Source organism: Saccoglossus kowalevskii, chromosome 3, assembly GCF_978046115.1.
Source record: "Saccoglossus kowalevskii chromosome 3, keSacKowa6.1, whole genome shotgun sequence".
Classification (NCBI taxonomy): domain Eukaryota; kingdom Metazoa; phylum Hemichordata; class Enteropneusta; family Harrimaniidae; genus Saccoglossus; species Saccoglossus kowalevskii.
Window position 1 is genome coordinate 19,705,055 of NC_140643.1, and position 72,089 is coordinate 19,777,143.

General features: G+C 36.3%; 3 protein-coding genes and 1 long non-coding RNA gene across 4 annotated transcripts; 2 read left to right on the plus strand and 2 right to left on the minus strand.

The window, feature by feature from the left end:
• Positions 1-13,064: 13,064 nt before the first annotated feature.
• Positions 13,065-14,393, minus strand: LOC146747539 (uncharacterized protein F54H12.2-like). The gene has a single exon (XM_085497343.1). The coding sequence runs from the start codon at positions 14,391-14,393 to the stop codon at positions 13,065-13,067; it is 1,329 nt and encodes a 442-aa protein (XP_085353469.1).
• Positions 14,394-18,797: 4,404 nt separating this feature from the next.
• Positions 18,798-24,417, minus strand: LOC146747540 (uncharacterized). Its single transcript, XM_085497344.1, has 7 exons — positions 24,395-24,417; positions 23,740-23,772; positions 23,538-23,600; positions 23,394-23,438; positions 22,979-23,068; positions 22,711-22,872; positions 18,798-22,578 (listed from the first exon to the last, which is right to left on the minus strand). The coding sequence occupies exons 1-7, from the start codon at positions 24,415-24,417 to the stop codon at positions 18,798-18,800; spliced, it is 4,197 nt and encodes a 1,398-aa protein (XP_085353470.1).
• Positions 24,418-25,000: 583 nt separating this feature from the next.
• LOC146747541 (uncharacterized) lies at positions 25,001-26,534 on the plus strand. Its single transcript, XM_085496513.1, has 2 exons — positions 25,001-25,271; positions 25,653-26,534. The coding sequence occupies exons 1-2, from the start codon at positions 25,031-25,033 to the stop codon at positions 26,075-26,077; spliced, it is 666 nt and encodes a 221-aa protein (XP_085352639.1). The 5' UTR covers positions 25,001-25,030; the 3' UTR covers positions 26,078-26,534.
• Positions 26,535-43,776: 17,242 nt separating this feature from the next.
• On the plus strand, positions 43,777-45,702 carry LOC144363046 (uncharacterized). Its single transcript, XR_013422656.2, has 2 exons — positions 43,777-43,817; positions 45,599-45,702. It is a non-coding gene; the product is annotated as an uncharacterized LOC144363046 (long non-coding RNA).
• The last annotated feature ends 26,387 nt before the right edge of the window (positions 45,703-72,089 follow it).

The window sequence follows — 72,089 nt, forward strand, 5'->3', positions numbered from 1 at the left end:
ACAACTTAGAAATGTGGACAGTATACTAACGACTGATAATGCTAATGAGGTTAGGCAATTATACCTACCAATATACAGGGAGAACCAAGCCACTTTCAGCAAGCCATACGTGACGAAGAACAAAATGGAAGCTCCAACAACATCGCCCTCTGTAGCCAATTATATTAATAACTTCGTTTGGTTTTAAAGTTTGTATTTGCCTAAACTCTTACTCAAGTTGGTGTTTTTTTCTTCCAAACCGTGCCTGGATGACGTATGGTGGCTGTAAATGCCATTATTGTCACACTATCGTAAATATACGAATTGTTTATCAGGGAAACAATCATAATATTATTATTACTTTAGACTCACTGTAACCACCATTGTAGACTATGCTGAGTTGTCATTTCTTTTCGCCCAGTTGTTACTGGTAGTATACTTTGGTGACGCTCTTTGATGCAAACCTATGTTGTTAAATCGAGTACCATTGCCAGACAAATATAAACAAAGCACCTGCGATAAAACTGACGATGGCGGGATTAGAACAAAATCGAGTAATACATTTCTATGAATATTAGTGTGAATCACAATAATTTGTACAATCGAATCATATCTAACAAATTCTTGTAGTTACAAAGGATGTGACGTTATTTTCTCTTCTCATCGTAAATAACTACTGAGGCCCACAAGTGGCAGCACATGGTTAATTCATCACGACAAAACTCTAATATTGCACGACAAAACTCCATTATTTGCACAATTTTACAGCAAAACTATATTGTTTCACGGTAAAACTCCATAATTTTACAGCAAAACTGCACAATTTTACGGCAAAATTCCACAGTTATGTCAGGGGGAAATCTCTTCTCTCGTGTCTCTCTACACTGTCAGGGGGAAAACTCGTCTCGTCTCTCTATCTCGTCCCCTTGAGGTACGGGATCGGGAAAGTCACTTTAACTTTACAGTAAAATAAGACACACACAATGAAATACGTTTCAGCTCTCGTCTTAGTCGATCTTTCGGAGCACTCTATAAGACACAGCGCCCTGGGGAAAAGTCCCCAAGACTCTCACAAGGCTGACCCAAGGCTAGCCCAAGACTGGACTGCCTCAAGGCTCGCCCCTGGACTCTCTCGGACTGCGTCTGTCGTGGAGTATTCGCCAAGACCAACTCAAACTCTCTTTATTCATTTTCAAAACTCTAACCATTTACAAAGCAGTAAAAAGACTCTAGGGCGTAACCTTCAATCATAAAGCCAATCACACTAAGCACTGAATACGTCATATCTTTTGATTAATCGTTCACTACATTAATAACTACGGATATAAACTGTCAAAATGAGTAGTCTAAAAAGCGGCGGCTATCTGGTAATTAGTTCCAAATCACTGAGCCAAGTTCCGTCCAAAACTTCAAATAGGCCTACACGATGACAGACATAACACAGCAATTCGCTAATAATCAACTAATTAAGTCGGTTAACAGACACGCGAAAACAAATTCATGACAGTTAGACGACACAACTATTATTTTACAGCAAAACTATACTACTTCACGACATACCTCCACAAGTGTATATATGATATATGATACTGCACACTTTTGTGTCGTTGGTTTCTCACTGATGTGTATTCAAGTTTTGTATAAAAAGAAAAGCTAAAAATATCAATTTTCGGAGTAATGTTTAATTTCCAAATCAGTACATATACGCGCCAGAATTTCGTACTTAATGTTATGTGGAGGAATTGTGGGTTTGTATAATGTGATACGATACGAAAACTTAAATGCTTAGAAAGCCCGGATTAGAAGAGCGCTCTTATTCAGAATACATCCACATTTGGGGTTGACTTTCTATTGCAAGTTTCAAGTCGCCTGCCCGGGTACCAGAGTTTAAACACATGTCATATAAAGTCGGTGTATATTTAAATCATCATAGTGACGATGTAGCTGCAAGTGAATTTAAATCCGATATATCGACGTGCATTTAAAACGTCCTTTTATCTAGCATAGCCTCAAAATATGTGACTTCCACATAAACAAGCTCTCCAGGCATAAATAGTTAACAATGCTCAACGATTATTGTCAAATAAACATGTTTGACACATCGTATAAAAAACAAACGCAATACTTGAATCAGTCACCTTATGCGTCAATCAATGAATTTATAAACCGCTCCCAGGAACGGGGGGGGTATCCAAAAATGGAACATCATCATCTATTGCAACTTGGAAATACCACGAACCACCTCCCATACATAATTATTAATAGTATAATGGAGATAGTCCACCTTATATCTACTTTAAACCGTATTTACTTCACGTGCACGAAGCCCTAAACTGACTTCAAGTTTGTCCCAAGATGTAATCAAGCACCATGTCACTGATCTAGGGCAACTTGTCAAAAACTCGGGTACACATCCTTCAAAGAAAAAATAACTCTTAAATTGGGGTAAATATTTTGAGCAGGTACGTAACGTGGGCTATGAATTGCTCACACTAACACCTCCTTGGTAAAATTATTTTACATAATGCAGTAAATAAGATCCAGAATTATAGCTGAGGGTTGACCCCTAGAAACTTAGGGAGCGATGACAGAATTAAAAAAAAGCACACTAAAAAAAACTCCAGCAAGGATCAATAACAAATGTGTACGCCTATCTTTTTTTTATTGGAAAATATCACACACAGTGTAAATCATCGAATTCATAGCACAAAACTAAGTAAAAGAGCAAATATTTTGCATAGTTTTTCTGCCATTACCCCCACTCGATTTAATGGTCTACCCCTAAACTCATATACCTCATGAGCCGCAGTAGCTTGTTTTTACCTGCGCGCCCCTTGTTCAATGCAGGAGTAATGTAACCGGATCCGGGCCCACTGTTTAGAGTGGCGGGGACGTGAGTCAGCCAGACACCATATACACATGGAAACTCCTGAAAACTATAATTTCATCCTCTCGAACGATGTCTCAAATTCGGCCGAAAGTGTGTTGTAAATTCGGCATTGTGTTTGCACATTCGCACACTGACTCCCAGGTAATTCGGACTATTCAGGTCTCAAGCCACTAATTAGCCTAGCAACGTTCGTTCAAATCTTATGGTTGTTGTTAGCCAGTGGGTTTTCTTCACAGCGTTTTATCTGAAACGCAATGTATGAGAACGTACTACAATTACGTCTACGAGGCGCGGAATGTAAATTTATTATTTTGTGTATACTAGAAGAAAACGTACTAATAATTCAAAATTACGTACGTATTGGAGGCCGTGGCGTGTGTGTTTTAAAATGATGTGTGCATTTAAAAAAAAACGGCGTGACTGTGCGTTTTAATGGTATGTGCTTTAAAAAATCATGTGTGTATATTAAATGGCGTGGGTGTTTTTAAAAACGTGTGTTTTAAAAATGACGTGTGAATTAAAAATGATGTGTGTCTTAAAATGACGCGTGTGTTTACAATTATGTGTATTTTAAAAAAAAACATGTGTGTTTAAAAGGACATGTGTATTTTAAAAATAATGTGTGTTTAAAAACATAACGTGTGTGTAAAAACGATGCGTGTGTTTAAAAACGACGTGTGTGTTTTTAAAAATGGCGTGTGTTTAAAAACGACGTGCGTGTTAAAAAATGACGTGTGTGTTTTTAAAAATGGCGTGTGTGTTTAAAAATGACGTGTGTGTTAAAAAATGACGTGTGTGTTTTTAAAAATGGCGTGTGTGAGGTCGAATGAAAATTTCGTGTGTGTAAAAAGAAAAAAAACGCGTGCATTAACTTATTTACGCCTGTGGGGGCGCTGTTTTGAATGATTTTTTTTTTCGTGTGTGTTTGTGCAAAAAAACGCGTGCGTTAACCTTTTTACGCCTGTGGGGGCGCTATTTGAGAGATTTATTTCATGTGTGTGTTAAAAAAAATCGCGTGCATTAACCTATTCACGCCTGTGGAGGCGTCGTCTCAACTGGTAGACATTTTCGTTTGTGGAGTTTCATTTTGCCCTATAAATTTACCGACACTGTGTATACCTCAGAGACCTGGTGATTTATTCGTGTGGTTGGTTGCTGAAGACAATGCGTCGACGTCTGGTACAATGGGGCAGAACAAAGTACTCATACTGGTCTCACAGGCGCTCGGAACGTTTCTTGGATAATAAAAAATGACCTAAAGTAGGGTCGGCATACTTAATCAATCGCCGGTACATTCGCCTACCACTCATATAATAACAGTCAATCGATTGTTTCTACCGATATCATGCTTGAGTTGTGTGAAGTGGATCGAAATACAATTTTGAAAATCGTATTATTTTCGGACAATTTCGGTGTCATGGTGTGAACGCTTTCCTACCTTGTGATATTATATGAGTGGTAGGCGAATGTACCGGCGACTGATTAACTATGCCGACCCTACTTTAGGTCATTTTTTATTATCCACGAAACGTTACGAGCGCCTGTGAGACCAGTATGAGTACTTTGTTCTGCCCCATTGTACCGAGTACTTTGTTCTGCCCCATTGTACCAGACGTCGACGCATTGTCTTCAGCAACCAACCACACGAATAAATCACCAGGTCTCTGAGGTATACACAGTGTCGGTAAATTTATAGGGCAAAATGAATAAAACGTTCGTGCTGGACAAGTTCCTTTTTACGTATCTTGTTAACGTTACAGAACTCCACAAACGAAAATGGCTACCACTTGAGACGACGCCTCCACAGGCGTGAATAGGTTAATGCACGCGATTTTTTTAACACACACATGAAATAAATCTCTCAAATAGCGCCCCCACAGGCGTAAAAAGGTTAACGCACGCGTTTTTTTGCACAAACACACACGAAAAAAAATCATTCAAAACAGCGCCCCCACAGGCGTAAATAAGTTAATGCACGCGTTTTTTTCTTTTTACACACACGAAATTTTCATTCGTCCTGACACACGCCATTTTTAAAAACACACACGTCATTTTTTAACACAAACGTCATTTTTAAAAACACACACGTCATTTTTAAACACACACGTCATTTTTAAACACACGCCATTTTTAAAAACACACACGTCATTTTTTAACACGCACGTCGTTTTTAAACACACGCCATTTTTAAAAACACACACGTCGTTTTTAAACACACATGTCATTTTTAAACACACACGTCATTTTTAAACACACGCCATTTTTAAAAACACACACGTCATTTTTTAAAACGCACGTTGTTTTTAAACACACGCCATTTTTAAAAACACACACGTCGTTTTTAAACACACGCATCGTTTTTACACACACGTAATGTTTTTAAACACACATTATTTTTAAAATACACATGTCCTTTTAAACACACGTTTTTTTTTTAAATACACATAATTGTAAACACACACGTCATTTTAAGACACACATCATTTTTACTTCACACGTCATTTTTAAAACACACGTTTTTAAAAACACCCACGCCATTTAATATACACACATGATTTTTTAAAGCACATACCATTAAAACGCACAGTCACGCCGTTTTTTTTAAATGCACACATCATTTTAAAACACGCACGCCACGGCCTCCAATACGTACGTAATTTTGAATTATTAGTACGTTTTCTTCTAGTATACACAAAATAATAAATTTACATTCCGCGCCTCGTATACGTCAGCTGTTAGACTTGTGTTAGACCTGTGGGTCTGAACATACGAGGCGCGGGATGTAAATTTATCATTTTGTGTATACTAGAATAAAACGTACTAATAATTCAAAATTACGTACGTATTGGAGGCCGTGTCGTGTGTGTTTTAAAATGATGTGTGCATTTTAAAAACGGCGTGACTGTGCGTTTTAATAGTGTGTGTTTAATACGAGGCGCGGGATGTAAATTAATTATTTTGTGTATACTAGAAGAAAACGTACTAATAATTCAAAATTACGTACGTATTGGAGGCCGTGGCGTGTGTGTTTTAAAATGATGGGTGCATTTTAAAAAAACAGCGTGACTGTGCGTTCTAATAGTAGGTGCTTTAAAAATCATGTGTGTATATTAAATGGCGTGTGTGTTTTACAATTGTGTGTATTTAAAAAAAATGTGTGAGTTTAAAAATGACATGCGTATTTTAAAAACAATGTGTGTATAAAAATATAACGTGTGTGTAAAAACGATGCGTGTGTTTAAAAACGACGTGTGTGTTAAAAAAATGACGTGTGTGATTAAAAATAACGCGTGTGTTTTTAAAAACGACGCGTTTGATTAGAAATGGCGTGTGTGTTTTTAAAAATGGCGTGTCTTTAAAAACGACGTGTGTTCAAAAATGACGCGTGCGTTTAAAAATGGCGTGTGTGAGGTCGAATGAAATTTCGTGTGTGTAAAAAGAAGAAAAACGCGTGCATTAACTTATTTACGCCTGTGGGGGCGCTGTTTTAAATGATTTTTTTCGTGTGTGTGCAAAAAAAAAAACGCGTGCGTTAACCTTTCTACGCCTGTGGGGGCGCTATTTGAGAGATTTTTTTCGTGTGTGTGTTAAAAAAATCGCGTGCATTAACCTATTCATGCCTGTGGAGGCGTCAAGTGGTAGCCATTTTCGTTTGTGGATTTCTATAACGTCAATAAGGAACTTGTCCAGTACGAACCTTTTATTCATTCTGCCCTATAAATTTACCGACACTGTGTATACCTCAGAGACCTGGTGATTTATTCGTGTGGTTGGTTGCTGAAGACAATGCGTGGACGTCTGGTACAATAGGGCAGAACAAAGTACTCATACTGGTCTCACAGGCGCTCGGAACGTTTCTTGGATAATAAAAAATGACCTAAAGTAGGGGCATATTTAGTCAGTCGCCGGTACATTTGCCTACCACTCATATAATAAATTTTTTTAACACACACATGAAATAAATCTCTCAAATAGCGCCCCCACAGGCGTAAAAAGGTTAACGCACGCGTTTTTTTGCACACACACACGAAATAAAAAAAAATAAAAACAACGCCCCCACAGGCGTGAATAAGTTAATGCACGCGTTTTTTTTCTTTTTCACACACGAAATTTTCATTCGACCTCACACACGCCATTTTTAAAAACACACACGTCATTTTTAACAACACGTCGTTTTTAACACACACGTCATTTTTAAACACACACGTCGTTTTTAACACACGCGTCATTTTTAAAAACACACACGTCATTTTTAAACACAAACGTCATTTTTAAACACACGCCATTTTTAAAAACACACACGACATTTTTTAACACGTACGTCGTTTTTAAACACACGTCATTTTTAAACACACACGTCATTTTTAAACACACGCCATTTTTAAATACACACACGTCATTTATAAAACCCACGTTTTTCAAAACACCCACGCCATTTAATATACACACATGATTTTTTAAAGCACATACCATTAAAACGCACAGTCACGCCGTTTTTTTTAAAATGCACACATCATTTTAAAACACACACGCCACGGCCTCCAATACGTACGTAATTTTGAATTATTAGTACGTTTTCTTCTAGTATACACAACAAAATAAATTTACATTCCGCGCCTCGTAGTTTTAAAATGACTGATGTGTGTATGTATGTGCATTAACAAATTATAAAATTATGTATGTTTAAAAAATAACGTGTGTGTATTAAAATGACGTGTGTTTAAAAATGACGTGTGATTAAAAACGACGTGTGTGTTTTTAAAAATGGCGTGGTTTAAAAACGACGTGCGCCTGTGAGATCAGTATGAGTACTTTGTTCTGCCCTATTGTACCAGACGTCCACGCATTGTCTTCAGCAACCAACCACACGAATAAATCACCAGGTCTCTGAGGTATACACAGTGTCGGTAAATGTATAGGGCAGAATGAATAAAAGGTTCGTACTGGACAAGTTCCTTATTGACGTTATAGAAATCCACTCATATAAGCGAATGTACCGGCGACTGATTAACTATGCCGACCCTACTTTAGGTCATTTTTTATTATCCAAGAGACGTTCCGAGCGTCTGCGAGACCAGTACGAGTACTTTGTTCTGCCCCATTGTACTAGACGTCCACGCATTGTCTTCAGCAACCAACCACACGAATAAATCACCAGGTCTCTGAGGTATACACAGCGTCGGTAAATTGTCTGTCATTTCTATCAACTATTTCTTCATTTCGCAATGCATCTATTAGCTTCCTGTCCTCTTGACTTTTGGCACTCAGGGGTTGGATGACCATTCTTTATCACTGGTTTTGCACATCCTTCTGCCATTTCACAATTTTCTCTGTTAGTGCCACTACACAAAAAGGAAATAATATTTAATGTTCAATAGGCAGATAGTTGGTTGTCAACACTACACACAGTATTATAACATTATAGCAACATTTGTATGCACAGTTGACTTCTTAAAAATGTTCCCAATAGGTAAATACAATGGCTTTCAGTTTATGTGTGTAAAACATTATTTGTACCCACTGCAGTGTTGTCATGTAACTATAGCGAGTTGGTGGGACTATACATCACTCCAGTGACAGTTACAAATTCTATAAATCATGACAATTTCACTTTCTATCACACATTCTCTTTGTGCCACATATTCACTTCAAACCACTACGTACCACACGTTCATCTCACCTCTCACCACACATTTACCTGGCAATACACACCATACAGTTCATATTATTATATTTAACAGAAATACAATCAAAGTCAGCTATAGCTGTATGAACAACATCAAGGATACCATCAACAATAAAAACAAACACCAACTCGCGACCGAAAATAACACTACGACCGACAAAACGAAAACCAACAAGTTATGCAATTGCCAGACAAAAACAACATGTCCACTAGGAGGGAAGTGTTTGCAGTCTGGCGTCGTATATCAAGCGGAAGGTACGCGATTAGACAAACACAGTACACCAGCGAAACGTACGTCGGACTTACTGGTAATGAGTTCAAAACAAGATACAGAAACCACACGGCCTCATTTCGCAATCAGGCCAACCAGAACTAAGTAACACGTCTGGTCACTCAAAGAAAAAGATATTGAATATAAAATAAAATGGAAAATTGTTGCTGGCTGTAGCCCGTATCATAGCTTCAGCAAACGTTGCATTTTATGTTTGAAGGACAAATTTATCATAATTTTTAGACCCCACCATTCCACACTAAACAAAAAATGAACTCGTGTCATCATGCCGACATAGATCAATAGCTCTAATATGTAACAATTAAACTTTTTTCACTCGTTCTCTCTCTCTCTCTCGCTCTTCCTTAAATACTTCAATATATCAATATGGAATATTGTAAAGCAATATTCAAATTTATTGTCTAGGGATATGGTAACTTATCTTATTAACTCTAATTAACTCTAATTAACTCTATTATATGTTATAATGTAATAGTCATTGTTGATGAAAAGCGCCGCCATTATACAGTCGATTTCTGAAATATGACATATGCGTGTATACCCAAAGGAGCGTCATGAGATACGATGGTCTCCTAGGTGACGATTCAATTCAGCAGTTGTTGACAACACTGCTCTGATTAGAGGATGAAATATTCCTACGAATTTTATTATGAGAGTTGCTATATAATAATTTGCTTGTTACATCTAGTTTCTTTTTACAGACAAAATTAATTTATGTTTTCCTTCCGTTAACGTTTCAAAATATTTAACATTCTCACATCAGCTTATCTTAATATATGACAGTGTACATATCCATTGTTATTAGTTATTTATTTACTCTAAATATCATACGAAATATGAGATTCGCGAGGTGTTCCGCAAAACGAATATATGACAGTAAGGGTGGACTGTAATTCAGGCAATGGATTTTTTGGGTGATCATTTTAGGGTCTGAGCTGAGTCTGAAATCGAAATAACGCATGCTTTGATTTGGGGGGTGAAACGTTGAAACGTTGACCAGTATTACAGTGTGTTTAAACACCTTGGCGCTCTTTCAGATTTCGTGGGTTATATTTCGCTATTCACGATATATAGCCACGTACATTCATTTTGTCTGTCATCGAATGAATGATTGTATAATGTGGCCAGCGGCTTTGGGGTTAATCAGTTACTGGAAATGTCGGTAAGAAATTGAGTAGATTGAGGGGGTTGACAGGGTCAAAGCAAACATTACTTCAATAAGAAAGGAAGTCAAATTGTCAGAAACGAAATAGTATCTTACACACACGAAATACCAAAGCACACATACATACATACATACAACTTTACAACAACGTTAACGTCATGTGTTATTCGGCACTTTCTTCCAAAATACGTATGTGGAATATAGAATATCTTCGTCTGTGCACACATCATGCTATATACATCCCGACGGCTGCTTTAACGAGTTTCTATGTTTCACGTGATTATACCGAATAGTCTGAATAGTTATTGGGTTTCGTATTGCCAGCTTTAAACTAGTGACAGTAACACCGAATAAAGTAATCAAACGTGAATATTGTGTTGACTAAATATACCAGTTTTAAAATAAAATTCCCGCAACACCTGCAAGTTTGCACCAAAAACGTATTATAAAATCGTATCGGCTCGTTAGTTTGACTTTTATGTCGTATTATAGTAATAGATAATACAAGTACATGTCCGTGCCTATTATAAAACACTACCCTGATAAACTATTATGATATTGTGTTTTAATTGCATATTCAAATGAGGATGCAAATATTTCAATACCGAGTTAGATAGTTCAACAGCCTCATTGTTACATAATCGTAACTCCTTGTAAATATTTGTTTATATTTGAGTGCCGTACATTTTATACTACTTTGTGTATAACGTAAATGAAACCATTACAAATATGAACACAATAACAGAGGATTATAAATTACGCATGAGAACTATTAAAATTTTACAATTAAAATCTCTGAGATTGAATAATGCGACTAGATTTATTGGCCACCTAACACAAGTTAGTACTATGTTTCTTTGCAGTCAGTGTAATATATTCTGTGTTGGATGTTAAATATGATATTTTTTATGCGATCTTACCATTTATCAGCTTTCACTTAATTGATTTGTTTTGTAGTAGACTCAATGTCGAGATAATATGAGGTTATTATGAGAATACCTCAAAGTATGCGCGATGACAGTACAGCTGGAGTAGCGACCGACGCGCAGCGGAGGTTGATGCAACAGCGTACTGTCTGATTGCATACTTTGATGTATCCTCGTAATAACCTTATTATACATATTTTCCTTCCAAGGAAACATCATTGGAGTGCCGAAATCCAAAATGTTTAGAACAGAATCGGCGAACTTCGAATTCTTTGTACGGAGTCCGATCAAACCTTGGTGTCAGCCATGTTTGTTTTTATTACTAGAGGACGCTTACCCGCGTAATCATTCCATATTTGGAATTCGCATTTTCTAATGTGGTAGGATAAAAATACCCCGTAAAATACCGCAAAATCACGGCACGCTGTAACCTATGGCGTTATGGTGACAGACGTATAATAATAAATTTTATTTCAAACATTGGTATTATAGTTGAAAAATATATCATTTATTTTTTTATTTTACCTAGTCAAATTATGTTCAAGAGATTACAAGTTCTCATCGTAAGTAGTTTAAGATGGACTATAGGGACGACCATGAGGGCGCTGTTCATAATCGGATGCGATGACGTCATACGAACAGCGCCCTCATGGTCGTCCCTATAGTCCAGCTTTAGCATAAATAATGACGTCACAATGGGAATTCGTGCATAAATTAGCATAAATGAGGAGCAATGCCTTAAAGGGGATCATTTGAATGAGGATGACGTCACAATGGGATATTGTGAATACATTTGCATACATAAAATTGATGTGAATACGAGGTCGTGTCGAGGTCATCGTGAATACATTTGCATAAATTACTATCAATTTTTTTAATTATTTTTAATTATTTTTAATTATTTTTTAATTGGACAGGCGTGGACGAAAGATTTTTCAGAATGTGTCGTAGAGGGCGCTCACACACACGCACACAGACACGCTAATAAATACACATCATTTTGAAAACTAACAGAGTTTATTACACAAAGAAGGGAAATCTACTAATGAGTAAATAATCAAAAAGAATGGATTAAAAACTGAGTAATTGAAATTGAGTATATAGAAAGTATACATTTTGTTTTTGTTTTTTGTTTTTTTTGTTTAAGTAAATAATCAAAAAGAATGGATTAAAAACTGAGTAATATAAGAACAAAAAATGACATTTTGAGTATATAGAAAGTATACAATTTGTTTTTGTTTTGTTTTGTTTCTTGTTTGAGTAAATAAACAAAAAGAATGGATTAAAAACTGAGTAATATAAGAATAAAAAATGACATTTTGAGTATATAGAAAGTATACATTTTCAAATGCGGATAAGTATTCGATTATGATAAAAACAAGAAAACACGAGTAACACCGAAAAGTCAATACACACTTTTTTTCTAATCAGAATCGCTCATCTGTGATAAAAAGAAAAAAGAGAAATAATATGAAATCGATATATATATATATATATATATATATATATATATATATATATATATATATATATATATATATATATATATATATATATATATATATATATATATATATATATATATATATACATGTGAAATTTCAAAAGCATAAGTCATCTAGTAAAACTGCGTGGGAAAAAATATTTGTCATAAATAGGGAGGTTGAGTCCGGTCACGTTTTCGATATATCTGTTCACATAAAGGTCATTCAAATGTCTATCACGCGTAAAAGAGTCGGCTACGGACTTCATAGGTTCCCCTCGACATCTGCGCAGCAAGTAATACAGGACGTATTGACCACACACTGTAGAGAACGGAGCTTGTAGTATTTGATGATTGTAGACCCATGTACAAACGTTTTTATCGAGAAATCTCTTAAATTCCACGTAGTAGGGTTGACTACCATACGAGTCAAAATATTCTCCACGGTAGGGATCCTTCAGATAAAAAGCCACCCAATGTGTCCCACCTCCGCTACTATCATCGGTGTTTGATACGAACGCTGCGGGATACTCCAACACTTTAGCCTTAGGCAGTTGATCTCTAGCATAAACGCCAAAGAACACGTTTCTAGTGTACGGATTAGTCGACAGAATACGATTCAGTTGATTCGTGTCCATCGCAGCTAGAAATCAGTCAATACGTTTCTGTCTCTGTCAATCTCGATAACGTTATCGTATTCAGCATAAATCAAAACGGACACAGTCTCAGTCAATGCTTGTCTGAACTGAATCTCAAGACCAATCTTTCCTTCTTGTATCAAATTGAGGTGATAATCGCTGGCCGATTCGTCGGGAGTGAGGTCAAATGCGAAGATTGTGTACCCTTCGGGATATTCGTCTCGAGTGATGCCGTTGCCTTGGTCTTGACCCATTTTATTTGTACCGGTAAATAGAGTGTAATAAGCCATGATGCAACTTCTGCCACCAGCTGCCGTGAAGTCTGTCTTCAATGGCTTTGCGGGAACTTGCTCGCCTCTAACATTGAGAACCAGTGATGTGATACCGTAATTCTGGAAGTTGAATGGATTGGTTTCGTAGGATCCGTTGAAAGACGTATTAGAAACCAGACACAGGATGATCCTTTTGGGCAGCTGACCGAGGAAGATCAAATCTTTGTTTAATGACATTGTACCAGCGGGGATGGAAGCGATTTTCATAACGCATCGATCGATGGGGTATTTTGCAGTACCCTGTTTCAACGCTTCAACGTGTCCCAGTTGTACGCTGGGGCTCAACTTGACTTTTCTCACTAGGAGGGTAGCATCGGTGATGACTACTTTGAATGCTGGATTTTCGGTTGAACTGATCAAGCAGAACTGATTTTTACTTCGATGTAATTTCAGTCTAACTTCCACCCCATTGAGTAAATACTTTGGTTGAAAAAATATGTCCCCGTGTATTCGTCCGATCATGTCGACCGTCTTACTGAGTGATGTATATGCGTATCGACGTTTGAGTCCCATGTTAGCGTCACCATCATCAGCCCTTGGGTTTGCAACATTCATTTTTCCAGCGGTGTCCTTCTCAAATATCGCAGCACCAATCTGCGTTGATTTGGCATCGCCTCCATAATTCAATAGCGTTTCGATCATGGCTCTGTAAGAATAGGTGGGAGATGCATCCGAAATCTGCTTTCCATTTAGGTACACGTCGATTTGATTGAAGAGGGAATGCAACCACAAGTTTGCAGGCCCTACAGTGGCGTCCGCAGCCAAATTACTTCCATTTGCATTCGTGATTTTAGCCTTGATGTGCAAAAGCGTAGAACCAATATCGATGTAGTCACTTCCGGCCGAAGGTATTACAAATTCGATCGGACCATCGGCTATATTCGTGAGTGGGTTTACCTCTTCGTAACTTCCTTTTTCGATACTTGTCTGTGTCGGAGGAATAGTAAAGAGATCGAGTTCCGTCTTTGCGCATTCACAGGAGTGTTCGTGTACAAAAGCCATGATGTTCAGTCGAATATATCCGGAGATCTTCTCCTCTTCTTAGCCTTGGAAGAAATGACACGTCTCGTTGTTGTCTTCTTTCTTTTGATGGTGCGTCCTCGCCCCGTTTGAGAGGGTCTTCCAAATAAATTGCTCAATACCGAAGAAGTAATTTGACGACCCGCAGTCTTTGCTCTACTCGAAGCCGCTTTTTTAAAGTTTTTCCCTTGTACAACATCACCTAGAATACCCAAACCGGCATCGAGCGCTGGTTTTGCCACTGCTTTCAGACCTTGTGTTAACAGAGGTGCGGCCGATCTCGCCAATCCAGAAAACATACTTCCGATTCCATATCCGCGTTGCAGTCTCGTGCCAGAAAATACAGATCCTCGTCCAATCTGATTCATGTAGTAATTTCTATAAACCCCCACGTGAGGAGTGTAAGGTCGATGTCTGTTCATTTTTTCTTCACACTAGCGAAGGACGAGCTTTGCGAAAACTCAGCGTCACGATCACTCGTCCGCGTTGAAATGGCACCTTCTCCCCCGTATCAGACCTTATATCAATCTCCACAGTCTCAAATGTTGACGTTCGAATCGGCAGGAAGTAAGGTTTGTTGTAAGTGTGATTGACGCTATCACCGTGGGTTCCTTCAACATTGACTATTCTCAAGAGAGGTACGGAAACGTCACCGACCATTTGGTGTTCGACCATATTGCAATACACGTAGAGGGAATACAAACTTCTAATGTCGGCAAGGTAGGGACTAGTGCGTCTTTCGTTTGTAATTGTTGTATTTGAGGGAAATCCTAACAGTTCAGCCAATCCACCCATCAAGATTACACGAGCTCCTTCTTCAACCGCCACGGTCACTCTCCTTGACCTCGAATTATATGTCATCAGTATTTCATCTGGTAGACCTTTTTCTCGAATCGCATCTAAAATCATTTCGATCGAGTTGTAGTAGCCCGGATTCAATTTCAGTTCTCCGTGATCTCTCATATTGGGTGAGGCATCGTAAAAGATCCTATTTTCGTCATGTACGACGTTGTACCACGAATTTGGGTAGTGGATGTCGGCCAATGCTACTTCCCAATCGCCATCTAGCGAAAGCGTTCTCGGTAGTTTGACAGTGTATTTTGTCAATGTGTTGTTCGGGAACACATCGAGCGAGGCATTACTAGGGAGCGTCAAAAAAAAATCCTTTCCAGACATGATGATCTTTTGAAATGAATCGGGTCATCGTGTGTGTGAATGGTATTTATAAACGTTGCAAGTCCCTGATCCAAGAATTAAACGAATCATCATACCCACGCCACTTAACGAAATATTCCACGTGACCTTTACGTTTTCTCTTGCGCAACACATTCTCCACAATGTACAATGCATCGTCGTCTTTTACTATTTTCTGAAGTTCTTCTTCGTAGAAAGTACCTTCCAACATTTCGCCGTTGTAATCTGAAATTTTGTAAACAGGTGGTTGTGTGTTGAGACGTCCAACAATCGTGAATACCTCTTCGGTCCAATTGGGTAAGTAACCTTTTTTGAAAACGTGTTTGGTTTTACTGATTCTGACTCTGTCACCGAGTTTATAAATCTTCCTCTTCTTCACCCCATTTTTGTCTGTGTTTAGATCACCGTACAATATGTCTCTGACCTTTTTCTGGTTCGCGTAGGTAACGAGTGAGGGTTTGGTATTTATACTTCTGTGATGGGTATTGTTGTAAGAACGTACCATGTCGTCTAATACAGGTAGATAAGTCAACGTGTTGTTCTTCGTGAAATATCTGAACATTTTTCCCTTGATGGTTCTGTTGTATCTCTCCACAATGCTGGCTTTAGTCTCATTGCCTGTAGTAAAGAACTTAATGTCTTCGCTCTTGAGGTAGTTCTGAAAAAGTCTGTTGGTGAATTCAGTTCCTCTGTCCGTGTGCAAAACGTCAGGGCGACGCCCCTTCCCGAGTATTTTCCGAAATGCCTCGACCAAACTCGCCCCTCTCTTGTCTTTCAGAGGTACGACGAAAGCATATTTTGAAAAAACATCGATACACGTCAATAAGAACTTGTATCCACTGTTGTATCTGGATATCGAGGAGAGATCGCATAGATCAGCCTCCCACTGCTCGTCCACTTGGAAAACCACCACCCTCCTTCTTTTAAAGGACCGTCTAGAAGGTTTGTGCAGAGTATATGTATCCTGTTTACTCAACCACTTCTTCACGTCCGACTTGGTTATCTTTTTTCCTCTCTTTGTTTTTTTTACGGCAGCATAAAGGGAATTCAAACCCCCGTAACTTCCAGGACTTTGGACATCGTAAAACAGTTCGTCTAGGACGGTGTCCATCTTCTTCGTCATTGTTTACGGGTGTGGTTATTTCACACGCGCAGAGGCAGTGGATACGTTCGATAAACGAAAGCAAAGCAGGACAGCGTGGATCCATCACGACCGACTGAACCAAAGTGAGATCTAGCGGTTGCGATGAGGTTCTATTTAATACGTCACCCACGTGTGTCGAGGATGAATGGGAGTGGAAACCACATGGGGTCCACGTCTCTTCGGAACTCTCCCCTTGAGTGTGTTGGTATGCATGTAAGACCACCGATCTGTATTGCCAACAAGGTCTTGAGGTACATTTGACATTTTCATAACTTCGGCAAATTCTCTCCAACCTGTGGGGGTGAAATTCTTCCTTTTACGCAAGAAATCATTGACTAAATCGATGATGTGCGTGCCTGGCACGGATTGTCCATCAATGATTAATTCACCATTTTCACCCCAGTCGACCCGTTGGTTCTGTTTAACTTTCTGTAGTAGAAGCTTCGCTTTTCTCTGCATGCTCTTGGGAACACTTTGTAAGACTTCGGATGTAATTTGATCTGGCACACCATCTTTGTCGGGTTGAGATTCCTGATCGGCTACAGCATCAGTGTTGGGTAATTGCTGCGTAACGGAGATTGGAATCGGTTCGTTTTTCTTCTCCCGCAACAACAAGTACTTGCGTAGAACCTGTTGGTACAGTTTGACTTTTTCATCTTCAGGCAACTCTTCCATTTGCGTTATGTCATTCATGTCTCTATCCAGCGAAGTCAATGATTTCACCACAGGTCTCGTCATTTGAGCATTCTGGCTTTGGATGGTAGATAATAGCTCAGCAGGGACTAAAGCCATCTTCTTCACGGATTCCATCTATTTAAGACCTAGTAGGGGAGGGAGTATGCTCGAAATTAAGGGAGCAATCAAGGCGGCCAGGAAACCTCCTTTCTGAACCAGAATTTTTTTCTTTTTCTTGACTGGAGTTTTCTTATTGGACAGTGCTCGGAGATGATTCACGTACAACGCCAATTTTCTTTTCTGACTAGGTGATAGCTGGACGTTCCCTTTCAACACATTGAGCGAGCATTCACACAGACACTGTATCAAGTCACTAGAGGCTCCATCAATTATCCCCTTTTGTTGTTTCGAGTTGGCCTTGTGCAATACAGAGAGAAAATCAGCGTTCTTTCGCATGCGGGATGACATGGTGAAATGACTGACGATGAAAGACTGTCTTTTTTTATACCTTTCTCACATACACTATCGGTACTTGAGATGAAAGTATGTTCGTTCGAATGCGTATTTCCTCAGGGGTGTCTGGCATCAGATCCACGAGGAGGTAACCGTGAGGTTCTTGGGTGGCATCGGTGAATGCCTCCTGAAGAAACTTAATGTTTCCGGGGTACATTTGCTTTGCCAGAACGTTGACTTGTGATGCGTCCCTTGGATTTTTAAACAGGAAAATGTAGTGCGTGTTGAGACTGATGGTTCTCGATTGTCTGCCCTGATGAAAGAGATTTTGCAAAATCAGTATCACGGATAAATTTCGATGGTGAGATCCCTTCGTGAAGAACTGGGCGATTTGTTTATCGTTACCCGTTTCTGTCATCAGATCATCTATCACCAACAAGTTTCTTTTAGCCGGGACGATTATTCTACCAATATCTGGAGGTATCCCTTCGATAAAGCGAATTTGAGGCACTGTCTTCATCATTTCCAAATAGGCTGGCTGAAACTCGCCGTAGCACCAATAGATAACATCTGGTGGTGGAGATATGATGCTGTCACATTGTTCTAATATCAGTTTGACTAAAAATGTCTTCCCAGACTGCGTGGGACCGCACACGAGAGAGGTAAATGGGTGTTTCAATCTTGCATCCATGACGATATCATAGGACCTCGCTGGTTATCGCGTCTCCTTTTACGTTCTTCAATGTACTTTTTCAACATCCAGTTTAAAACAAAATAAGGTAGTGTACATAAGCCAGAATAGACGAGTGATAGAACCAAGTCCGATTTGGTAGAGCCCATGCCAATGTGATTGTTCAAGGTTCAAATGGATGAATGATGGGTAACCGACGATCTAGCTTCTATTTATATATTCTTTGTTTTTAGAAGCCGTATGGGAGGGTACAGTAATCATCTTGTATCACCCGTTTGTCATACACTAAACTGTACGTTTTAACTTCTTCTCTATTGAATATTCTATCTCTCTTGCGCGTTATTTTTCGAGGGTCTTTGACGTGTAGAGGACCGCTTGTTCTCCGAACAAGTCGATTCATGGAGTCAAAATTAATTTCCAGTTGATTTCTGTAATTGAGGGTGAACCCTCTCACTTTACACACCGTTTGGTTCCCACTTTTGTCCGGTTTGTGTAGTCGGTACGCGTAATTCTTCGGTCCTCCCGATACGAAATGTGTGATGTAATTATCCGTCGGAGTTATTTCTCTCGTCAAATCTCCGAGATAATCACCTGTCGGTGGATCCCATTCTCCAGCTCGTTGGATGTAAATGATGGAATCTGTGTCAAAGTACAAGACTCTACTACCTAATTTCTCCAGAACACTGTAGAGTTTAAGTCGGGCATAGCTTGTCGTCATGGCAGCCAGTACAACGTTCGTATTGGGTGCTTCGGTAATGTTGTCTTCTTTATCGCAGTGCTGGACAAGAACCATTTCGTCAGAGACAAAAGAAAGATCTGTGACGTCCTTTGTATTATCCATCAACATTTCCAACAGTTTGGCGGATGTTTCTACATATGTACTCTGTCCAAAGTTTGATCTCTGTCCCAGCTTTCCCCAGAACGAGTTGAGATTTAGCTTGGCGAGAGCTCTGAGACCTGGATTGGTGGTTATCTTGCTTCTGTCCAAGACGATACCTTCTCTTTCGCGGTACCTTTGGATGTACATGGTTCGGTCTTCCTCAGTGCGACACCACTCTGGAAAACCGGAAGACTCTTGTTTAATTTTCAGAAACATGTTGATGTAATCGGTGAACAGCCCTCCTTCTCCAGTTTCAGGGTTGTATGTTGCCGACTCATCATAATGCCAAACTTCGTATACCTTGGTGATGCGATACCCTACTTCTTCAGCCTTTTCCAATTCCGGAGTGCACCAAACACCCGTCAGCTGACGTTCATTGACACCATGGTGACATTCGTCTTGATTCATGGTTTCCGCGCATTTGGAACAGAGTGGGAACATCAGTTTGTTGTTCACCCTGAAAGGTAGAACTGGTATATACAATCTCCTCGGAGGTAAAACATCGCACTTGATAATACCGAAATAGTCTGTGGGTTTGGCGATAAAGTCTTTAGTTACGACTGTCGGGTGGCCAACTGGATATCGCGAGGTCTTATTGATGTACGGGTAGAGGCTGCAAAAGTCAACATATTCTATCTTTTCGCCTTCCTTGACCTCGTAATACAGACTCAGGGCGTTGGTACGACCCCCGAGAAAAGCCTCCCTACCTCTGATAGGTTTTGAGATATCTAAGCTTCCGACAAACCTCTCGACTTTGTGATTGTTCTTCATCAGGTTTTTGAAATCGCATTCCCACATGGTGACTAGCGAGTATCCTTTCGATTTCAACCACTCTTCCCTCGCCAGTAGTCTTTCGTAGAGGGATGTCATACTGAGTTCATTCTTGCGATTCGTCTCATTCCTTCTGGGAAAACACTTTGGACAACCGTGGAAGTAACAACCGTAGTACTCATACAAGGTTTCGGTAGAAGCATCATATCCGTCTACGTAATAAGGTCCAATTTTCATCTCCCTTCTGGAATTACGAACATGTTGAATATGCGTGTTATTGACGTGTGCCTCGTATTCCATCCATCTTATAGCATCTGCAGATTGATTCTGGGCGCTGAGGTACCCTTTCTCAGGCACAACCCCGATTGTGTCAGGAGTCAGGAAATGCTTTCGAAATATGACGTTGCACACAGAAGCGATCGTGATGCAATGGCTGAAGGGGTCAACTTTGGTGAGATCCATCATCATCGATCTAAATGCCAAACAACACTCCTCGAGTATGCGCACGTCGCTCCGACAGTACTTGAGCAGTTCTTTACGTAAATCATAAACGGAATTCTTTTCTACTTCTCCATTGTACCATGTGTAGAATGTCTTTCTAGCCACCTCCTTCATACCATCTGGGTCAAAATAACGAGCCCCGGGTATCGGTCCTCTGTAATTGTCTCCAGTGGATCTCGGAAACAGGTGAGGAAAAAAACCCTTGTGTAACTCGTCTATGCCGAAGGTCTTAGGAAGTTTAGATAGAGCCATGGGCAGGAAATTCAAGCTATCAATGAATTTGATATCTGCACGACGAATGTATAGTTGCATGACTTTCGAACCATTCATGATGACTTCGGGTAGTATCTTGTGATCGTGACAGTATTTCAGAATCATAATTCCATCATACCCCTTTGAATTATGCGCGATGAAAATCATCCCATTATGCTCTTTTTCTAATGCCCACTCGCAGAAATCTTCCAAGGTACGTGAACCATTGAACACTTTCTCCGTATTCGGTGGAATTCGCGCTACGCACAGATCTGGAATATGAGTGCAATGTTCGTCGGTCGTGCATTCAAAATCGTAAAAGACGTAGTTACCATGGCTGTCAGAGTTATCCTCCTCCAATTCTTCCATCGAATCGTCAGATTCTTGGTTCTTTTTTCTATCGGTGAGTGGTTGAATGTAACACAGGTGGTCGTACGTCTGAAAAGACTTGCAGGTTTTGCAGTAAACTTCGTTACATTTGTGAGACCCATCACGATATTTGAGGAGTTTGTGACATTTTTCGCAACGTTGAACTGACTGGCAAAGAGTTTTTTTCCCATTAACTGACTTTTGATGCTTTTCGAAACATTCTTCGTTCTTGAAAAATCTGTGACAATTTCCGCATTTTTGCCATCGTGTAACCACGCAGTCCAGTTGATTTCCACAACTCAAACACCCAGTAGGACACACATGCTCGTAACGTTTGGAATAAGACTTGTCACATCGAGTGCAATAGTAGTCCTTTCCCAGAAAACCAGTCATTTTTGTGATGACGTTGTAGTGTTTATCTTTCAGAAACAGATATATGTCTTTAGAACCTTCTGCGGCATCGCCCACAAAGATGATGGAGTCAAAATGATCGTGCGACAATACGTGTATTCTGAAATCGGGTAACACGCTCTGGAATTTTTTAATCTCCTCGATGCCACATGGTCCCTGTTCGACTCTGGCCTTCCGTAAAAGTTCTCTAGCTCGGACGGTTTGCATAGAGTAGTTTGCCGTTTTTTTCCTCTTTATAGAATCCCACACCGATGGTGGATTTTCCTCTTTTGTGGCGTGTGCCATGGCGACCACGATCGCTCTGGCGCAACACATCTGGTCATCGGAAACGATTTCAATGACAGATTTGGAATTTCTCAACCTGTCTGCGATCTTTGTATCAAACTGTCGCTTCCTCCCACGTGTTTTGCCGGCACCAAGAGGCATTTCAACAGATACTGTCCTGATGGTGATGTTTTCCTCAAGGGATATATCTTGGTAAGATTGTAGAATCCTCTCCACTTTTGACATCACCTTGTCAACATTCATGTCCTCAACCGGTATAAATGGTAACCAAATTTCGTTGTTCAAGTTGGGTACGTTTATGGAAATGCGAATTTGGTCACGTCCGTCAAGGTCAGAGGTGACCAGCTCGAGCAGTTGATGAAAAGTAGCGTGTAATACGCTATGCACTTCATCAAACGTATTGGCATTTGGATGCGAAACTTTTACAACCCAGTCCGTTCCACTCACCTTAAATTTTTTGACAAAACGTTTTCTCTTACTGACAAGATTGAAATTAATCTTGTCGGTGATATTCTCGTCACTATCATCTGTGTCAGTATCACTGTAATAAAATTTCAAATTAAATAAATAAATACACAAATATATGAATAAATAATCAAATAAACAAACAAACAAACAAATATATAAATAAACAAATAAATAAATAAACAAATAAATAAATAAATAAACATACCTTACATAGTCTTTACGACCCCCACGTTGATATCCCGAGGTAGATGGATGGTTAACAGGCCCTATTGGACTCGGAGGGTGGGAAGGCGTGTTCGTTTCTCCATATATAGAGTACAAATTTTTCTTAGCGGACTTGGGTGTTGCAAATCCAGTACTTGTAGAACTATAAAAACAACAACAACAACAACAAAGATTAAAGACGAAAAAACAAATTTCAACTTACCTCACATGTTTTTTGTTTTTTTTGTTTTTGTTTTTTGTATACTTACGTTACATGTGAGCAGGAACCAGATTTAATAAGACATTTCAACTTCTGATTGAAATCTGGAGTATCTATACTGCTGACTGGAGACCATGAACTATGTATAAATAAATAAATAAATAAATAAATAAATAAATAAATAAACAAACAAACAAACAAACAAACAAACAAACAAACAAACAAACAAACAAACAAACAACAAACAAACAACAAACAAACAGACAGACAGACAGACAGACAGACAGACAGACAGACAGACAGACAGACAGACAGACAGACAGACAGACAGACAGACAGACAGACAGACAGACAGACAGACAGACAGACAGACAGACAGACAAACAAACAAACAAACAAACAAACAAACAAACAAACAAACAAACAAACAAACAAACAAACAAACAAACAAACAAACAACTTACGAAACACTATCTTTCGTAGGTGATTTCTCAGATGCGTCGTCTTCACTGAAAAAATAAGAGTTATATTATTGTTATTATTCATATTGTTTACTAAATCTTCATACGCATATCGAACGAGTTATTTATATAATATCGAATACACACCTGCTTATAAAACCATATTCATGTTCTAGGTCTGACAAAGTTTTAAGCTGTGAATTGCTTTCCCTGTAAATTCAAAAAGTTAAAAACATGTTTTATCCTGTTTTATTTTTTCCTCAGGTAAAATTTGAAATAAATAAATAAATAAATAAATAAATAAATAAATAAATAAATAAATAAATAAATAAATAAATAAATAAATCACCCTTCATCTGAATTGTCGCTTTCTTCTGTTTGTCTGAAAATGACAAGAGTTTTGAATCAGCTACAACTTTGTGGTCAGTTCAAAAAAAACTTACTCAGATATAGAGGGCGTGCATTCATGCTCCGATTAAAAAACAAAAGATTTTGAACGAGCTAAGGTTGGAAAATAACGTTGCTACCGGTATGTTCAAACATGTTGGCGGGTAACGCTATACATTATGTTGACCTTCATGACAAAATAAAAGGTCAAGTCTAGTGAAAAGACACCCTAACTAATTGGGAAAATACCGCACATAATCATTGTTTTAAAGCTGAGGGGTATGCTCGATGAATGAGTCCAAGCAAGTCTTGATTCGCTGTGTCAAAGCATTCTTTGCGAATGACCGCGGTATGACATCATTTGAAAATATTGTAGTTTTCGTTTTTAGTAAACAAGTCTTCATTAATTATACATTTTCTACCTACTCAGACTTTCTATTTTCTGTGCCAATTTATAACAATGTCTCTCATAGCATAAAAAGATAAGTATTCTTTAAAGACGTAAAGACTCATGGTAGAAGCTTTCCCCTGGTTTCAACTGACAGTTTTTCACATATCCCGAATTATTAGGTAGTGTTTACAACATGAAAACAAAAAGTAAACAATGAATTCCCTACCTTATATTATCTGTGGACGCCATTTCATTCCGTGTAACGAGTGTGGCTCGATTAAAAATACTGGCTAAGCTATGAAGTCACTGGGATAATACACTCCAACGATTTGTGTTTTGATATCAGATCTGACACCCTGAAATGCCCTAGATAACAGACATTCATAAACCCCTACCCCCCTGGATTCAGGAACAGATGTGAATTTGTTTATTTTACTATAAACATCTTTGTGTCTGTGTGGCCCGTTTGTGCACAGTTACAAACTAGTAACCGTGGTTTGTGTGATAAAAATGGATTATGACGACATAGGTCTGACATTCATCGCTCAACACTATAGCGAACTCGACTTTGATTTCCCCCCTGGATTCATGAATTGTTTTGAACGGAAGAAACCTGTTTATTTTACCATAAACATGTGTGTGTGAGTGTGTGATGAATCTATAAATATATTTGACTTGGTTGGGAAAAATGCTGACATGATGTAAACATCCGGGGTAACAGAAAGGGAATTTTTTAACACGCGACGATAGTATTGCGAATCATTTTATCACTGACGAGCGTACTCGCAACATGGCTTCGAACCAGCTCAGCACCTACCTCAATGAATTCTCAGGCAGTCTCCTACAGGACGCGAGTGCTGGAATGTCCACTCCTGGAATGTCCACTCCAGTTACAGCACAGCCCGATGTTTCTGAAAATTCAACTCGCCGTATTAATCGACGCAAAGTCACGAATGCAGGAATGTCCACTCCTGGAATGTCCACTCCGGTTACAGAACAGCCCGATGTTTCTGAAAATTCAACTCGCCGTATTAAACGACGCAAAGTCACGAATGCACTAGCTATAAGTGGCACAATGCGTCCGTCACCAGCTCCACCAAGAGGTGAGACAGACATTTTTACATATTTGCTTTGCCCTGTCAAGCAATTGTTTGTCACAGTGAATACTTTTCGCGGACAAACTTATGTTCACATTCGCGAGCACTATAATGGTCATCCAACAAAACGTGGTGTATCCTTACGGGCTAACCAGTTCAGAATATTGAATGATATTATCCCGCAAATCAACCGGGCTGTCAGGTATGTTAGTTTTCATTTAAAAATCCAAATATTCGTTGCTCATTTCCCGACTTCTAATGCATAGAACATTTTATGTATTAAAACGATAAAACCGTGAATTTAAAACCCACTGAATATGCCTGAAAATGGTAAATCAGAGAAATAGTCATTTACAGTTTGTTTTTTGTTTTGTTTTTTTTTCACAGCCAACAGTCTGAGGAAGCCACTGGATAAACTTGTTTCCAAAAAACTCATCGCTGAATTCATTTGTAGACACGTACGTAGCATCATCCAAACTAATTGTCTCGGATGTGAAATAGACCACCCGTCACAACGTCAACATTGGTGTCTATCCTATGGATTCGTCGATAAAAATAGCCGGATCGGTGAAATCCGGTTTTTTATTGACCAAGCTTTATCTGAGATTGATATTGGTAAAATTTCCATGTGTTATGACGCATTTCAACGCATTTACCCAGATTTGGTTGGAAAATTTTCCAAGCGTTATACACGTATTCTGTTTCAAAGGTATAAATCTAACCCTGAACTGTGTTTAGATTCCTGTGAAATTACGCTATCAACTCGTGAAATGGATTCCCAACTCCTTGACATTATACAACAACATATATAGAATAATAAGAATGTCAATCATTCTCCGTAGTACAGTGAAAGACACTCGGTGAGTTTTCTACTGATCCCTAACCCTATTTGTTGCGCAGATGACGAGGGGAAACCTGTGAACTCCGTAGCCGACTCTTTTACGCGTGATAGACATTTGAATGACCTTTATGTGAACAGATATATCGAAAACGTGACCGGACTCAACCTCCCTATTTATGACAAATATTTTTCCCACGCAGTTTTACTAGATGACTTATGCTTTTGAAATTTCACATGTATATATATATATATATATCGATTTCATATTATTTTTTCTTTTTATCACAGATGAGCGATTCTGATTAGAAAAAAGTGTGTATTGACTTTTCGATGTTTTTATTATAATCGAATATTTCTTATATTACTGTTTTTAATCCATTCTTTTTGTTTATTTACTCAAACAAGAAACAAAACAAAACAAAAATCGATTTCATATTATTTTTTTCGTTTTATCACAGATGAGCGATTCTGATTAGAAAAAAAGTGTGTATTGACTTTTCGATGTTTTTCGTTTTTCTCTTGTTTTTATTATAATCGAATATTTCTTATATTACTGTTTTAATCCATTCTTTTTGTTTATTTACTCAAACAAGAAACAAAACAAAACAAAAACAAATTGTATACTTTCTATATACTCAATTTCAATTACTCAGTTTTTAATCCATTCTTTTTGATTATTTACTTAAACAAAAAAAAAACAAAAAACAAAAACAAAATGTATACTTTCTATATACTCAATTTCAATTACTCAGTTTTTAATCCATTCTTTTTGATTATTTACTTAAACAAAAAAAAACAAAAAACAAAAACAAAACAAAAACAAAATGTATACTTTCTATATACTCAATTTCAATTACTCAGTTTTTAATCCATTCTTTTTGATTATTTACTCATTAGTAGATTTCCCTTCTTTGTGTAATAAACTCTGTTAGTTTTCAAAATGATGTGTATTTATTAGCGTGTGTGTGTGTGTGTGCGTGTGTGTGAGCGCCCTCTACGACACATTTTGAAAAATATTTCGTCCACGCCTGTCCAATTAAAAAATAATTAAAAATAATTAAAAATAATTAAAAAATAATTAAAAAAAAATGATGGTAATTTATGCAAATGTATTCACGATGACCTCGACACGACCTCGTATTCACATCAATTTTATGTATGCAAATGTATTCACAATATCCCATTGTGACGTCATCCTCATTCAAATGATCCCCTTTAAGGCATTGCTCCTCATTTATGCTAATTTATGCACGAATTCCCATTGTGACGTCATTATTTATGCTAAAGCTGGACTATAGGGACGACCATGAGGGCGCTGTTCGTATGACGTCATCGCATCCGATTATGAACAGCGCCCTCATGGTCGTCCCTATAGTCCATCTTAAACTACTATCGTAGATTGAAATTACCTACGTATCGTTAAATTGTTACATAAAACGCATTCAAGCGTTAATAATTCGAATTCAAACTTTACGTCCACAAAGGCATAACGCTTGCAACTATTTTTTACGCATGAATAATAAATAACGTCCACTCGCTCAACAAGAAGACTGAGGTAAAATAAAACACACATTGTATAAGCAAACCCACTTATACATTATACAAGTGTATCGCCTGATACTAGCTGGTTAATACGTCACTCTGATGTCTTAGATAATAAGGATTATTGCTAATAATGCTTCGAAACTTAGCGCACTACTGGAGGCACATTTATAGTTATGACCACCAAATATTATCGATAATCGGTAAGACGCTCTGACTCCAATCAATTTATTTTAAATGACATCACGCTCTATTATCACGCACTGTAGTCACTGCTTCGTTTGGACACATTTCAAATTATAACATTCAACCTAAATATTGTATGGTTTCTTGTGTCGCATCAGCTGGTGATATTTCAAACAAAACAACTAAATAACAACTATGATTGATAGAGGTGTGGCATAATGATAACGTAACAATGTAGGTAGCGATCAGAATCATTTTTATTAAAACATGCTTGGTTGATAATGTTTTAATGCGTATTTTTAATTCAGCGTGTGGAAAAATGGAGTGAAAAAAGTAGAGTGGAAAAATAAAAATGTTATTTGAAGTCACTTTTGAAAGTGATTTTGTTTTCTATTTTTACACAAAAGTTCTTTGGCATTTTTTTCAATATAAACATCTGATTTATATCACACAAGTCATACATACATACATATTCGATCCATAATATTTGGTATCATAGACAAATGCATACATTTCATATATATGTATACATACATTGAATGCATATTTTAGATACATCAAGACATAGTCACATCAAAAAAGCACCTACAATTTATTACAGTATACACAAATATTGGTATAAAATTGTAAGTAAAACGAGTTCAAGATTTAAAGCTAATACGTGATTGAAAAATATTAAATAGAACGGCACAAAATGTTCAAAACATTAGTACTGCTACAGAGTTGGGATCAATTGTAATGTACTTTAGTAGTTGCGTGTGCTAGGATATTTAATTGACCCAGGAGGAAATGAAAAAATGGAGGAAAATGCATAATCCTAATGCGCACAATAAATTTCTGAATAAATAGTGCATCAACCTTATACTTTTATGTAAGTCGTATCATGGGCCTTGAACTACAAACTAGTATGTAATACATTGAATAGTCGAACGAGTGTGTTGTGTTAACATGTACTGCTATAAAACGCAAAGAAAATGTATTGATATACATTCATTAGACTGTTAAAGCCATAGTCGTTATTAATCAAATACGTGATGACAAAAACTACATGTTTAACCTCCATGTACACAAATGTAGCGTGAATTATAATACTTGATGTGATGTTGGTTCAATAGCGCAGGGTGGGGGATGTTAACATCCCTTTCATCAAGGCCTCACATTGACTATGGTGTCAGCAGTGAATGACTGCGGTATCATATATGCAACTGGATCAGCAAGTATAAAGTCAACAAGGAATATTTTAACAGGAATATCCATATTTTTCTATTGTAAACAGTGGTCTTTTGAATTTTAATATGATTTGTTTTGGTAGTAACAAACCATTTATCATTTGCTCACAATAATGTTTCGCTTGGTGATTTGCTTTTATATCCTGATCTCCATAAATTTACATAAACATTGAATTGTTGTAGCCGCAGAAAAATATACCATGGTCAGTTCCACTCACACACTAAAATTTAGTTGCAATCGATGTATGTATTGTGAAAACAATCCGTGCTGTACAAAACTACGCTGATTAGCAAAATTATTTCATTCAGTCACATTTATTCTTGATAGTAGAAAATTAAATTGGATTGGTTAGCCGAATAGAATGAATACAGTTTGTGTTAAAGCATAAAAGTTTTTTATCAAGTCACATTAACGGTAGGTTAGTTTCATGGTTCAGTATTTTACTAATTCGTTTGCGTTTAATGGAAAGCAATTATACTATAATATTATATGGTACTCAAATAACTCTTCATATATGCTAATGAGAACTCCACTATGTACATTGAATGTTATTACACGAATGTTCTTTTTACTTTCTACTCTAAACTTTTCACAGTAAATACGTAATAACACCACGTTTTTTTTCAAACTAGCAGTTATTTATTTATTTATGTTCATCACTTATTCTAGGATGGTTTACTAGCATCACACCCACTCTCAATGTTGCTGTTGTTATTTCTATAGTTAATGTTTTTGTCATAGAAATGTGAAGTCTTGACAAGATACAAAATTGATATACAAAGGCAAATGCTATGGTTATCAATTATATATATTAATATGATGCATACGAACTATAATTATTGTGCGTAAAGTGTTATACGGAATTAAGATGAAATCCAATCGAAATAGATTATATGTGAGGAGTGATATCAACCACAAAAGTAAAAATTGCCGATGTTATCATAATGTGAAATGAGTTACCTTCAATGCACTCAGGCATAGATGTTTAATAAATACTACAAAACATATATTAACTCCTACCATATAATGGCCTGAATCATAAGACTTCCTGTCAAAAATTGGTGGTATATGTGAGACAATAACAGTGAATCGTCTTGATATTTCCTAAAAAAACATTCACTTCACAATTCTAATTGGTTAAAAATACTTTTTTACACCTAGGAATATTTAAAACATAAAGATCACCATGGCAACCTCGAACACAGTAGCCTAGATGAATACAAAATTAGAGCAATTGAACAATTATTACAAACAAATCTTTCTGCAATTAATCAGACAATATGCACAGTATGCATTGTAAAATGTGTCGCATAGTTCTAAATAATACCGAGTTCATCCGATATATTCAATTGTGTAATTACAACTTAAATAAAGGCGATTACAATTTCTCTAATATACAGCTAACACCTTTAGTCAGAGCTTCAGTAAATATGCATATTTCACATTAAGAGAGCGAAACCCGGCGTTTATTCTTTTGTAATTTACAAGTGATTGTATGTCAAATGTATAATGATTACTTGAACATTGGTTTATGGGAATAGGAAGTCCCTTGTGAATGAACTCGTGTCAATCACTGTTATGTCACAGTGACGGTGAATACACTCTTTGTTATCTGTTTATAAACCGGCTTTCTGTATTAACTCATACACCGTCCGGACAGCTAGTTTGTACCTTGAATTTGAATAGTCAGATATTAATAATTATGCCTTCTGCGCGTCATAGTGCTTTGTTGTATTTGAATCCGATGGCCGTCCTATGGCAATTATTAATATATTCACTTTTTTTCTAATATCTTTACTGATGCCAACAATGTCATAGTTTTATGTTATTACAGGGCACTAGCTGAAACAAAATACTGTGAACAAATATGTCATGCTTTGTGATTGTTCGTAAACATTTTCTAATATTTTAAAAAAAAGTTTTAATTGCTTTTTGAATGCGCTCACTATACCACTATGCGAAACTGTGTGCCGTACCTATGATTAGAGAAGCGAATACACATGCACTATAGAGGGCATTTTGACGGACACCCATTTCCAGACCACACGTTTTAATACTATAAATTAGTTGTATACGTAAATTTGGTCTGTTTTACGAGATCTTGGGTTTTTCTGGAGCCAATATTATTACTATTCAATAGTATCCACACATGTTAACAATCTCATATATTCGCTGCTATATTATTACACATCATGAATTTGTTTCGATTTGATTTGTTTGCGTGAACGCCTTAGTTGTTATTGCAGTCATGTCATAGATACTATATGAAGTAAAACTTTACCAGTGTTATCCTTCTCATGTAACTGATCCAATTACGTTTATTGTAAAAAAGCGGTCATGATACACTTGAAATACAGTGTAATAATTAATGCTAAACTTAGGTAGAGACATTTTTTCATAATTCTGTGTATGTTACTTTGTCCAAAGTCAACCTTTTATTGTATTAAATAAAATTGCACATTATAAAAACAGAACAATTATCGGAGTATTCAAACTCGAAATAATACGCCACAGTTCAAGTTGCATGAACTTTGAGAACTATACAATATTTCGTGCGATTTGATCCTCATAATTAGCATACTTATAAATTGCCAAGAAATTTCCCTAGGAGATAGGCAATACTCCTCAAGCATAACAATCAAAATTATCAAGTGCTAATGCTTTGGACATGAGTGATAAAAACAACATCTAAATGCGGTCTTTTCCAGTTGAAAAATACCGTCTGGTCGGTAAATTCAGCAATAAGAAGCCGATTACAACGTGGTAACAGCTGCTGGTTGGGATAAATTAGCACTGTAAATTGGTTCATGGTGTTATTTTTGTTTGTTTTGTTGAATGTACAATATACAGTTAAAGCCCTGGACTCATCGCTCATATGTTCTACAGAACATGGAAGCTAAAATATGTTATTACCTTGACTTGTAAATCAGCAAAGAATGATTGATAATTCGCGCCAATTAATGTGAAGGTTGATGGAATATGTTTAGTTTTTTGCTGACTCTTTCCGATTGGAACATATACACTGTTTATATAAAACAAATGCATTGTACTTTATATCCACCAGTAACACTCAATATTAACATTAAACTTCACCTTGCATTGATCAAGTATGATTATTAAACTTCAAAATATTCTAGTAAATTTGCATTTAGATAGATTTCATACCAAAAAACAATCTCATCACTTAGTGAGCGTGTGTTATCAAATTGAATAGGCAACGACTTTGTCCTACCTCATTCTTTATAATTGATCTTGTCATCTCTGATATTGTAGTACGTCAAGCTGAATGGAAAAAAAGGTCAAGTAAGATGAAATAGAATACAATATACTATTTCACAAATGAAACCGAGCGTAGCACGTATTCGAACATCGTTGATGCGACAAGGTAAACGAACAGATTTGGCAAAATCGATTACTACCGTAACGACAATCAGAACGATATATGTCAGATAGCCTAGTCGCTGGTAAAATAGCACATATAAAACAAAAGAATTGAATAAATATACATATTTGAATAAGTATACAAACGCGCAATCGGGTCGGCAGTAGCGTCAGAAGATAACCATATGACGTCAAACAGATCCTTGTAAATGAATACGTTTATTGCCGTGGGTACAGTGGATATTAAAATAACCAAACGATTTTGACAAATACACTCACGAATTCAAGATGAACAAACAATTGTCAACTGTAAGCTTCAGTGTATAGGTGATGTGTCTCCCTGTTTACCTGCTACTGCTGCACCTGTATATATATATATCGTCAGTTCCAAGATCGCTTACATGCATTCGTTATTATTTGTTATTATTGTTTCTATAGGACAAATAGTTCCGGGCTTATTCATTCTAAAAACATATGGAGAACAATGTGTATGAATTGAAATAGGTAAACTATAATTAGTGGTTGATTACTAATGATAATTATTTCTGTGAATATTTACCAGTGTAGTTATACGTTACCTTATTTGTTTGGTAGGTATTACATGTATAGCTATTGCGATGAGTATATAACACCCCAATAAAGTCCTCCCGTTTACGACTTTGCGAAATACTTTTGTTTTTATGAAGAAAAGTACAGTAATTCAGCAAATAATTATATATAAATAGTTAGTTACCAGACTACATATTTTGTAATCTCATCCATTTTTTTTTCAGTCACGTATTCAAATTTCGGGACGGATGAAATGCCAACATATAAAGAATATAACAAATTATTATTTTTTCATAATAATCACGTGTAGTGATTATTATTGCGTTGCTTGTGGCATACTGTTATTATTATTATTATATTAGTAGCATATTATTACGAGGATACTGCAAAGTATGCACCAAGACAGTATGAGGGACAGTATAGACCGACGCGCAGCGGATGTCGATGCGATCGTGTACTGTCTGAGTGCATACTTTGCAGTATCCTCGTAATAACCTAATTATTATACATCTTTTCCTCCCAGGAATACATCATGGGAATGTCGAAATCAAAAAAGTTTAGACCAGATTGAGCGAACTTCTTTGTGTGGGGAACAGTCAACCCCTGGGGGCAGCCTTGTTTGTTTTCATTATTAGAGGACGCTTACGCGCGTAATCGTTCCATGTTTAGAATTCGCGTTTTCTTATATGGTAGGATGAAAATACCCAAGTGCAATACTGCAAAATTACGGCACGCTGTAACTTACGGCGTTACGGTGACATATGTATAATAAAGTGTATTACATACACAGAATCGGAAAACACGCGGCTGCGACGAACACCGCTTTTTATTTTTTCTCTTCAAAAATGCCAAGTGAATGTGTCGCTGCAAGAATCAGTATGATGATTGTTATGAATTGTCTACTTGTTATGCCTTTCTTTTTCTTTGCCTTTCTTTTCAATCGATTCATCGTCATCACGCAACTGTACCTGTATGTTCATACGCCACATACTGCAAGATAATATTTGTTTATTTGTGTGAATAAATAATACCAATCTGTGTGTAATGTGTTTCACTATGCTGTGCATATTCATGAATAGTATAAACATAATCATCGTCAATAACCATGTCAAGATTTTTAAGCTGAAAGCTTGTTCAATTTATTTTCAATTGATTTCTTCAAGTCGAAATGAATTTGAAAATCAGCATGTGGAAGTGAAATTAATTCGGAATCAGGTTTCAGATATGATATGGTATGAAGCAATGGGACACATGCGGGAGCTCACAATATTAATCAGTCAGCATGCAGAAAAAAAAATTATATAATGTATAACATTATGCAAGTACAATTAAATTCGTTCATTTGTGTTTAGTGTTAAAGTACAGCAGCAAATATTTCGTTGGTGTTTATGAGCTAATGCATGAACAGCTCTTCCAATACTGTGATTTACTCCCTGTCAATTTGCGGCCTGTGGACAAGATTTTAATGCACACTTGAAAATTTCAAATGTCGTATAAACACAATTAATCAAGATGTTTTAATTACAGTGAGAGTTTTTTCTACAGAACATTGAATGCCGTGACCGAATTTCAAAGTACACAACTTACTATGGTGTCGTGAGATGGTAAAATTGGAAATTTGTTTCAGTTCGGGGGGAATATTACAATTCTACCTATGGAAAAGTGCACTTATTACCTACAATCTAATAATTTCGAATTACTCTTTACAATACTTATGGCGACCTTTAATGATTAAAGCCGACGACCGAACCATTAATGGTATATTCAACTTCAATATATAGTTCGGAGGTGATACCGAATTCGATAAAAAGATAAAGGATAAGCAGCGAGGTGCGAAAATGACAAGTGAGCTGCAGAAACAGCCGCTTTTTAAAATCAGTGCTTCACACCTTCTTCTACAAGCAGCGTCAGCATTTCACGCCGCTCTCTCGATTAGGGATCTGTGTTGAAATGCAAACCTTCATTGTCGAGGTGTGCGCAAGACGATGAACAAATTGTTATGTTTTTAACAGCACTTCACCCATTAACAGTCAACTATACGTGATAATTTCATCTCAATCGTAAAAATTCGTCGTCAAAACTCAGAATAATCACAATGTCATCGGCATCTAATTTCTATTCTTACCCACAAGCCACACTGTAACTATCCCAAACCATTCGTCTCGAAGTTATCGCTATTGCCCACATTCGTGAGAACGATATAGCGATAACATCGAGACGAGTGTTCTATAAGTTACCGTTATCGCCAACACTCGAGAGGGCGATAGTGGTAACATCGAAACGAGTGGTCTAGCGTACACTGTGACGCATCCCGTGGACTTCATGTTTGTAATGTTATATTATAATGGTACATTACCTATCACATGAAACCAAATAAAATCATTCTAAAAAAATGTACTAATACCCGATTGATTCTTGATTCATTGACTGGAGAGGTAAAATTACATTTGCGATAAATATACAAAGTTCATTAGCATTATTCGTTGAGCAGACCTGGATTATAACGTTCGGTTGACGAAATGAATTAAACGTATGTGCCGATTGGACCTACATGATTGTACTAACGAATTTTAAATAACCAATTTATTTATTTTTTCCTTTACTTTTCCGATTTTAAATATGTCGTACATTATCTTCAGCAGACCATAGCAGTTACATACGAGTCTGTCTCGATCGATCGTCGATTAAGCAACATACACATGTTGTTATGTTTTATTTTGGCTCATTTAAAAATATATGAACAGTGTCGCTACTCAAAATTGCAATCTGTCTGCCTTTGGCGTACTGTCGTACTTTGGCGGTCGTATTTCTACAGGGAATCTGTTTCTTCCGACCAGATGTGTCCCGTTGACAAGCGTCGCCAAGTGATAGAGCTGATAATTAGTTGTACATGCAGAAAGTAGGTACGGAGTAAAGTACGAAACAACCAATGCGCCTTTACGTGAAAACTCGATGGATTATTTACGTTTCCACATGTAACATGTTTTGAGTCCAAACAAGTAGACTGAATGAACCCAAAAGAGACATATCCAATCATGCAGTAAGAAACATAACAGGAAAAATTGTTGTTAGTATGTTAAGAAGGAAATATATCGACATTTTTACTATATTACGTGGTATCTATGCCGAAATTACAATAATAAAATATCGCATTTCGTTATTTTGTCATTCGTGTATTTGTTTTTTTCATTTCAATCGTACTTTTGGACATTTCATTCGGACTTTCAATTATTTGATTCGGATACACTATCATGTCGTTCGAACAGTTTGTTACTTTACTTGCATTTTCAAGTATGTTATTCATTCCTGACACAATGCTATATGTTATAAACCATACATTTGAGTACAAAGTCACTTAAGTGATTTCATGTTATACCCCGCGAATAGGGAGTCTTTTCCAGAATTGGTTTCAAATAAAAATAAGACGGACCCAACTCCTTCCGATCGTTGTATGCTCGAGTTACCAAAAATAACATCGGGAGTCGTACGCTTTGCCACCACGGGTGCAATGTGCGCGTCCAGCTTGCTCAGTATTCGTTCGACTGCTATATGGCGTCACAACCGGAGCGTCTCGAGCAGTTTTTAATTCCCTTGCTTGCAGTTCCGTGGAAATTCGGGGAACAGAACTAACGATGAAATCCTTAGGCAAGGAGCTGTTTAGGCAATCTTCTCAAAAATGAAATGTAACTGGGCGTTTTTTAAAAATACAATGTATACTGAGGTTTACGGTTGAATAGCAACGGACCATTTCTCTACTGCGGGGCATCCAAGTATACTACGAATTCACATCAATTTGTTGTGGAAAAAGCATGAATAGCCATTTCCAATTGTGCAATCAAAAATGGAGAGACAGTTGAATATAAATTTGCTGCTATGTTACTCGGGCACGCAAACAAAAGATCGTAGACGTACTAAAATTCGCGAGCTCACTCCTGAATATTGTAGGTTAGGATAATTCCCGAATAAGAAATCAACGAATCGACAAATTAAACGTGGATGTCCAACAGGAAGGCGGGACGCGGGACTCATAACGACGTACAGAGCGCTTGTGAATTGCATTGTTTACATTGAACATGTGCTGCCATTTAAATATTATCCGCCGGTCGTGTAGAACGGCTCTGCAGTTCGACGATATACGCCGCCAATCAGTATATAATTGACATGGAAATTGTTGACGAGAAGGTAATTTTAAAGCGGAAGGATCGTCACCTGCGTACGCGCGGTAATTGAGTCCCAAGCAACGATAACACACGATAAACACCTTAAGGCTCATAGGTAGGCGCTTGTTTGTAAACAAACAATGACGACTCCCCCGCTTTAAGTTAAAAAAATATGACAAACACATTCTCTATATATACTGTGTGAGCGTATTGCCGTCAGCAAGTTTCACTGGTAAATTACCTTGTTTTCTAATGGTAGTACTGTTGTATTCCATCAATAAAATCTCTACAATTTTCGCATGGATTGGCGACCAATTCGGCAATATTAAAAACAAACCTGTATCAGACTGTAAATAATTATAATTTCAATATATCGCTGCCCAATATTTTGTACATTGATGGTGATAAAAAGGGGGGCAAGAGGGGTTAGCTGGTACAGGTTACAGGAAATAAAAAATGCATTTTACGTTTTTACAATAAGTACACTTTACAGATAAAGCAAAATACTAATTACATTTTACATTTTTATAATACTTGATAATTTAAGAGTCAAAATTAAGTATCAATTGCCGCGACATTTAATTTTGAAAATGCTTCATACTCTTACCAAAAATAAGATCTCTGTACAAATTACGAATGAATAAAATAGTTGATCACATTTTAATCCTTGTCCGTGTCTACGAATTTACGTTTTTATTTATTTAAATTACATTATTACGAAAATATTTAATTACAGCTTACAAAAATACCCCTGCCGACCCTCAATAAAGTTAATGTAAAATCGAAATTAATTTATTCACTGATAATGAGGACAGGAACGAGTCTTGTACAACACATTGCATATACGGGACGGGATAATATTGAATCCGTTATAACAATAAGTATAACATTAACAACCACAATTTTAAGTATAACTGTATTCGTGTAGGTTTACTATTTCTCTGTACAGTTGCGTTGCGTTGTGGTGCATTCAGGACCATTCAGTTCAGTTCAGTTGCTAACCATTCGACGAGATTGTACTACCCTAATTACCGCGGTTCTTGAGTATAGCGTTGTCGTAGTTACCAGTAGTTCCGTATCATGCAGTTAAGAATTGTTTGCCACTCCAGCACGTTTCTTAATGAAGAGTAACAAGAGCACAGCTGTTGTGTTCAATGCATGCAACGCTTTAACACATGCTGGGCATTCTGAAATGTTATGACATTTGAAGAAAATACCCCCACCTCACCTCAGTTCGACCACATAGAATACCATCATAGTCATAAGTCGTCTTGGCACAAGCTTAGGTCTAGGGCCTCATCTTTCACAGCTGATGAGAAAGTGAAGCACGAAAACCATCACGTGACCAGTGGTTTTGCCGCCTAGCTTATTATTTTTTTAATTTTTACGCATACACGTGCCTAAGTCTAAATTACTTCCGATGTTACAATCATATTCTAATGTCTTCTTGCTCGCTCGAGGCTTATGTCCATAGGAAGCTGCCCAGTTTTCGTTCAACTGCTACACGACGTCACAACTAGATCGTCTCAAGTAGTTTTTAACGCCCTGCTCACATTGTACGAGAAGTTTGGGAAACAGATAACGAACGACGAAATCGTTCGCAAACAGGTGTATCCCTACCCACTTGTAAATAATTATGCAATAAAAAGGGGGACGGGCAGTTAAATATCAATTTTAATGCGATGTCACTCGGGCACGCGAACCATGAATCGTATACCTACTAACATGAGAGAACCCACTCTTGAATATATCGTGTAAAAGAACACGACGAATCCCGAATCAACAAATTGCTGTTCAACTGTGTACGATAAAACGTGGAAACTGCAATGACCATTCTTTCTAAATGGCGGTGGTCGTCGCGCCGCATCCTGTTCGAAGTCACAGCGACGTACACTACATTGTAAAATACAAAATGAATAACGTAAAATACATCGTTTACATGGAATTCGAATATGCGCTGCACGACGACCACCGCCCTTCAAATATTATCCGCCGTTCCAATGTTATTTGGTTCTCTCCCGCATAGGACAATTGGACGGAGTTCTTCTGCAATATTTTACTTTGAAGATTATTCTAGAAAAGACCCATCAGGCGATGGGAAATAATATGAAAAAAGTGACTTTACTTTCAAAGGCAACTAGAACAGTATAACGTGTGGTAATTAAAATTAATTTACGAATGTGAGTTAGCTAGGCATTGGCTGAAAAACTATGTGAATGGAATATTTGGAGATCAAAATAAAATAACAAAATGTCCAAACGAATTGATGATATATCTGAATAAAATGATCGAATGTTCAAATGAAATGGTGCCATATTCTAATGAAACTACCAAAAAACGAATGAAATGACATCATATCCCAATGAGATGTTTGCATATACGACTGAACTAAAAAAATACACGAATGAAACGATATACACAACAAATACACAACTGAAATGCTGGTGTATCCGATTAAAAATATACGAATGAAATAATGTAGTTATTTTTTATTTGTTTTGGATCCTCTCTCCTCATAGACTCAGTTGTTTTACGTTTACTCAATTTAGAGTATGAAAATTAAAGCAACATTGTTACGAATTTATTTATGTATTGAAATATTGTCATTGTGGATGATCCTGCCTTAAGTGTATTTTATTTTTAACTGATAACAGTTCAATGTATGGATTTGAGCTGGTGGCAAGTTACTCTAATTTCGAAAGATTAATTCAGTTAATTCAAGCGAATGGAGCTTGAGTTATTCCGTAATTAATCTCCGTGACTAATATAGAGATCAATTCAATATGGTTTTTCGGATTCCAATAAAGTAATTCTGTACATGAACGTAACCGGAATACAATACAATTCTGAATCCATATTGTCGATTAGTCATTTCACTCAGCATTGCAGCCGTAAGCAATAGCAAGAAAAATGTATATTTTAGTGAAATAATTAACATGACCGACTTATACAAACATTATATCAATCGCAGTTCTTGTCACTTGTCTTGTCTGCATGATGTTCCATCAAATACTTCTCGTTTTCTACTGTCATTTAACATATTTCTTGTTTGCAATCTAACCATGACCATTGAACTCACTTAACTTAGTCCGAACGTTGAAGGTATACTTCATCAATCAAACCATTGTCTATGTCAAAATTGGCAGCAATTAAGTCAAATCTGAGTGGCCTGTTTGGCGTCGTGAAGGACGTTGTCGTCATGCAATGCACTGAGTGGTTTGCATAACCTTTTTCATGTCTAGGGGTAAGACTTGCGAATCGTGTCTAAGTCTATTATATTTACTTCTTTCATTTCCGAAGAAAAGCTGTGACCCGCTTTGTTAATGATAGCAATCGCACGAATACAATACATCGAAGATAACCCCCTGTGTCATCAATATCATTGAAAGACGAGAAAGTGATTTACGATAGCTAAACGTTTGCAATCAGTTGCTTTTAAAGACGCATTTACATAGAAACCAATTGTATTACAATCAAACGAGAGCTAGACTAACTTGTTATCGGTGGATGCGACATGTTCTTATAGGCGTATGAGGCGTGAGATTATTTGACATACTATAATCGCATTAACAACCTCAATAGTAAGTTGTGAAAGGTTCAGGCCCCGGATGCCTTTTGTTGAATACAAGAAATGACGCGCTTGATAAAGAACAGCAGACGATTTTCCATCTGAATGTGTTATATATATCTGTCTGCGGAACAAGTATACGCACAGTCGATGTCATATAATACGGGAGTATTGGTTGTGAATGATGTCCATGAATATGTGTCTGTAAGAAATGTCAATTGAAGATTGCTTGTCTTATTCAATAATGAGAATTATTGGTGAGTGTTTGTTTGTGTGTTTGTTTGTTATATATTGCAATTTAAACATTTACGTTAAGCAATATGCGATATTATTATATATGGTTTACCTGTATTGACTCAAAAATTATTGATGCGTAATTTGATTGGAGTTGTCATTATATATATATGCGATTGAAATGGTGTGAAGCTGCTATTGAAAATTGCATTTTAATATCCTGGTCATATGAATAAACAATATAGGTTATTGACCTAAAAAATACTGAGACATCTTCTGTTCATATTTTCTGTTTGCCGTAAGAGTTGCGTTTAGTATAACTTCTACTAATCAGGAGATAATTGTATGACGTTGTATTGTACATTGGTGTGGGGGAAATTAAATTGCTCATTTTTATAGCGTTTTTTTGTGTAAACATCGTGACTTCTGAAATGTCAGAAGGCCGCCAATAGCTGGCTCGTATAAAAAGTATAACAATACAAACACATCACAGGAACCGTGATGATATAACCACACGAACAGAGTGAACAGTGTGTGTTTTATTCGGTATATCATTACAAATTTTGACTCCTATAGCGGGCAATTTGACGATGTTTTTTTTAATGAAAGCATTTTTCAGTAATGTGCATAATAAAATAGTGTGTGTATTTTTACATCACCTTCTCGTTTAAGCAAAAACTTATGTGAGTGCGCCAACATTTAACGACACATTAAAGTGTAATGTGTGTGCATATAGATGGAATTACATACTCATTTAATTTAATGCCTATATCGAGTAATGATTAAGAACACTTATATCTATGAATTGAAATTTTCAATCAATAACAAAAAAAGAAGACCATTGTTGCAGTAATAAACTGTATTATTGTGGAAGTGTCTGGATTAATTTCCAAACTGTTATATCACCATTCTCATATAATGATGGTACATGAATTCTCTTGAATGAGAATTATAATAGAAGAAACAACGTACACACACATGATCCGATTGAGTATAAAATCGTCCAATTTCATCATGATCTAAGGTTTTTTTTTTACAACGAAGTTATTATTAAATTATCCTAGAAATCATTCCTAAACCAAGCCCAAATATCGCGGGACATAGGTGTCACAGCATGAGTCACACCCATATTATTCCAGTTGTCATTATTTGTTTGTAATTGATGTTGTCGTACGGATTACTTAAGAACACTTCCAAACGGACAATGACGTTTCCAGTGGTTCAGACGTTTTGCTTTCAAGATTTCGAAAGACATATTGTCATAGTAAATTGACATTTTGATCACGATATCAGTTTGCACATACATTTTCATTACTTTCATTTGCACTACGGTTCCCACGCAACAAAGGACAAAATAAATGACAACTGCCTGAGAATAGTGTTGTCGACACACGTTAAAATGACCTGTAGTGGTTTCGTGTGAAGTATAGAGTATTTTAATTGAAAACGCGGCATTGCTGCAGGTTACTTTATTTCCGAAGTGATGTATCACGCCCACTTCTTCCCACACATCCTTCTTTGCAATGATAATAGTGTGTTTCTGATGATAAGGACATTAACCTAAAGATAACCACGATGTACAAACAATTAAAGCATATTTTGTAGTTTTATTGAGCAAACTATTGAGTAAACGACGGTGACGCCATTTTATGTGTACGATAGGCAACTGTTGCATAGTCATACGTTCGCATATACAATGCGCATTGTCGTATCTTTATAACGTGTAGACATTTTGAACAGTTCAAAGAACATGTTTATTTGATGCGTCTTGAAATAATAGATTAAAACTAGTACATACTCTTTGGTTTAATTTGCAACATACTTAATGTGTCCCTGCGTCCAATATAACCCTCAGATGTCACGTACATTGACCTTATTAGTGTATTGTGATAGGAGAGGACAACTGTTAATCACCTGTATTGGGAATACACATTATGCTGACAGACATGTTTAGTCTTTAGTGGGCACAGAGTACTTCCTGTCTTGATAGTGTACTATGAGCCATTATCAGGGGATTCGCAAGGACTTTTCCAGAATAAACAGTACCGAGTGTGCATGACTTCCAATGAAGATATTTTTTTTTTAAGTCACGATACACTAATTTGTTACCTGTATTGTAATATCCAACGTGCACAGGATTGATTATATGACTACGGTATGACAGTATATGTTTTACTACTGGCAGCAATTCAATCTTCTGATGTGATACATGTCATAAGTAATGAGTTGTTCTATTCCCGTAAACCTTATTAGCACCCTGCCATACAGTAGTAAATAGATATACTGGCAGGGTATGTTATCGTGGCATATAAGGTCGAAAATAATTCACCATGAACCATCCCGGAAACCGGTATTAGCTCTTTTTTATTATGATACTAGCACATAGCAATTTCCTTCTCTTAGTCAATAAAACAAATAAGTCCGGTTATAATATTTCATGGTGGTGAGTTAAATAAACATGGATAAATAACAAAATTATTTAGTAGGATGACGACCTATAATAATGATTTCATTATTGTAACATGTAAGGCAAATTATAGTAGCTATATCTATATATAGATATACTTAGAATACTGTGACTAAGGTGGGAACATTGCGACATGTAATGCCAGGCTTTACTGTTAAGGCCATGATATCCGGACCAAAGATCTATTTCGTGTTGCAGGTTATTGATTAACAACAACCAATCAAGTGCATAGCCAGATGTCATGTGACCATTGAAAGCAGACTACATGTAACATGTGAAGTCATTACTCTTATGAAGAGTACCCTTGTCTGTATAAGACATAACCACCGTGGATTATAACAAAACAAAAATATCGAATGTAAGGCTTTGGAGGCAGTTGGTGCCGTAACAAAAAGTAAGTATTCTATACTTTTGACTGATTGCGATTTCGCAATCGCCATGGTTCTCTCGATAATGTATCTATATAAGAATTTTGAACACATTAAAATTTAGACAATTTCTAGAGGGATTATAAAACTATCGATTAATAAGGTTACATGCATGTTACGAACATATCAACACGAGATTAGAACTCACAATTACAGAGATCACCGTAACATTAAATATAACACACACCTCACTGCGCCACAGTACTACGATATTTAAAAGACGGATAAATGTTTCATTGTTCCTTTATCAATATCGAACAGATGTTTGTTATTTTTACTTCATGAAATTTTCATTTCATTTTGTCGCCATTAGCATTATAAAATTTACTTTTTTTTCTATGTTCATCGCAAAATAACACTAATTTGTTACCTGTATTGTGTTTAGCAGGAAACCCAGAAAAGAACTACCAACATATAACACTATATGTGAACTTTGGTTATTACAGTATTTGTGTATGTACTACAATAATAACCGTGACAACACAAACGTATCATTTATTGTGATTTTTTTACATTGTTGTACATGAACTTTCAGAACGTCTCAAACTATCCGTTTTGTACTTTATTTTATTGTTCTTTATGTTTTGGATAAATAAAACTATTGTTATAAATAAATAAATGTGTTCAATTACAGGTGTTGAAGTGCATAAAATAATAACAGGAATTCGAACACAATATGTTAGAGAGAGGGCGAAAAAAATGACAATCTATAAAAGCAGCAGTGCATGGAAGTCAATAAACCTACAAGAAAATGAGTGCACAACTGAAAATCCTTAGTTACTTCATATTCACATAGTAGCTTACACCAAACACATTCAATTTTGTTTTAAATACTGTTAATTAACACTTGAGATCAAATAGTCAATAAATGTTAAACCATGTTACACTGCCATGCACTTCTCTATCTTTAGAGTTGAAACATGCACACAATTTATATTCTTTTGTTTAAAAAGAAAGGTTACTATATTGCTGTATTTTGTAAATCACCCCTGTGGCTTCGGTTGCTTCTTCAATAACCTGATACAAACTTTTTTGTCCAGAGGTTCATATAAACAGAGTTACTGCCAAGCTCAACACACAGAAAATTGTGCTGGGCAGCACATGTCATAACAATAATTTCCTATTTTTCTGAAGCAATAGATACCCGAAATCGATTAGCCATTATGCTAAATGCATCTTCTGAAATTCTTCCAGTACGACTCAATATATCGGTGAACACACGCTTGTCTTTACCCAAGCCCTGTCTTGAATGTTTATAGGTTTTAAGAGGGGTGAATGGCGAATAGAATGTATCGTTAAATCTCGGAAGCAGACATAACTCGAAATACTAAGATTATTATTCTCAAGGCAGTTATAGAGAATACGGTTCTTAAAAACACAGCCATCCGACACTCTACTATTATATCTAATATCAATATATATAAATTTGTAATCTGCATCAACCAAAACCATCAAAACTATACTATGTGACACTTTGTAGTTAAAATAATAGAGAGTTAAGAGGTTGTTTTCTCGTCACATGCTTTTGTATTTGCAGTAATTGGTTGAGATAAATAATATCATGAAAACAAGTAAGTGCAATGACCATAGCAAGCATTGTGTAGCCGCGCCTATCAAGAAAAAGCACCACTTAAATGCATATATAATTAGCTTGTAAATAAGTAGGGACAACTGATAACCAATTACATTACTATGTAAATACATTACCATGTAAATGCAATTTTTTTTATATTTCCGTTTTAAACAGACAATGAGGACGCAGTTTTGGACGATGGTGAATCTATAAATTAAAATGATTGTACTGAATATGATGCCTCGTGTTCTGAAGAATCAAAATCAACACAAGAAAAACACTGCAAGTTGGAAAACAAAAGAGATCAGATGAAGACAATGAAGAAGAAAATTATAAATACATAACCGCATAGATTGGTAAAACGCAAGATTCGAACACAAATTTGTGAATATTATTATAATGTGCCCACACAATAGAGAGCATATTCGAATCAATCCACTTTCTCTCCATCTTATAATGCACAACAAATGCACAACAAATTTCATTCCTGGTACATCATACATTGATTTGTAGACATGACATTATCAAATTGTTATGTTATGTTATTGTTATGCACTTTTATTGCTAGTCTGCAAAATATGTTATGTTAACATTGTTCTCAGAATCGCCCATCACAGAATACATTGTTAAAGCTAACAATCCATGTCAAAATATGCAAACTGAATGATATACATTCAATAAATACAATGTTTAATAATTTATTATTGTGTACCTGCAAGCATGAAATGAGCCCTCCCACTAGAATACTAACTTAAACAATTCAACTAAAATATGTATCACAATTTAAATGCCATTGCAATTTCATATATCAACAAGTTAAATCATTGACAGACCATTTTTGAAATCGTATTGTACAATAAATATATCTTACAACCAAATAGCACCATTATGAAGTAACCTTCAAATGTTCATTTAATAGCGCTTTATGAATAACAGAACATGTTTTTTGTATACTAATTCCTATTGTCTATAGAAATTGCAATGCAATATAAATGTAAAATAAATAAACGCTTAAAAAACACGATTATGAGCCATGCCAAATTGTCATACTATTCTGTTTTCTCAAAGAGTGTACTCATTTTCCGCTGGTAATTGAATACGGAATAGATAAAATGGTTCGTCTAATTCTTAAATACCCCATGATCACGCGCGGGTTGTGGTTATCGACGGTAACCTTCACGTGATCTTGTTATGTGATTTGTTCATATATTTATTGTTCATACATTGAGAGAGGATGCTTATTAGCTTAATCAAGGACAGCCATAATGGTGCAATACTGCATTTTATAATGAGGCACTTTATATGCACATTCATAGACGCTTTGACAGAGTATGCTTGAAAACCACCTATATTGTTTAAAACATGAGTTAACGCATTGATGAACACAGACACAGCGATGATCTGGCACAAACCAGGGAGTATTTCAACAATACAATTTATATAGGGAGTTTAGTATCCGTTTTAAAATATTAAAATTGTATTTTATCTGAGTATTTTTATATTTTGAAATTTTAAACGCGAAACCTTCTTTGGTTTACTATTAACCGTACTATAGTACCATTAAAATATTTTATCACATCTCACAGTTGTTACGCATGCTGTGATTGGTTGAGACTTGGTCACATGACATTGAATACAATATGGATATTACATTGCCCGCTAAGTGGATGTTACATGGGTATATAACATGGATGACGTCAATGAAACTGTGCGAAGGTACTGCGCATAACAAATTGTCGTTCTCTGCACTGGTGCTGCCCCGGCCGCTGTTATTTTTGGGGTTGCTTTCAAGGTTTTGAAGGAAATTTTGCCATTCGAAATACACAGTGAACGTGCTAGAACGGATATTAAGTAAGATACTCTCTTTTAATGTTTAGGGTATTTTTATATGAAGCAAAAATGTGCGGCAAAGCCGCCACTGAAACGTCGCAGCCGGGGTCGCTGCAGCACGTTCTACGCTGTGAGCATTTGTATGTGTCAGGGGGAAATTCTCGTCTGTCTCCATATCTCGTTCGTTTGAGGTACCGGACCGGGAAAGTCACTTAAGCTTTACAGTCAAATAGACGCACACTAAGGAATGCGTTTCAATAGCTAGTCTTTAGCCACATCGAGAACGCCCCAAGGCAAACTGCCTCTCGCCCTGTGGAGTTCTCTCTGGGACCAAGGACTTAGACTGTTCATTACGTATCAAAACTTAACCAATTACCAAGAAGTTTAAAGACATAGGGCGTAACCTTCACACATTCAACTTGCACATAGCCAATCACACTAAGTACATGAACACGTCATATCTTTTGATTAATCGTTCACTATATTACTAACCGCAAACACCCAACTGTCAGAAATAGCGGTCCGGATGGCGATGGTTATATCGTAATTAGTTTCAAATCACTGAGTCAAGTTCCGTCCAGGACCTTGCATAAGCCTAAATGATGACAGATCTAACACAGCCATTCACTAGTAATCAGCCAAATAAGTCGGTCAACAGATACGCGAAATTTCATGACATATGTACGCGTTCCACGCCGATGCCAACCGAAAACGATCTAAAGCTTGTGGCTTGTGAATAGGTGTGCTACGTTCATGAAAAAGTAATTTCAGTCACTTCCACGGCAATCGTGATATTACCCTCACAAGCATGTGTTAATATTTAAATATTAAAGATGTAATATGGATGAGAAGATTTATTTTTTAATATCTGTACTTGATACTTATGCCGATGAATACATCTGACTGTGTTTTATAAATGGTAAAAAAAATGGTTCTCGTTCAATGAAACGATGTCACAATAGAGCTAAGCATGCGCACCAGTTGCTTAATACATACAATAACAGTCAATGCATTTGCGCAGTAGTGTTTTCGATATAACGCATACTGCTGTGTGTCCTGCAAATGCAATAATCATAATCCGAGGGTTCTACAAATGCTGTATCAAACAACAATTTAACAAAATATATGCTCATCTTTAGGTCAAGAATCATAAAGTAAGAGTATGCAAATGTACCATGTCCGCCGAAAACATCGATTTGAGGAGCCATTTTTGCTCAAGTGTTCTAGTGTGAATATGCATTAGTTTATGTACTTACACAACGGCAATGATATTCTTATAAGATTTGTGATAAAAAAAACACAATATTTGTTTCTGTTTTTGCTCTAAATGAGTATAATACTCACATAATACATTCCACACGCAATTAAGGTAGAGATGCACGTTCGTGGGCACTTGGAGTGAATTTGTTTTTGCTTTTTATTATCTAAACACTCTTGGCTATAGACTTAAAATTTAGTAGAATTGTGAATAGTGGAACATACTCAAAAAACGATTTCAAAATATAAATAACAGGTGCGAACATTCTCTCTTTTGAATGCTAAGCAAGATTTTGCAAGGCTATACATAAATAATAAAAAAGAAACATGGCGAAAAAAAGAAATGACGGGATCTCCATATTATGCACTATATTTAACTTTTAACAAAACGATAATACATTTAAATTTGGAACTGTTACAGCCATTTTAATTATGAGCATTAGCAAACTTCTTACTGAGTGAATTGTTATGCAAATTAGCAGATATCTCAACTTCTTTTTTAAATTTTCAAAAATGATTGACAATGTGTTTATGTTCAAAACGCCATCGGGGCATTGTTTTTGGTTGAACGGTGTTACAACAATCGCACAGACAACTAGCATGGGTGTTAATTTATGCATAAACTTGAAGTGGTGAAATTTGGGCTGCTGCCCTGTAAAATTGACAACTGGTAGACAGTTTTCAAGACGGCACTTTCTTCATAGTACACGGATGTACCCATAAACCAATTTTGACAGGAAACAAAAGCATGGTTTAGAAGCTAATTTCTTTTAAATCATTTTTGATCAAAAAAGCACATTTTTGTGCATATATCAAACTACAGTGTTCATGAAAAAAATGCTAACAAAATTTTAAAATTCATACAATAAGCTTTCCGAAAATATATAGTTTTGTGGACAAGGAAGCTTATCTTGGTTTCCTAATTAACTCTCCCTTAATTACGTTTTTGTACGTGTGTAAACAATTCAAGTTGTGTTTATAACGTACAAGACAAAAATATATAACTCAAATGATCAAACTAGTTTAGCTACATTCTTAGAACAATACCTACGATTGAATAGGTTGACATATGGTAAACAATTATAACTTTTGGAAGACAACTTATTTTGTTAACACTTCGTACAAATTGCAATAAGTATTATACTTTATGTTCAGTCGTGCTTTTAATTTAGTGATGTTGTGGAAAAAATGAAGGATTATCATCATTACAGTAAAGTTCACAGAAAAGGCGAACTCGATGATATTTGTTGAGCTGCGTTTAAACACATAAAAACAAAACATGAACAACATATAACTGTTCTGAGGGAGAATACAGTCGGACCTTGTCATTATTTGAAAGCTCATACACATGACGTTTGAAACACAGCACTAGAATAGCGAAATATTTTAGGGTAAGCTTGGCAATTCTAGTAATTTAATTGTTGAACATGCTGATACAGTACCGTTTTTATGTATTGGTTGTATGGTAATTTCCATCGGGTTGGCATTCAGCGTTACAGACTGTCTATTCTAGTCAGCTGAAAATGAAGTGCGTTAGATGTTAGCAGTATTGAATATTATTCAGATAAGTCTGATGCCTGTGGCAAAGTAACGCAAAGAGCAATAAGCCACTGTCTCCAGCAACAAAACCAATCTAATGGTTACCATTGGTCAATTCCTGTCATACCCAAGATTTTGTCATAAATCATTTATCGATTAGTTAGTGCCACTACAAAAACCAAACGTGTGTATGCCCACAGTGTGACGTAAGTGCCGCTAGTGCGTAACGTTGTTACCGTCATCGTTTGACGTAATTATAGCCAGAGCCGCATCAATTTATGGATGTATTCATAACTCTAGCGCTAATCACGCGTGCCAGAGGCATCAGATCAAGTGATTATATATAATTATTGATTTGTGTTATAGAAGATTATTTATATGCTTAGATATGCAGTAATCCACACAAATCACTCCGAAATATGGTTCTTGTCAGTATCACATAATTTTATATATTTAAAACACAAAATATCCACAGATTTTTTTCTCAGGTATGTGAAAGTGATGTTAATTTAATTTACAAAAGCGCTTATAGTACCTGTCACCTGTTTATTCGGTGTTATTAACGCACATGAATGCAATTGTTGGTTTAACAAGTGGAAATGGCCAATTATAATGTACGTTGCATTCACTAGACCAAGAAAACTTGCCCACGCCAATGCACAATGTGAGTCTATATGTGTATATTTGTGGATGTGGGATAGACTAGCATTTAGCAAAGATGAGATGATTTGTCAGGTAGCAACAAAACACGAAAGCTGAATGATCCTTTATTATTAGTGATGAGAATATGTTATAATTGCGATACAGATTCTTTATTCTAGCGAGGACATTGTTTCGGACTAATTCATGCGAATTTTTCGTGGAACACTAACAATTTGTAAACTAGTTGTCTTTCAGGATTATTATAGTTAACTTCATGTGTATATCCTTGAGCAAATAAAAATGAGCGATTACTGATTCGGCTATTGATCGAAGCACACTATTATTCACATCGATATATACAACATTTGTGTTTTATTGTGCCTCATCAAACAAATTTCAATGGACGCCGAATTTGTTCAGCTACCCGAATGAAGGGACGCAAGTGGTTGGGTATGCACATTTATAGGTCACGATGCGGCAGACCTCTGATCTGTCGCCATAATTTAAAATAATTGTTGTGAAGGAATTTGAGTAGACTCAACGCCTTCAGTGAAACACTTAAACTGCCGTCAGAATTATAGTGACACATTCAGGATATTGGTTATCAGAAACGTTAACGTAGTTTTAAAGTAATCAAACAAAACAAATTTGCAACCAACTGCTGAAGTGCGAGTCTTTTCACTCCACTGCATTTAAATGACAGTCACGTTGTTATTGGTGGATGTTGTGCGAATAGTAAGACGATTCTGAGAAGATATACATTATGCCTACCGGCATCTTAGCTAATCATAATTTTCAGTTTTGTCAATGTTTTAATCGCCTAGCATTCTGTCAACCAATGGCGGAATTAACATGACAAACAGTTGTAATTAAATAAAACTTGATTGAATATTTCCGTAGTTACTGAACCACGGAACTATGTATCCTTATTAGATCACTAAATGTCTAATACATCCCTCGGGGAGACCTTTTTTCACAAGTGTTTAAAAATGTAATACAGCATCGCGTGAGAAAAAAATCATTAATGGTTGTAATTAGCACTTCCCTCTTACTGGAAACTGTCAAGCCTTACTAGTTCAGTTTGCACATTCATATAACATCATTAACAAAGTTATGCCTCTTATTATGTCTATCATAATATTCACGTATTCAATGAACGATTTCATACACGTAAATACACGTAGACTAAATTAAAGAAACACTCTTTCATACCGTGAAGGTAAGCCTAAATAGAAGAAAAACTACCTAGAATGTTAAATTTCATGCAAATTTGACAAAGCTTACACAAGGTTTACTTTATAATCTGTTTTTAAACCCGCTCTAGCATTCATGTAAAAAAATTAAATGACACCAATCATATCAGTTGATAATGATTGTCAGCTCGATAATTCAACTATTTGACACAAGTAAAAGTATACCGATGTGATTGCGTTAGTCAGGATGTTGTTGTTGCACCGTTCACGTGATATAATGAAACATCGTTAATGTTACTGTCGCAATTTTGGACGATTTTATTTAAGCATTTGTCAGACGGTTGATATATGTCGCTAATAACTCTACTGCCGCGCCGCCCATATCGGAAATGAAATCAAACTGTTGCAGAGGATGTAGAAAATCTATCCACCCTGATGACACTTATTTTACTTTTTCTACTTGATCAATGAACGGGGAATTATGATGAAATCTATTTATTTGTGTGATTGTGGTAGTGGACTTAGAATACATGGTATCCATAGATCTAAGGGCCTCAATTTCAATTATATGTCTCGTTTTAGTCACATATGTTCTACGCTTTGCTCCACACGTTTCAATTTGGACCGGTTTAGAATGAATCTTTTTATGACGAAACAATTCATTGATTGGGTGACATAAGCCCCTCTCACTGAAAACTGGAATTCATTTCCGTTCTCTTTGATTCCTAAAATTATCTAGAACAGCAACCTAAACGACAACTAAATGCCTCCGATATATAGCCGAACATACTGTGTCGAACAATAATTGTGGAAAATTATAAACAATTAAGAAACCAATTGCATATTTATCGTAAACAATTTGTCTAATCATGAAATAGTATTTTGAAGGTGTGCCGTTTGTAATGGCGATGTTAATATTATCAATAATGATTTTTTTTTAATTCTGTTCATAAAACATCACGTCACTTTGCAAGCTACTAGTATATATCAAATATGAATACAATATTATAAATATAATATAGGTTACAAAACAGTAGATCTAAAGCTTATTCCCTCCTGACGTAGCCATGCAGTACAGTCATAATTAGAAAACTATTCCTGGAGCGTTTCAACTACATGCTGCATTTGTGCTGACTATGTATACACAAAAGTCTGCCCAACTGCATTAAAATTGCCCCTGAGTCAAACACGTGCCATTCCAATAAATGTCAATCATTTCTGAGAACAGTCAAGCCAAGCATAAAAGAGCTTTACGTAAGTAGGGAATATTGCGCATGGTTTGCTCGGACATTATATCGAAATAAAACTAACATGCTATCGGAGAAAAAGCACGCACAGCCCATTATCATTATGTTCTGCGTGCAAAGTAGGGTATCGACTGAAATGTAGTATGAGTTCTTTCTCAATAACCTTATATAACACGTCGATTTTTGTTTATTTAAAGCCTAAACTGCGGAGTAAAATTCATTTGAAATTTTTGTGTTCACTAGCAACCCGTGTGTCCTGCTATCATGACCATCTACCATATAAACAACGGCAACTTGTGCTATATTTCACCGTAAATGCATACATGAAAACATACGAAGATTGCATGGCTAGTTATGTGTATTGAGTTTTCTTCTCAATCGTTATGTTATCAAGTACCACTCAAATAATAGGCAATTCATTAACCAATATTGTATTTGTATGGATCTGAAATTATTCCATGTTTTTTCTATTTTGTCTGAAATATCGTGAAAATCATATGTAAATAAAATTAAATACTAAAGGGCGGTGGTCGGGATATGGGCCTCATGTAAACAAAGATGGCTACGTTGATTGTTGCGCAGATCTAAGAGTAGAAACTGAGACATTATAAGCTTTTAACTAGGTAATATCGAAGGACTCACCGGTGGGAATTAGTGAACGTTTTGCCCAGGTCAAAACTCGTACTTGCGGTTTGCGTTGAAACGTCGCATTGGATTGTGGAAAATCCGATGCTTGTCAACACAAAGGTCGCACATGAGCGGAAGGAACTACAGGAAGGATTTTGTAGTGGTCTAAATATGGTCATGTAAGTTTTGGGATAATTGATATTCAATTACTGCAGTACAGTACATTGTAACGACATTTAATTTATTCAACCATTTATTGTAAGTTGTTTAGTCCTTGTAACACATTTTGGGGAAACCTATTAGCTTTAATTTAAACAATTCGTCCTAAAGATCAACAGCTATAAATGGTTCAGCGTTTTGATGCCTAGTCAAAGTAAGTAGATTGATGTGCATCACAATATGTTCTACAATACAACCTTTATTAAATTATTTAAAATACATGCAAATTTGAACAGCAAAACATGGCAATTTGTTAAACATAACCGCTCTGGACGTATACATTTTTAAAACAATTATAAAATGGTAATTTTGGTTACCATCTGCCACAAACGCTTCACAGCATATTTGTTAACCTCTATTAATTTCTAATTGTATGGATGACAGAAAGAGAAGAATATGTTGCAAATAGCTTGTATCGTGTACTCATAAAGATATAAGGATATATTTAGAGTCCGTATAATGACTGTGAATCGATGAGCTATATACGTGCATCGATAAATTACTGTTAACACTGACCTATTATTCTCATATAATAACTTGTCCTGATATACTCAATTTAATCTAATTGCTCATCGATTTTGTTAATGAGTTAGAAAGATTAATGGCTCTTAAATAAAATAATAATATTCAAATAACTAAGGCAATTATTGAGGAGCATTAGTTCATAAGACATATAATGAATATTCGTGAAAGCATTGTGATGATGATGATGCATCATAATATCGACTCCTGTTCATCTATTTTCTGTGCTGTTTTTGCTTGTTCAGCGTGCAAAATCGTTCTCCAATTGTGCAACGCAATTACAGAAAACAGAATCAATAACTACCTGTATGTTATAACACTTAAACATTGAGGCAGTATATGCAGGAAATCCTCCTGTGGCTGAACAGAGAGACATCAACATTTAGGTGTGCATTATTGTAAGGTTCTATGGCCATCGTCAACAAAAATGTTTCACGAAACAACAGTTAGTCGCTCACGTGTATGTGCATGCTTCCGACCAGTACAATGATCAAACCAACTGTCCAACGTTTGAAAAACAAATCATTTAAGATTGACATTCCACTATTATAGTTTTGTAATTATCGTTTCCATTAAAATTAAAAATAAGACCAAATAGCGCAACACATTATCATGTTACGGCGAATAAATGTTGATAGCTGATTCCAGGGAAGATAATTTTTATAAGACATCTTACAAGTTTCTTATGTTTTAGCGCTTCTCAAATATATTGCCAAATATGTGTAAACCCCAGTGATAACATCGCCTACACGTTTGTGTATGTCTTGAAAAAGACTAAGCATTATTACAACAAATGTGTATAGTGCAAACACATGTTGATGATAATTGTTAGCTATCAGTTGAAATTGTGTGTTCTGTTATACGCAATGCAGATGGGTCATCGTGTCGCATACGACTTATTTACCACTTCCGTGTCACTGAGAATGTTCTAGAACCGTACTGTGTCTGGGTGGAATATTCTAGATTTTTTTTAGAAACTGGTTGACTAGGTAATAGAACACTGTAGGAGGCAATAGAAGGTAATGGAACATTCTAGAAATTTGTAGTAAGTTCCAGACTCATTATGTATGCTGATGCAATGGTCTATTTATAGACAGTGGGAGTATATATAGGGGAGTTGTTCAGCACTGAGATCAGATCGGAGATCTCGTTGAATTGAGCTGGAGTTTAAGTATCTAGTTATTGGAGGTTTGGAGTTTTACCACGTTATTGTACTTGATGTTTGCAGAGTATAATAATACCAGTACCAGTTGAAACCTCATCTGTTGGCTCCGTGTTCGTATGTTATCATCGTCGCCAGGGAAGTCTTTATGTTACTGTTGCCATTTTGGTATTTGAACCATCACACCTGTACTATACCAATTACGGTAATATTACGTTGCGTGTGACACATCGCAATTGCCATTGCTAATTTTACATTGCACTGCTTTGGGGTATTACAATTAAAACGCGTAATAATAAGTATAAGCAAACTGATACACATATGTATATGTTACATTTGATATGGGGGTATTTTAACACGTCATTAGCAACTGAATCCACGTTCATAGCAACAGTTCAAATAACAGGATTTTTAGAGCATGTCAACCGTTCATGAAGTATACCATTTTTACTGGTGTCCTTGGTAACCACACTAAGTAGTTATGTACATGATTATTGCCTAACATTTGTATTAAGTTAATTTGGAGTAAGTGCATGTCATCTCCTCAAAACCTAGCTCTGCTTCAATTACCTGTGTTTGCTATAAGTCGACACAGAAATTATTATGGGTTGTAATGGACACAATTTTAGAACCGTTTGTCATTCAAATACAATAATTTACTACTCTGTGCCTTACCTTTAAATTGCTCTTGTACTTATTTGCCTGCTCCACACGTACCAGTTGTTAATTGGCGTACGGACGGATCTTTCAATTTTATATAGTGTATCCGTAGCGTGGTGTTTTCAATGGATTGGACTGTGAAGGTTTTCAGATTGAGTTAAATTCATATAGGGCCAGACGGGTGATTTTATAATGTAATGTAATGTAATGTAAATTTATTTATTTATTTATTTATTTATTTATTTATTTATTTATTTATTTATTTATTTATTTATTTATTTATTTATTTTTTATTTATTTATTTATTTATTTATTTATTTATTTATTTATTTATTTTTTATTTATTTATTTATTTATTTATTTATTTATTTATTTATTTATTTATTTATTTATTTATTTATTTATTTATTTATTTCACATTTCTTCAGTGTTGTACTGCGTTGCACTGCATTGTATTGTGTTGGGATGTTTTGTAAACATGATTGATTACATTTTTTCTCAATGCACTCTAATGGTCAGTTGCCTAATATTTCGATTTAAAAGCGATTACATTTGTCACACAAATTTCTTGAAATATATGTTTGACGTCTAACACATTATAACTAAACTGAGTTTGTTGTAGAGTAGTAGGGTACGAGGAACAGCATGTCTATGTAACATATTACAGTAACATAAGCTCGTGGTTTGAAGGTATTTAATACTGTAATTAGCCACGTTTTAGACTTTACACTAAAATTATAGCCTCACGTATTATGTCACTCCACGTCAAACGTTATGTTTGTCTCAATCACCAAATAAACATACTCTAATGGAATTTATTCGGGGCTCCACTACAAAAAAAAACGTTACCCGGCCTAGCAATTTAGGGGCGATAAACGACGACACTTTCTACTGTGTCGTATGGTGATTTAGCGGACACACAGTACGCACTTTCTTCTCAGGGGGGTCCTATTACAGCCTCGGTTCAGCCAATCCATGATGTTATCTAAATAAAACGATTCACACACGGATTTTGGATGAAAACAGAGTAGATAAATTCTCCATGAATCATCACATCAACGCCATGCTGCTCGACCAGAATTACAGAGAGTGTACATGTCAATCAATGATCATGTGATATTATATACTCAACCCGATAGGCTAATATCTGTAATAGGCGTACATCTTATACATATATGGAGTGGAATATTCCACCACTACCTGGCGACCCGAAAAGTCTACCTAGGTTAACAAATATCGTAGTTTAATAATGCAATAAAGCACAGGTTTCCATTACAATACTTTTAAAAAGATTTATCACATCTTACTGTTGTTACGCATGATGTGATTGGTTGATACTCAGTCACATGACGTTGAATAAAAACATATATTACATGGTGTATCACATGGATGGCGTCACTGAAACTACTGCGCAACGACACTGCGCATAACAAATTTTCGTTCCTTATACTGGTGCTGACCCGGCCACTGCTGCTTTTGGGGTTGCTTTCAAGGATTTTGAGCAAATTAAGCCTTACAAAATAGACAGCAAACGTTACTGAATGAATATTAAGTAGGATACTTTGTTTTGTATTAAAGTTATTCTTTATCAGTAGCAAATATGTGCGACAAACCCGCCACTGAAACGTCGCATCCGGGATCGTAGTGGTGCGTTCTACGCTGTGAGCGCCGCGGCGATCTGCTCACGAAGAACGCTCTAAGCTGAGTGACTTGTTGTGAATAGAATGTGTGGCACGTTCGTGACAAAGTCACTGCAGTCACTTCTACGGCACATTTTGATTCGGGCAATATCACGATTTGTTGCCTGTGCTCGGGCTGTTGGTCATGACCATAATATTAATGACGCCATAGCCAAAAGGGAAGGACATCATCAATATTATGGCCATGACCACCAACCCTGGGGCAGGCAACAAACTGTGATATTGCCCTCACTAACATTTATTTAAATAGCAATTGCGTTCATCAGGCATCGATACTAGACAACTAAGTGTCATTTATGAATCTCGAAAAGCGTTTTAGTTTGAGGTGCCCATAAAACGCTTGCTACCCCGATCAAATTAGAATGTGAATATTAATATAGTTTATATATATTACATGTAGTACAAAATAAATATTTAAAAAAAAATCAATTTCAAGGTTGCAGTTAACTATCAGTTATTGCATTTCACAAGAGGCGCCTCAAAGAATAACGTAGACATGTCAGTCGAACTGTGACACGGTTATGGAGAACGCTTCAGTTTACAATGTGATGTTTATTGACTTTTAAATAAACTAAACAAAAACTTCCAAAAAAAATGTTTAAACAAATCTTGAAAGACAAATACTACGCTGTTTTAATTGTAAAATCTTGGTTCATTTTCAAGAGTTGTGGCCTATTTTTCTTATATTAATTGGCTTGTTAGCATATTTTTAGTTCGCGCTCGACACACACACATCTAAATAGACGTGAGAATCATCTAGAGAAATAAAAGAAAAAATGTGTCTCGAAATTAAGAGTTTGATTCATGTTGCCTGGTTACCCTCACTCAAGAGCACAGGTACCGCCATGCAGTTACTAACACATGCATGCATTAGACTCGTAACGTATTCATCGAAACGTTAACTTAAATCTATTTACCTACGGCATAAACGCAACTACAGACGTGTGGCAGTTATAAGAATGTGATGAATTTGCTTTGAGGCACTGCTCAGATCGTAATCTTGCATGTGTTATAACAAACCTTCAGTGGGCATGACCGCCATTTTGAAAGGTAAACCGTGAGCTGTTGGATACTATATATACGCACGTTTTTGATTGTCAATCGCTTTACCCTCTATCCCGCCAACGACACTTAGTCAGCGGCGAACTTATGTCATTGATAAGGATACTGACTATGCATATAAGACCAATTGTTCGGCAATATTATGCACCAGGAATACACAATAACATTACAGACATTTAAGACACACACAATCGATCATCAAATATTCTAGTATTCCCAAGACAACAATGTCACGATTCCAATAGCTTACTAGTAATACGCATACTACGAGTTTTTACCGCAATCTGTACATGGCACTTAATGCTCATTTTGTCGGTCGTCTGGTGTCGCAATATCACTTCGAGAGAAGACAAAACAAACAGAAACAGTCGATAACGAAAGGTAGGGGTAAGGCTACAAATTGGAATCTATTTCGAATCGGAAGATGATTTATTATTACAATTTTTATTTTGTTTACAGAAGCCAAAAACATAAATGTGTAGGTGTTCACTCTCAAAGAATCTTTGAATAGTCTTGTTACTTCATTAGCAGAAGAAGTACATTGTGCAGCATGTGTAAATTCAATACACGTTTCGTTGAACGATTTTTGTATGACAATCAGTAATGTAATATGAAGAAAAAGTGCCGATGATCTACAATACATTGTACAAATAACTAATTTCTCTTGAAAAAAATATGGTACTATTTAGACCTTGAAGTAATATGGTGTGTTTCATCTAAATGTTACTATATGCTTGAAGCTAGCTGACGAATTATTCTGATTAATCAATACATATATAGAATAAATTGCCCACTTACATTCCGTCGAAAAGTACATTCTTTATTGTTGTTAAGTTTCAAAAGAGTTATTAATCGCAATTTGGGTTATTATATTCAACATAAAACTAAATAAAAATGTCAGAGCAGCTATAACAAATTGCCAGCCAGGTGACAAGTACAGGAAAATAGATGGCGATCAATGCGAACGTTTATTTAGTTCGCAATTTTTAAAGTGTTGTAACGTGCACTTTTAATGTCGACACTCCCGTATTTCGCGATAAGAAATACCAAGGAATAATCTTATAAAATATATTGCCTTATCTTTATTTTATATCTTCATTTTTGTTCTGGTTTATCCCAGGATTGTAGATCAGTATAGCGTTTTTACAATGCTGCAAAAGGTCTTCTGACAAGCAATTAATACATAATATTTTTAATATTATTTTTTATATAAATTAACATTTGAAATAAAATGACGTATAAATGATGGATACAACAATTACTTGGTACACTGGAGGTACAAATATGAAAAATAGCTCCGGAACATTTCGAAGTTTTATTTGTTTAATCGAAATTGTAGAATTTAAATAACATATCAAATTGTAGACCTGGTAACAAAAGTCGTGCAAGAAAATGTCCAAGCGCTTGGGGCATTTCCTGGTAATGCCAATAATATCATGGCTTCATTTTAGCTATTCTATTTGTCCACAATTGGACTCGACCAAGTGATAACGGTTCACCAATAATATTATAATTAATTGCACTATTAATTATTCAATTGTGTGTTTAAAATGGCAACAATGTGGTTTTCTATTGATGACAATGAGGAATTATGTCATGGTGCATATTCATTATGTCCTGGTGCGCATTCAATGTGTCATGGTGCACATTCGATATGTCATGGTGCACATTCGATGTTTCATGGTGCACATTCGATGTGTCATGGTGCATATTAATTATTTCGTGGTGCACATTCAATGTGTAATGGTGCACATTCATCGCATATTTAATGTACCATGGTACACATCCATTGTGTCAAGGTACACATTTATTATGTCATGGTGCGCATTTATTATGATAAGTTAAATTCTGAGCTAAATTACAAAAAAATTACAAAAATTACATGCAAAACGAACATACCACACATACTAACACTCATGTTCTCGACAGATTATTTACATCAATAAAGTGTCATATAACCTCTAGTTGACGTGTCCCATGATCTGTAAACAATTTAATTTGATTTTCCATTTGGTTTTCAATAGGAAGCCCATCACTATCTCATATACTTAGTCGATTACTTAGATCGCAATTTCACATTTCTCAAAACCTTGTGCGATTTGTTTATTGCTTGGAGCTGCAACTCCGTGTGTAGGTAACATTTTGATTACTGCCTGTCAACATCTTTCATTGACTAATTGACTATAACTTATAGATTTAACATCTGAAAATGGTTTTAGTTGCTAACTTTTTGCATTTTTGTAAAAGTATAATTAGTTGCATCGTTTGATGCAGCTCTGGACACCGTTTTTGTAGAACACCCTAGGTTGGTCCTATAACCACGTCGTAAGAAATCAAGGCTGCATCATCTGGCATCATTTGCTTTCAAAAGTAACTTCATGGCTGGAAAGAAATGTTAGTCAGAGGTTGCATGGCCAGGAGGGTAAGCCAGTAGGAAGAGGATACCTTTGTTGATATTGCCCCGTCTCTTGATTTTGATAGCTTTCCTTAATTTCATCAAAAGTGAAAAGTAATAGGCTCCTGTAAATGTGGTAGTCTTTGCCAGGAAATCTGTCATCTCTACTCCGTCCTGGTCCCAGAAGACTGTGGGCATGACCTTGTCAGAGGAAGGCTGCACCCTTGCCTTCTTTTGAGGCGGCGAGTCCAAGTGCTTCCACTGCAATGGCTTTGGTCTCTGGATCATCCTGTATAATCAGTCTTTAAACAATTTTGACTCATCATCTTAGCACATCTTCAAATTCATCCTCGAGCACTCGACGCGTCTTGCTTCTGGAAAGGTGTGAGCAACCCGGAAATCCATCTGGCAGACACTTTATGCATTTGCAAAGGGTCATGAATAATATTTTCCACGGCCCTGTACTAATCGACCTCTATTTGGCGAAGAGTAATGCGTCGATCTTCCAAAATGGCTGTCTCAACTTGACGGAAAGTGCCTTATCAATGGCAGAAGAGGGACGACCATGTCTGGGAACTGTTTCCACAGACTTCCGGCCATGCTGGAATTCACGACGCCAGCATTTTACAGGGTCATGTGATGGGGCATCATCATCATAAGTTTCTTTTATTTCATCAAAAGTCTTCTTTGGTGTGTGTCTTTTCAAATACAAAAACCGGATCACTGCGCGACACTAAATTGGCTCCATTTCACACCTGACTCAGTTCAAACATCTGTAAATCAGAAACCACAATTAGTTAAGAGCTGTTTTTGCAACATAACCCATAGAGATGTAAATCATTACACATGCAATATTTCATCTAGATCAGACAACGGAAAGTGGGTCAGGGGTATTACTTATTGAACGCCCCTCGTATATCTGCTAATTTACATCACTGGTTTCATAGTTATAAATCGTGGCATATTTAGACTGTATTCAGCAAGATGTCTAATTTTATGAATAATGTGATGCAAAATATATTCAAAACATGATTAATTTGCAAAAAATAATTATATGCCATATAGACATGATCTGGAATGCCTAAAACGTTAGCTAATAAATTGCATGGAATATTATAAAATATTAAAAGTCATCTATCTACACAAGCAGCACACACGTACATCATTAGTGGCTGTTCTAGCTCACTGTCTCCACATAATCGTGGAGGGATAAACAGATACGAAACTATTCGATAAGACGATGATTTGCAATGGCTATGGATGGATTCTGATCTATGTCGTTGTAAAACAAAGCACTGTGCTAAAACTATAATTAAATTCTAGTATAACTGTTTGCTGTTTTAGCTAAGTCAACTATGTTCTACAACAAAAATCACTCGAACGATGGCGTGCATCTACGTTTACATAAAGTAATAAGTACGATGAAAAAACCGCGACGAAGTATCTAAAATGATACCTGGGTTTGATATCCATGAACGTATGATACTATATTTCATGGACTGGATCAGTAAGGAAGCTGTTAACCAAATTAACCAGTTCCTGCTGACACAATAGGAAATCGGTACGGTGCATGGCCCAAGGTAGTATGCCGGTCACAGGTAGCATAGTGGTTGTTGCACCAGACTCATGATAGGTAGACTATAAGTTCAAATCCTACCTTAGGCTGAACATCAAAGGGTCGACCCCTACCTTGGGTGAGTGTGCCACAGACTCAATGGGCAGGCCAATTCCACTGGCCGAGATTCATTCACTGACGAATGCGACTTTGGGGGAACCTTGGTTAAGGTACGCAGGTGCTTGTGTTCGACCGGGCCTGGTTAACACCAGGATAGCGCATTACAAATTGCCATTTGACAGAGAGATGGCCACACAGCCCTGTCATGTAGTCCCAAACATGAATATGACTTCTGTGGCAAAATGCACTATGTGTCGTCACTAGCACTTTCAATTTGCACATACAGAAAAAAAGACAACAGTGACACTTAATGTCCGGAACTGTCGCCTGGCACAAAAAAAATATTTAAAAAAAAACAAAACAAAAAACAGTATGCTTTATTCTTAGAAAAAATTGTTTTGCTCCTGGCCCCGATCGCATTATTAATAACTACATGCGTTATTCCGAATATAAAAATCAAACAATGTGTAAAATTTCACTCCAATTATACTATAATACTATAATGATGTGGCTTGGTCAACTCTGTTTGCTTTATTCTCCCAAAGACTGATCGCACGTAAAAAAATCGTTCGAATGAGTACATACACGATTTCATATATTATTCTATGAAATGAAAGTTCGTGATAATATATCTAAGTTACATCTGGTTATGATACATGCGAACGTACATGGACCGCCAAAAAATTTGTTGATCAAATTAACCAGACTCTCGTTGGCACAAAAGTAAACAAAATTACAACGGACATGGGTCCGATTATTTTCTGTTACATTGTAAAATCAAACGCTTTACAAAACCTGCAATCAAATCAGGTTACAATCGAACTGCACTGGTGGGCGTTAAAACCTATACCTCTCATATTACGGCATAGCTCGGTTTTTATTACTGCCATGTGTCCTCATATTACAGAAACCGACAAATAGAATACAATTAGAACTACCTCTGCAAATATTTTATCCTCAATTCGCTCGGAATTGAAATTATAAACAATTAAAGTATAAATACATTACTACACAAACCAATTGGTAAAGCTATAGAAAATAAACTGTTTGTTTAGAAGCAAGATTCCGTCTTTGATAAGTAGTTTATTTCCTTTGAGAACGTGTAAAACTCTCTTAATTGGTCACTACACGTCGTTTTGTTTCAGTATTGTTGTTTAAAAGTAGTATTCTAAATTGTAAGAATACGTTCCATTCAGTTGGTACGCTATGTAGCACACTCGAACTATTGATGTATACGATTCACATATTACACAGCGAAGGTTACGTCGGCGGGTGTACGTGTTACGTGATTTTTTTTAAAACATATGATTATGATAGCTGTACATGGCATAATATGATTGAACAAATGACATATCTATACATAATGTTGACATTTTATTTATATATAGTATATTTGAAGCAAAAATATATACATATAATTTGTACCACACTTGTTTTATTTACGCATAATAATAATCATGTAATTAGTACATATAGTTTGCTTATCAATAAATGCACAAACAGCACTCCATAATATATACTGTATCCATTGAACCGTCAAATGATAACAAAGCATAAGTTTTGTATTTAAAATATTGGCAGTTTTCACCATAAATTGTTATATTGAGTTTATATCCGGTGAGTGAGTGAGTATGTTTAATTGTTACTTTATTCTTGAAAACCTAGTTGTGTTAAATCAGATTATAATACCGAAAATTATGCTAATTCGAATTTCTACTTTAAATGGCAAACATGTAATTTTCAATTGTGATACTAATAATCATATATTTAAATAGGGGGAAAATAGCGGCGATATTTCTGTTTACATCGTTATACGTGAATCTTGATTTCAAGATATATATCCAATAAATAAGAAACTGCTTGTTTGATTATCTGATTCACTTATAAATGATGCATGAATTCTGAGCAGGCTAATTACGATGTATGCTTTCATTAACTTGCCTGATCTCAAAATATTATTTATTTAGAGGATCAAGAATTCGATCTTAGTCCATAATACAATAAAAATACACACTCTTCAATCTGACATAAAACATATTGTTTACGCATGTCAAATTGCACGGAAAAGTGTTCATTTATAAACAGTTCATTGTCTAAATATCAAAATGTTCAATGTGGGCATTGAACTTTTATATTCAGCTGTTTCGGTATTGCACAATATTTAGCAATAAACTCAAATGTGGCACGTGACATATATTACATATGCATAATACAATGGTCTGCATCTGCTAAACTGTGACCTCAATTTAGTTCCATTTTAAATTACACAAAGATCACTTTTCAATTCGTTTCTCAAATTACTTTCATTTGAAGCTGTTGATCAATGAAGCAGGTGCTTAGATTTCACATGAAATAAACGCGCTCCAGCGCAAGCCAGATATATGTATCTTTAATTGCCAATTTCGCTTCGACTTTCGTCACAATTACAAGTTTCGGATATTATTTCCAGACAAAGGTGTTGTTTTTGTATCGCATCATAAATATTTATCTTTTATTCAGCAACTTGGTTTGCAGTAGGTTTGATAGTTAATTCCCTTGCAGAAACCAGTGGTGTATGTGTGGACATCCTTACACCTAGCAGATTCTCATAATATGCTCACATTTATATTTATTATCTGTTTAAGCCGCTGTGGGCTGACGGCCTCTACAAACACATATATTATCACGATTTTTCGCTTCTCTCATTCTCTTCTCGCTTAGGTTAATATATTTTCGCCTCGGTTCTTTCGCGCAATACTATGTGTCATCTATCTTCCCCTGTTATACGGCGCAAAACATATGTCCACACTATTGCAAATTATTTCCCTAATCGTTTTTTGGCGACCAGGGCTATGCAGTTCGTGCAATTGACTGCCAATTAACCAAATGCATAATTGTTTTGTTTTTTTTTTCTTTTCTTGTATATTTTTTATATTTTACCCATGATGTTGTTTCCTCTGTAAGTGTATACTCATAAGTGTATGACGGTTAATTTTTTTTTTAAATATGAGATTGTTTTTTCGAAATTTCTCTTGACAGTAAATAAGTATATATACAAGTTTATTGTAAGCACAATAAATTATAGTACGCGTATAGAATACCTCATTGCTGCTCGAGTGATGAACCAATAATAGCAGACGCTCAGGTGAAGACTTACCTCAGAATGTTAGTATATAACAAATTTTCAAAACCGGATGGAAGACGCATTCTATTTTAGTGTGACAAACCTTGGGGCTGACAGCTAGCAAATAAACTACGGATAATATTACAGGGGTATGTAAATAATTGGATTGACCAGATTGGTTCATTACATTTGCACCAGGCGAATCTATTTAAGAAGGTCTCACAATCTGACCATTATTTGTACGAACTTTCGTAATTCATTATCTGTCACAATTCACAATAAAATTTAAATTATCAGCGTTCCACCATCTGCAAATATCATATCATCATGAGACTTATCAGAATCAATGTCAGTATGGTGACATCATCCAAAACTGTCTGCATGATTCCAATGTTGCGTTAGAAGGACGTCTTGTTATCACAGAGTTTTAGTATGTGCCATATAACTCCGTGAAGATGACTAATTTATGGTACAGTACTGGTTCAACATCAGCCATGATATATTGGTTTCATTGATTACCATCACTACAGTGGTTGATGATATGTGAATGATGTGAAGCAGATATCTGTTGAGAGGTTAACATTTATTTACTTCAATTTATCATTAGGTGCACGCGACTTGTTCACTGTGATTATGCTGTGATAACTGATATTAGTATTGTATGCTGTCACCACGAACTGCTGTGAATACTGCAAGATGCTATGACTGCCAATTTCTCGTATTAAATCAGTCACGTTATAATAATCATTGTTTTGCGATATGATTGTGTGCATCTGCTTGGTGTAACTCGCATACCCCGTTGATTATAACACATGAGAAAGTGGTTAGCGTGATTTTGGTTCTGTTTTGTTGTACTTGAAACTTTGTGACAGAAACTTTATAATGGTATAGTGGTATTTTGGGAGAACAATACTAGGTGTTAATTGTAGTTACACTTGAATATGATCTTGCTTTCAATATTCCACCACAGTATTTCTGATGATTTAAACATTTCGAAAAGTTATTTTGATTTATACCACAAAGTACATTGTACAGTATTTCTAATATAGTCTTCTTGATTGAAATCAGAATTCATAGTAAGGCACTCTTGATTATGTGACATAGAAACAAGTACTATATTGTTGGTAGTCGTGTCAACATGTCTAACATAGAAAAACAAGAAGGAGTTGCATCTTTGGTGGTAATGACAAGGAATTAAGGTCGCGTTCCCGGTGGTACAGACAAAGTTCAGGTCGATATGGTAAAAACAAAAGAATGGTAAAACGATGGTAGTATGAATTATTCACATTGCTTCTCTGAGGTTAATAACGAATGCGTTACCCATTGTATAATAGACCATTTTCCGTTCACTGCGAGAATCACGCGTTATGCGTGAAATCGAACGTAAAAACAGGACAAACAAAGGTCATAGCGTCGTAGTCGCATCAAACATCGCGTGGGATTCGACAAACGCAAAAGTATTTTGGGGGCATTTCCATGCTTAATAATGTGATGTCCACATTTGATGATAGGCAATTTCGATTAAGTGAGGGTATTCGGAAGCAATATTCCTCTGTCGAAGATCGGCCGGTCAATGTAAGCTGCGAAATAAAGAAATTCTAGTTCAAAATCGATTTTTGCGGCAGACGTTCGACGCGCGTCTTTCATGCATCTCGCGAGATCTCGCAATTGTTCGGAAAATCACCTATTGACAATTCAGGTTAAGTGTCCGATGGTAACAATGATCGACGTAGGTCGTTATTAGTGATAAATACTCACTAATAGCGATTTACCTTGGTAATAACAAGAATCGATAATATGAAAAATACTCGCGCAATTTTAGCAACGTAAATACATGATTTAGCTATAATTACAACTATTGTATCGATATCAACAATGCATTCAGTGGAGATACATGTGTAGTTAGTATACATTTTCATCAAATCAGTGCCTATGTGTTTGATTAAATTTATCATATATAACGGTCAGATGATTCCCATGGTAATATGAGACAAATACAACAGTATTTACTATAAGTATGCAACTATTAACTTTACGTTTCTGTAGGTTATTGTTTATACCATGGGGGGGGGGGTCCCGAATGGCTTTCCATAAATAGTTGTACCAAGAGTGTATAGATTCAAAGTCGTGGGCTTTCGCTTGTTAGTTAGTTATTTGTAATAAAATACAATTCCCATCATATTTAATTGAAACAAGCATAATAATTTCCGATGCGTTCATTTTATATAACAAGCGTACCCTGAATAGCGCCATTTAAAATATACAATTCAACTTGATTGCATTGTGTGGCCATGCGTGTTTTTTGCATGTATCATGTACATTTCCTATGTGATCCCACCTTGTTTCCTTCAAATCAAATGAAATACACATTGTACACTCTGTATCGTGACCCATTAATAAAGCCGGAATATGTGGAAGCATATTAATGCTGGTAAAAGCTAGTCTGATGCATCTGATTGTAAATCAATAGCGTTGCTCGCTATTATATAACACAGAAATATGTTCCATTTATAAAATAAATATGGCCAATGGTGTCACAAAAGAATACATCCGAAATGCCTACGCTGATTGGCAAACAAAGAAAACAAACGACTTTACTATGTGCCGGTCTACACTGCCAGGAAAGCGGCCCAGACGCGCGAAATATATTACGTTAATTTAACGACCATCACACAAAAGACTGTATTGAAATCTCAAATCTTATTTGGTCGTTCGAATTACGCCATATGAAATAATTATACCATATATTTTTTCTAATCAAAAGTAAGTTTTAAACAACGACAATGATAGCATATTTACCGTATCATATTAGTCAGATAAAATGTTATCGATTTGTGAGCCATTACATGAATTAAATTGCTTGTTATATTTACAAAATTATTCTCATGTATCGATTACAAATTACGGTAGACAGCCGATAGATTAACCGATACAACACAATTATACATATCACTTTTCCAGTTTTAGAATAGCAAACAATAATTCTAAGCTTTTATATTGCTGATACAACGATTGAATTTTAAAAAGTGACTATGATGAATATATGATACATCTGGTGTAATATGTGTGTTGGCTGTGTGTTCAAAACTGAAAACCCACCATACCTCACTATCAACACCCACAAAACCACAGAATCTATCCACTGCCATCACACTCGATTGATATGGCAGTCAAGGCAAAGTTGAAAGGATGAAAAATCATAATAACTAATCTGCGTCACGCTGACGTACCACACTGTCGTATTAAGGCAGTTTCAGGAAATGAAAGTGCCAATAGCATAACACATTATTCTGCACCATCTTATAAACAGCAGCTTGAGATGTCTACGTTGATGAGCAACATCAGTACTACCAGTACGAGCAGCAATATCGTCCTCAATTACCGTTAGCTTCCTCAGCCCCTCACTGTTCTATGGGTCCACAATTGACGGCGGAACTTTTAATGTCAACATTTCAAAACCGTTTTTATTTATAGTGATGATGATTGACACCAAATGACTGCGTCTGTTTTTGATGGTCAAATATTTATTTTTAAATTAAAGTTTTTAAAGTTTTATAATCACAAACACATAATTATAAACACAAAATTAATCAAATTTATAAATGTTTTATAAATACTGTAAAACGTTTATAGACGTTCGGTGTTGAGTGTTTATATCACGTCTAAGTAAAACAAGGATTTCTGCTTACACATCTTGCAAAAGAAATTTGGATTATAACACGATGTAAATCCCACTTTAAGCAAATGCACTCTCCTTTGCGTTTAGTGCTGAACTGCTTTGTTAAGTACAACAGCAAATATTCTGTTAGTGTCCAGAGTGGGAACAGCCTACACGGCATATCAGGGAAAACTCGTGAAAAAATTGTGCGTTAGAGACATGCCTATGTAGAATTTGATTTTTAATCCACTTTTAACACCTTGGCTACTCTATTGACATTGGTTGATTATTCTCTGAATATTTTGAATACTTAACTACTCATTCAAGTATACATTAACACCATTTAATATATTGTATGCTCCTGTCTCGAAAATACCTGATTGCCACATATACATTTAAAATTTTATTCAATCTAGCCATGGTTGCACTGTCAACAACGGACTTATCATGATTGCGTTATATGTCAATCCACGCGTAACAACTTTCATTCCGAGCGTCATTTGAGATGAGCCGTCCGACTACTATTGAGGCAGTATTCTAGTTTCAACGCTTTATATGAGCTGATGTATGTATTATAAAGTGGTTATTCGCCACCACCAAGAACATACCGCGTTATATATCCGTTTTTCACGTTCGATATTCTCACCTGCGGCGACTTGTCAAAATATCGAACAAAGCCTCTAACTATTACTATTATACTTCACGATGTTTTATTATATAAACTTAATATGTGCAGCACTTACAAGTTTCAACTCTTCATCGTGTTCGATAGGATTAATTACATCCATTAGAATTAGAAAGAAAAGGAGTTTACAGACGTTTACAGAGCTAATAACAAAGTATGCGGTACTGAATGCAATTAATTCGCATTAGTGAATGTTCAACTGGCACTGTGTGTGTACATGTAAATCCAATATTAACACTGCGCTTATTGTCGTATCATGTTCCGGGTATACACGCAGCACTCGGGCGATATAATCTGTCGCACTATTATTAATTGAGTTTTTTAATTATCTGTTATGGCGGGGTATTCTGAAATCAAAATATTTAAAATATAAATGCAACTATATGTGATTTTTGATTTACGGGTATGTAAAACGAAATTACATTAACGGATGTAACTGATAACTTTTCCAATGAAAACCTTAGCACCCCGTTGGCAGGCCAGTCACACTGGTTCTCACCACAAGAGGTTACGATCCCCCCTGCCAAATGCTAAGTACAACTGAAACTAATATCTACATATTTACATGAAAAATTGTCCACCTGTGCGGATCTATTTGTGCAGGAGTTTTACGACCGTATGCCCTTACTGACGTCAACCGAACTTGTTATGTGGGAAGTTGGCACCCAAGGCTCACAGGTGCTACACCTTGCCCAAGGGTGACCTGGAGGTAGTTGCGGCAAAGGGTAACCTCATTCTCCCGAGTACAAAAACTCCGCAACCGGATGCAATTTTAACGTCGTACCCAGGACATAAAAAATATGTTTTAAAGCTGAAAACCGACACTACTAAGCCATGAGGCCAAACCTGTAACAAACCGGGAGCGCTGAAAAGCACCGCGTTCACCCGCGCAATCAGTGTGTTGAGGAAAATGACAAGCCAAGAGGGTGGCAAATCAGTGTTTGTGTGTGTAGACTGATATCCACCATGAGAACAAAATCCTCTGACACGACTAATGTCACGAAACCAGGGAGTACCACAACAATTACCAAAGCGGATAAAAGAAGACTAGATATGACTCAATAGGGCAAAAGCCCTAAACAGCGAAGTGGACAAGTAAAACCTAGGTTTGCAAATGAATTTGAAGTGCATCATTCTGAATATCACATAACACACCGTCCACTGCCCAAAATGTTTCAAATTTAGGTAGCTGATTTTTAAAACTGTGGTATTCATATTCCGTTTTGATCCTCAAAATAAGTCTCGTTTTGAAAATTTCTAGAGAATCACTGACACCTTTTTGTTGCCTCTTGTTTCGACGACTGGTGTGAATTGCAGCTTTCACCATGCTCGTTAATAGGCAAAACATTTGTTGTGCCTGTCGGGAAAGAAAACCCTTAGAACGACGCGGTGGCAGAATTAAAAACCACCAGATTGGCATACGAAAGCCTGTTTGAAGCAGACCAGATGTGATTATTTTGAAAGTATGTAATAGCTCGTTATTAGATGG

Coding starts and splice junctions, on each gene's coding strand:
- LOC146747541 (XM_085496513.1), top strand. CDS start 25,031: ATGTCCACTCCTGGAATGTCCACTCCAGTTACAGCACAGCCCGATGTT. Junction 25,272..25,652: donor GTCACCAGCTCCACCAAGAG/GTGAGACAGACA, acceptor TTTTTTTCACAG/CCAACAGTCTGAGGAAGCCA.
- LOC146747540 (XM_085497344.1), bottom strand. CDS start 24,417: ATGGCGTCCACAGATAATATAAG. Junction 23,439..23,537: donor GAATATGGTTTTATAAGCAG/GTGTGTATTCGA, acceptor TTATTTTTTCAG/TGAAGACGACGCATCTGAGA. Junction 23,069..23,393: donor CCTACGAAAGATAGTGTTTC/GTAAGTTGTTTG, acceptor ATTTATACATAG/TTCATGGTCTCCAGTCAGCA.
- LOC146747539 (XM_085497343.1), bottom strand. CDS start 14,393: ATGGCTTTTGTACACGAACACTCCTGTGAATGCGCAAAGACGGAACTC.